The 70811-nt window shown below is 40.3% G+C and overlaps 5 protein-coding genes and 1 non-coding gene across 13 annotated transcripts; 3 read left to right on the forward strand and 3 right to left on the reverse strand.

The window, feature by feature from the left end:
• The first annotated feature begins 6588 nt into the window (after positions 1 to 6588).
• impdh1a (IMP (inosine 5'-monophosphate) dehydrogenase 1a) lies at positions 6589 to 19961 on the forward strand. Of its 3 annotated transcripts, none has more exons than XM_086028178.1 (16): positions 6589 to 7424; positions 8603 to 8701; positions 10612 to 10660; positions 11114 to 11215; positions 11326 to 11400; positions 12337 to 12543; positions 12631 to 12718; positions 12790 to 12989; positions 13274 to 13364; positions 13436 to 13531; positions 14442 to 14585; positions 14911 to 15052; positions 15152 to 15295; positions 16392 to 16475; positions 16694 to 16710; positions 17481 to 19961. In XM_086028178.1, the coding sequence occupies exons 1-16, from the start codon at positions 7204 to 7206 to the stop codon at positions 17582 to 17584; spliced, it is 1863 nt and encodes a 620-aa protein (XP_085884304.1). In that variant the 5' UTR covers positions 6589 to 7203; the 3' UTR covers positions 17585 to 19961. The 3 variants fall into 3 exon arrangements, with proteins under 3 accessions (XP_085884304.1, XP_085884305.1, XP_085884303.1); XM_086028177.1 differs by having other exon boundaries at positions 6591 to 7439; XM_086028179.1 differs by lacking the exon at positions 16694 to 16710 and having other exon boundaries at positions 6590 to 7439.
• Positions 18958 to 25604, reverse strand: prrt4a (proline rich transmembrane protein 4a). 2 transcript variants are annotated; one of them, XM_086028175.1, is made up of 3 exons: positions 25518 to 25604; positions 25203 to 25440; positions 18958 to 22162 (listed from the first exon to the last, which is right to left on the reverse strand). In XM_086028175.1, exons 2-3 carry the CDS (start codon positions 25384 to 25386, stop codon positions 20118 to 20120), a joined length of 2229 nt encoding a protein of 742 aa, XP_085884301.1. In that variant the 5' UTR covers positions 25387 to 25440; positions 25518 to 25604; the 3' UTR covers positions 18958 to 20117. The 2 variants fall into 2 exon arrangements, with proteins under 2 accessions (XP_085884301.1, XP_085884300.1); XM_086028174.1 differs by having other exon boundaries at positions 24918 to 25440.
• A 3700-nt stretch (positions 25605 to 29304) lies between these two features.
• LOC147148962 (transmembrane protein 53-A) lies at positions 29305 to 33661 on the forward strand. Of its 5 annotated transcripts, XM_086029571.1 has the most exons (6): positions 29399 to 29544; positions 29675 to 29734; positions 29829 to 29869; positions 30812 to 31097; positions 31174 to 31420; positions 31854 to 33661. In XM_086029571.1, the coding sequence occupies exons 3-6, from the start codon at positions 29850 to 29852 to the stop codon at positions 32213 to 32215; spliced, it is 915 nt and encodes a 304-aa protein (XP_085885697.1). In that variant the 5' UTR covers positions 29399 to 29544; positions 29675 to 29734; positions 29829 to 29849; the 3' UTR covers positions 32216 to 33661. The 5 variants fall into 5 exon arrangements, with proteins under 5 accessions (XP_085885700.1, XP_085885697.1, XP_085885699.1 ...); XM_086029574.1 differs by lacking the exons at positions 29399 to 29544; positions 29675 to 29734; positions 29829 to 29869 and adding an exon at positions 29305 to 29367; XM_086029573.1 differs by lacking the exons at positions 29675 to 29734; positions 29829 to 29869 and having other exon boundaries at positions 29490 to 29544.
• Positions 33662 to 33930: 269 nt separating this feature from the next.
• On the reverse strand, positions 33931 to 34012 carry trnal-aag (transfer RNA leucine (anticodon AAG)). The gene has a single exon. It is a non-coding gene; the product is annotated as a tRNA-Leu (tRNA).
• Positions 34013 to 34342: 330 nt separating this feature from the next.
• Positions 34343 to 44343, forward strand: rbm28 (RNA binding motif protein 28). The gene is made up of 20 exons (XM_086029474.1): positions 34343 to 34758; positions 35271 to 35417; positions 35500 to 35618; positions 35690 to 35765; positions 35989 to 36081; positions 36167 to 36238; positions 37194 to 37290; positions 38419 to 38633; positions 38938 to 39001; positions 39071 to 39180; positions 39252 to 39325; positions 39398 to 39533; positions 40772 to 40836; positions 40907 to 41065; positions 41156 to 41305; positions 42060 to 42134; positions 42252 to 42330; positions 42974 to 43109; positions 43613 to 43727; positions 44014 to 44343. Exons 1-20 carry the CDS (start codon positions 34641 to 34643, stop codon positions 44149 to 44151), a joined length of 2238 nt encoding a protein of 745 aa, XP_085885600.1. The 5' UTR covers positions 34343 to 34640; the 3' UTR covers positions 44152 to 44343.
• Positions 44344 to 45730: 1387 nt separating this feature from the next.
• LOC147148965 (leptin-like) lies at positions 45731 to 52208 on the reverse strand. Its single transcript, XM_086029439.1, has 2 exons — positions 47925 to 52208; positions 45731 to 46748 (listed from the first exon to the last, which is right to left on the reverse strand). The coding sequence occupies exons 1-2, from the start codon at positions 48072 to 48074 to the stop codon at positions 46410 to 46412; spliced, it is 489 nt and encodes a 162-aa protein (XP_085885565.1). The 5' UTR covers positions 48075 to 52208; the 3' UTR covers positions 45731 to 46409.
• Between the last annotated feature and the right edge of the window lie 18603 nt (positions 52209 to 70811).

The following is a 70811-nucleotide window of genomic DNA, read 5'->3' on the forward strand; positions in this document are numbered from 1 at the left end:
AAATACTGGTTATGTATATGTAGCAAGTACTGGTTATGATATGTTGAGGGACCCCCACAAAGGTGATTCATTGGTCATAACAATAACCAATAGTAAATCGAAGAGGCAAATAAGTGGGCCAAGCAAGGAAGTTTAGTTAAGGACACACACGATTGCTAATGAAAACGTATGTAACAGCAGCGGGGCACTTTATAGGTCAAGCAACCGTATTTAATTGGTAACTTGTTGCTACGTTCCAGACTACTGGGAAGAAGGAAATAGGCCACTAAGCACTTAAAAGTTCAAACTTCTTTTTTTTCTTATTGGCAGCTTCTTTCACTTTTTTTCCCATTTAATATAATAACCAACAATAAAGAACAGGTTGCGGTATCTAGTCCAACCCAAAAACTAGAAATGAATATATTCATTTTTTATCCTGCTTATTAACCTTTCCACAGTCCCTGCTGACTAGACCCTGGACTGCTCACCAGTCAATCGCAGGGCACAGAGACAGAATTACACCCACATTCTTTATGTCACTGAGTGGGAACTGAACCTGCGGCGGCTGCACGAATGTTAGTGACGTCATCTGACAGTATCGTCAATTAGGTTAGGTTTGGTGTACATTTCGCACCAAATTTTGTCCCGACGGGCTCTGCTTTCATTTCATTTAATTTCATTTCATGGTTCTGGCAATATGATGTAGAGGCTGCCACGGGTGTGGATTTTCACTCCTGTCCCATCCGATTCCCACAGAAAAAAATCCCGTCCTGTCCCGGTGAAAACGATTGCCATCTCATCCTGCTCCCGATCAAAATGACTCCCACTCCCATACTGCTCCCATTTTATGATGCAGACGACTCTTTGAGTAGCACTCAGAGATATATACTGTACCTTATAAGAGAAAATGTGAAATTGTATTCCTACCAATATTCACATAGCGCTTCTCCCAGTCTTGTTGGTACAGCCATATGCCGTATATGGTGCCATTTTCGCCGTAGAGACAGAAAATAATGTGAAATCAATGTATTCAAGTTAGGCAGGCTTTGCGAGTGACAACATAAGATGGCTGCCAGTGGCTTTACTCCTCCCACCGGCGAGTAAGCGGCATTGTTAGTCTATTCATATATGAGTCCTGCATGATCTGTGGCGCATGGGCACAAAGTTTCTAAGTATGGCAACCAGTTGACTTTAAAACAAGGATTGAAATTACACATATGCAACTGATCAAATATGTAAGAATTTGATAGTTACACTAAGCACAGGCACAGGAACGTCGCCGGTTTTCCGCTATTTGGGTCAAATTTGCAATGAATTGGGTAATAAGCTTTGGCTCAGGGGCCATGGATGAAATGCAGAACAAGGGCTTAAAGTGGGTGGGGCGACAGAGCACTTTGGAAAATTGGGACACCCGCACTCGCACCCATCAACGGGAACGTGTAATTGAGGGTACAAGGGTGAAAGTGCAAGTATTGGGACTGGGCCGCATCTGCAGGAAATGAGCCCACTTTCAACCCATTTTCTTCACCTACTCCTCCATCTTCTGCCCATGGACCCATCATTCACATTTGGCCTTTCACCTTCCTCCCGCCGCTGCCTCAATCATCCCTCGCCTCTCCACCCCGCTGCCTCTCCCCTGGCCCATTGCCATAGTAACAGACAGCCATCACAGGTGGAGATAGCAGGTAGTGTAGCGATGCATGACTCCCTGGTGCTGAATGCCAACACTATAGAATGAGAACGAGCAGAGCGTGCTGTCTTCTACCAAGTGGATCGTCAATTGCAGCCTTCTGCACACAATAGCATGACAAGCTTACTTAACATGCAGAACGGCCACGGTGTGTTATTGTTTCGCTGGGTTTTCCAGAGAGTGGACTTGAATGCTTTTACACATGTTCTGCATTTCTACATAATTACTCTCTATGGTCAGCGCTGAAACAGGTCATGCTGCTCTGTTTCTTGTCAATGAGGCACTGGGTCCGCAGCAAAAAAAAAAAAAATCCTTTGCAGTACAGAAAAAAATGCACTTGACTTGCACACGATTGGTGCAAGTGATAACAACCCCCCCAACGGCGATACCTTGTCTAACTACTGTCCGCCACGCCGCACTGCACGACCATGTGGAGCAGCGAGACAAAAGCTTGACTTTTTACGGGTCTGATGCCAAACTCGGCACCTTTCTCACTGGGAAGTTACTTGAAAATCTCTTCCTGACAGATGAGAGTAAAGGGGAGGAGCCCACATTGTTTTAACCCTGCTTTCATTGAGATTGAGGAAATAAAGCCCAGTACAAAAGGCGATGACAGAACAGTGTACCGGAGACTCACCATGAGCAAACACACAGCCGATTCGGGCATGAGCTGGACAGCCATGATCCAATTCTTGTCGTTAATTTCCTTAACTAGGACACTCTTACGTTCTTCGTCTCAATCGCCGCTTTCAGTCCAGATGAATCGACTGGTCTTCACACCCAGATCTCACCTCCTCCTCCTCTTCTTCTTCCTCCTTCTGTCAGTCAGTGAGTGCCGCAGACAGCCTCCGATTGCACTGCCAGTCTCCGGAGAGTCTGTGGCTCACTGCGACTCTTCACCGGGAAGCGATTCCTCCTCCTCCTCCTTCCAGGGCAGGATTTGCCCACACACGCACACCCTAATTCCTCCTTTTCACTTTTTAATAACACCCCCCTATCGCCTTTAAGCCTCACTGACTCTGGAGCCCCCCAAACTCTTGCCTTCTTCTTATTACTGTGTGATGTTTGTTTTATTTTCTCTTCACCTCACAGCACAAAGCACATCCAGACATGCACGTGGCTTTCTGATATGAAACTCCGCCTTCTCCTCCTTTCTGCTCCTCTGTGGTGGGAAAGACGGACGCTCACCTTTACAGACACGGGGAGAAGGTGGTGACAGAGGTCCTCGGCAGATAAATGATGGTGAAGGCAGAGAGAGAGGGTGAGAGATGGAGAGAGAGAGAGAGAGAGAGAGCGAGACAGAGAAGAAGAGAGAGAGGAGGATAGAGGAGCAAGCAGACGGTAGCGGCAACATGGGGTAGCGGTAACACACACGTTAGTGCAATGAGGTTGGCAGTGGTGGGAAGTAATGAAGTACAAATACGCAAGTGGTTGTTTGTCGAAGTTGGTAGTCGGAAATGCTTACGGAAGCCCGTTTAAAATCATAGGCGGACCGGCTTATGTGTGATTACTATTTTTTTCCGACTGAACAAAATGGCAGATAGACGGACGGCAGAAGGGTACCCCAGCTATAGGCGGTGGGTGATAAACAGACCACAGATTTTTAGTAAAATGCCCAGCTCTGGTTCCTACTCCACCTGCCCGGAAGGTATATATCAGGCTGGTAAAGTGGTATCGATGTTGTGGTGTCGGAGCATTTATTTTTCGCGAATGATTACATTGCAGACGTTCAGTATCAGCACTGACATCAATACTGAAATCCCAACTCCCTACTCTTTACATTTGAAAACAGCTGTAACAACGTGTTACGTTTTTCTCACCGTACTTCTACATTTACCAGAGTATTCTTTTAATATCTGCTCTTAAGTAAAAGTAGTGTGAGTAGAGTGTCCACAAATCGTGAAAAATATGCAAGTAACTGACATCCACCCAAAAAGGTTTGCGTATAGATGCCACAAGATGGCGAAAAAATCACTTTTTACATTAGACAAGGCTATACACTACGTAACCTGCCTCCTCCCCTCACTTCAAAATTGTTAATTGGCGCCAAAATGCCACAAGATGGTGTCAAAGCAATATTTTTATATTAGCAATGGCTCTCGCCTGAGCACAAAACAATCGGAAAAGTTGAGTTTTTCAGCGAATAACAGTGGAGGTTTCCCCCAAAAATGTGCAAATTTGCGAATGCTGAACTGCAAATACACGGGGGTTCACTATAAACCTCTGGATTGTGACATGGAGCCATAGTCGAGGTTCACCAGTCACCTGTGCGTGATTGGGATTCTTCAGACAAGTGCCGCTTGAGGTGAATAATTTATACAACTGTGTCAGCGCTCCTAAACACGCATGAAAGGCACGAGACGGATGTGTGGGTTGGGAGGGGCGGTTGGATGACAACTTGATGAATGAGCGTAATCATTCTGGTGATGAGTGCTGTTTTTACGTTTGTGTAAGCACGCCACAACATCAGGAAGAAGTGACAGCTTGCTTTTAAAATATGCACTCCTTGAATTAAACATGAGCAATAATGGCAGCTTCATGCAAGACAAAAGAGGAGTTGTTGTTAATGCTCACAAGTGGAGATGAGAAATCAAGTATCAGATGTTTGAGTCATGATTTTAGCATCACCTTGTAAATACAGTGAACCCCCACTTGATCCTTGGAGTATTTTGACAAAATTAATTTCGGTTTGATATCATAACTTGAATGTCTTGCCTAGCAAATGGAGTGCACCCTTCACTCGTAACTGCAGCACACAATGCTCGTTAGGTAAGTGCCTTTTCTTATTCCGTTCTTGCTTGCTTACTTACCTAACCGCTAGTATATAGTCACAGCAACTTTGTGGCCCCTAATTAGTATTTGTGTGCATTTTATTCAGGGCTCTACATTAACAATGGCCCAATGGCCCAGGGCCAGTACGTGACTACATGGCCCCCAAAATTTACTGATGCTGGCCCAAACAGACCAGTACAAATTTAATGAATAAATATGATGAACTCAATACGTTGCATTTTTAAGATGTAATATTCCATATTGTATCCACTTAAATGGATGAATCATCATTGCGCTTTTTGCTGCGCAGAACACACTTTTGGGCTTGAAGATATACTGTCCAGAAAATGCCAAATGTTAAATATTCAGTGAGATGACAAAAAAAAAAGAACATAACATAACATGCAGGAATGTAATTACACAGAAGTAATATTTTCTTAAAAGCCACAATATGTCTCATGAATGGTTAGAATGTTTAGTACTACTAGTAGTCGTTCAGTTTCGCTTTAAGCAAGACTATTATATTCTCGCTCCAAGTTTTAGATGCTGTACCTGAGTTCAACAGGGGATGGTACTGCTGAGCAAGAGTCATTCTTTGGAGCGTTGATGCCGTCGGCTCTGGGGATTTGGTCGCCACACTTGGACCCACAAGTCTCCAGTCATGAATGCTTTTTTATCCATTATCTCCGCAGCAAAATAGAGAAAAATGTTTATATGGAGTAAGTGTCACAGTACTTGAGCAGGCTACAGCAAGTGGCTCATTTCCAAGTGACATACAACATTCGATGGCTCTTTTAAACAGCAAGAAACATTATTGTTTATCTTTGACACATATCCACCTATTACCATCATGTATGACACCGTTATGGTACTTTAACAATTAATTTGGGTCGTTTTTCTCACCTGAAATCCATCCGTTAAGGTACTACTGATCAAATTAGCATAAGTATGTGTAATGAGTGTTTTTGTTCACCCCGAAGGACCCCAAAGATGTCCCAAATGCCTGCGTGAAAAAAAAATAATAATAAAATGTTTGACTAAATTAACCACTGTAACGTTGATTCGGCATGTTCATTGAAAAAAAGGATATGATTTTTTTTTAATTCATGATATTAGTGAGTGCTGGTTTAAACATTGCTGTTCAGAATGTAAACAATAAGTCGTCCATGTTAACAAATGTACAGTATATTTATCGACTATAACTGTGTAGCAAGTGTAACCAGAATTTATTAACGATCATGACATATTTGTTTGTATTTATTTATTTATATGTTGTACCCAAAAATTGATGGCAAATTAATTAAAAGTGCATACCTTTTTCTGGCCCAATATGCATAATAATATATTTTGCCGTCTTGGACTGTACATCAATCATTTTTATATATTTTGTAGTCTTGTACTGTACATCAATCATTTTTAAGTGTTGAAAAAAATTCAAATTATTTTAATAAGCATCAGAGAGTTATGCCACACTAATCAGCCACAAACATGCCTGCCATCTATTGTAATAGATGTTATTAGCATCAAGGGTGGGGAAAGAGAGATAGAGAGACAGAGAGAGAGAGAGAGAGAGAGAGAGAGAGAGAGAGAGAGAGAGAGAGGGGCATGAAAGAGAGAGCAGGAGAGAGAGAGAGCTTGAGAGAGAGGGAGAGAGAGAGTAAGAGGCTTTTATGGTTCAATCCCTGGGTAACTGTCACAAGCAGTCAGTCAGTCACCTGCAGATGATGGTGTCGAGGCCACCCGGGGCAGCGCAAAAGTATATTCTTGTTTCATTTTAATGTACTTTATTGTTGACCCTCATAAAAAGTGAGGCTTTGACAATAAAATAGATACTTTAGGCCAGTTAGTGAAAGACTCAGTTTTAATGAAAATTTCTTCAAATCAAGCGACAACTCTGCTCTACTTAACAAAATAAACACAAGTCTCAATTAAACCGCTTTCTGCCTTAACCAGAGTCAAAGCTCGCTTGAAAACGTCAATGTGTGATGTGACCTAGGTCTCATTCACAGATCCGTCTCCTTGAGCTTGGCATAAACATGCGCATTCACACCATGCTAATCCCTAGGAGGGTTCAAGTGTCTTCTTGACCGCTCTCTTTCGCACTCTCTCCCTCAGCCCAACCGCCTCACTCAACCCTGCACACCCACCTCTCTCCATCCCATCCTGTATTAACGCTCCCAATCCTCTTTGAGGCAGAGTGACGTCCGCTACTGTCAGAAACAGACTTAAGCTCCACCGGCTCCAGGAGAACAGTGGCAAGAAGCTTGTGTTTAGGAATAACCTGAGGAATAACCAATCAGCACTGATTTCTGTGGCGGGGCGGGGAGGACCTCAAGGGAGAACAGATCTCCTGCTGCCTAAGAGTAAGCGTTGACTCCCATCCTCAGCTGCTTCTCATACCGCAAGGACCTTACAGGGAAATAAACAATGTGTACCTTGATTACAAACATCTTAAAAGTCTTCCCTAGTAGTTCAAAGGATGAGCACTGAGAGACTGGAGTACTACTGGGCTGCTTTATTTTTTATCGGAATTTAATTGACACTTTAAATTGGAAATCATCACTTTTTCATTGCGGTCCTGCTGTGATGGCGGCCAAACAGATGACAGGACAGCTTCAGGACATGTCAGGTGTGTCTGAAAGGTGTTTGTGTGAACATGCACTCCAAGCGCTGGCTATGAACGTGTGCTTCTAATTGCAAGAGGGCGACATTGTTTGGGAGTCGACGATCCTAGAACCGTCGTAGCCCTGGATTTCCTCGAGATGGAGGGTCATAATTATGAACGCTTTGGGGAGGGGGAGAGGGACAACTATCAGATTGACTACAGGAGGATTGTGGGGGACATGGAACCGGCAAGGCCTCGCCTGCCCAGCAGAGATGGGGAGCAGCCCCACCTGTACGGCACCTACGCCCACTCCACGACGCACAGCCACGGGCACGAGACGGCTGCGCAGCGGTACAGCGCCACGCGTATTCAAGCCGGGTATGAACCAGAGAGGTTAGTCTGACTGTCAGCCTGCACTGACAGACCTGAACATCAGTTTGCGCTCAGACGTAAAGTGAAACTCTTTCATTCTGGAATTTGACCTCTACTTCCTCCCTGAGACCCAAACTCATTCAATATATGTGTAAATGTGAATGGTTGTTATTGTGCATTGTGATTGACAGGCAACCAATCCAGGTTGTCCACCACTCCAGGTCACTGATGACTCAAATGAGGACAAGCGCCATAGGAAATGAATGGATGGTATTGCCCTAGGCAGCACGATGACCTGCGGGTTAGCACGTGTACCTCATAGATCTTGACATTCCAAGTAATCCAGGTTTTGAGGCTCGCATTGGTTTTCTGCTGGTACTCTGGCTTCCTCCCAAGTTCCAAAAACAGGCACGTTAGCGTCATTGAAGACTCTAAATTGTCCATGGTGCAGGTGAATGAGAGTGTAAATCTTTATCTGTCTACGTTTTTTCTGCCTTGTGATTGACAGATGATCGATGACACTAATTGTCAGTACATTTACTTTTTACTCAATAATATTTGTGCTGCGCTTTTGGATCCCAACCCTTATTTTTGTTGAAACCCTGACATAAGAGTGAACTTTCCCCTTGGTTTGTTTGCGCTGCAAATTTACAAGTCTGTTTATCACGCACCTAAATCCTCTTACCCTGCTGAGCTTGTTGTCTTAAGTGTATAGAAGGAGTTTCCATTGACATGGACAGATTCCTTTTGTTACCATTTCCTGTGATGATTTGAAGGAGGATCTGGCGCAAGTATGTGTGCAAGACAAGTCAAAAACATTTGTTGCAACTCAAGCGTCTCCTACAAGTCACTTTGTTACACTATTTTTCTGCGGAAAATGATCGTAACTAAAATGGTGTAGACCTTAGACAGATTTGCATTGACTGCCATAGGACTGGTCGCTGTATAGACTGCTGCCATCCTGCACAGAATAAGTGGTAGCAAATCCTCTCTCCACATTTTTGGTTTGATTTGCATCACAATTTAATGTTTCCTGGAAATTTGAATTTACACAATCAATCAAACCAACTAAACAAACAGCATATACTTTAAAGCCACATGGAAGTAACCTAGTGCCTTTTGTTTCCAAACATTATAAAAATGTCTATGCCACAAATTCTGAGCATGTGTGTTGTGTACTTCAGCATGGCCGACTATTTGATCAGCGGAGGCACAGGCTACGTTCCCGAGGATGGGCTGACAGCACAACAGCTCTTTGCCATCGGTGACGGGCTGACATACAAGTAAGGGATGCCAACAACGCAGCTGTGTGCACAACATACATTTCCCCAGCTGACACAGAAAGTGCAACAGAAGTGCACAGAGTTCTGCACTGTCTTCCATTAACTGTGTAATCTTGTCTGTGATAACATATCTGCATGGGTTTTATATGGAGGATTATTTTGAGTCACATACTTTCAAGGATGACTGAGTGCTGAGTGGATGTTAAAAGCATGTATGTGTGTGTGGGGGTGGGGGTGTGCGTGCGTGTGTGGGGGTGTGTGTGTGTGTGTGTGTGTGTGTGTGTGTGTGTGTGTGTGTGCGTGAGCTAATGGTGTCACTCATTTCCTTTATGGGTATTGTAGTGTTTGCAGAGTGTATCAGTGTCAAGCCGATGTATTCAGAACAGAATATTTCCATTTGGATTGGAAGATTAATGTTTTAAATAAGGGGAAATGTAGATTGAAAGTGAAGCTCACCCTTGATGGCCTTAAAACAGACATTTTTCACAGTTTAATAAGTTCCCAGGTATCTTGGTAAAAGATCTTTAGTCAATTTTATTTACAATAAAGAACACCAATTCATAACCGAAGTTATTTCTAGGCACTTTACACATTGAGCAGGTCAACAACCACACTGATACCTGTATTAAGAAAACCAACTGAGCCTCAAATGAGCAAGCACTTGGCGATGGAGGCATGGGAAAACTCCCTACGGGAGTCAAGTCAAACATTTCCTTTACAATAACATGTTCTATGCAGACTCACTTGTCTGAACACGGTATTCTGATTAGTATTGCGCTCAAGGAATATGAATTAAATAGCAAAATCGACACATTTTTATCCATCTCAGGGGGTTTCCATTTTCACAGTGCCTAATGGCTCAGCTTGCGGACATCCCATGACCAAACCCAGAAAAAATGTGAGCCGTGATTGGTTGTTACCTAAGCCTATGTGGCAAAATGACTGAGATGGATAAAAACAGGTGGATTTTGCTGTTTATATTCCATAAGCGCTATATTAATCCAAATATGTTCAGACAAGTGAAGTCATATAGAACATATTGTAGAGAAAATTTTTGACTTGACTTTAAGGAGGAAACCTCAACTCAAACACACGGTCTGCGTGCTGACCGTCTGTTGCTTTGAGATGGAAAGAGTTGAGTGGCTGAGGGGATTGACAGAGAGAGAATACAGGATAGAGGGGTTGAGCAGCCGGTGAGGGACGGGAGAATAATGGGCACAACAACAGCCGTATTGACCACAATAATAGTCCCCTGACAGCAACAATGACAATACTGGTATGACGATACTTAATATTATCACACTTAAAGCAGAAGTCAACCTAAATATATATTTTTTGAAGAATATGTTCTATGCAGGCCCACTAGTTGAAACACATCATTCTGATTAATATTGTGTTTGTGAAATATGAATTAATCAACATAATCCACCAATTTTTAGCCATAATAACCAATCACGGCTGACCTGTTTCCTCAAGTTGAGCCATGATTGGTTGGTACCTGAGCCCTGAGTAGTTGTGATGTCATTTTAGGTCAACAGAAGTGACAAAATGGCCGCCCCCGGAGATGGCTAAAAACTAGTGGATTAATTCTTATTCCAATAATGCAATAATTATCAGAATGCCTTTTTTCAACTAGTGGGCTTGCATAGAACATATTCTTGAAAAAAAATATGTTAGGGTTGACTTCCCACTTTAACTCATATTTCATATTAATCATAATGCCTTTTTTCAACTAGTGGGCCTGCATAGAACATATTCTTGAAAAAAATATGTTTGGGTTGACTCCCCTTTTAAGACACATAATGATGTGTATACTTTACATTAAAACTCTTTTCCCATAATTTTTTATGTACACATGATGAGTCTATCAAATACAGTTCTTATAATAAGGTTTTTGTCTCCCTTCCCAGTGACTTCTTGATCCTGCCTGGTTTCATTGATTTTACTTCTGAGGAAGTGGTGAGTATCAACAACCATGTTCCATGGTTCATTTAGTGAAAAAATTGACCACGAATACTTCAGTATCACCCCACACAATCTGCATCGGCAGTATCGCACGCTTTTTAGCCTCTGCTTGTTTTCACCTTTGCAAACTCTGCTGGGACGTTAAATTGATTTCATGCTCGGGTCACATGTGTGTTGTTTGTCTGAGAGCAGGTGCTCGCTACAATCACACACCTGTGTCACGCGACCTCAAGCAAGTGAATTTGTTCTCTAATGGCCTGAGGTTGGCTTTTGGACTCATTGCCTGCAATGAAACAAAAGCAGCATTTGATTAAGAAATGAGCTGCGGATGTAACTCTGCGATGTGGTCTGTGCATGAGCAAGGTGCAGCGTTTGCAAATGTAATCGCCCGGCATCACCATTTTTGTTACAATACAAATATTGCGTCAATTGCTTGCGGTTTTGTAGGACCTAACCTCTGCATTAACACGGAAGATCACACTGAAGACACCTCTCATTTCATCTCCCATGGATACAGTCACAGAGTCATCCATGGCCATCGCTATGGCAGTGAGTGCAGCCTGGTGCTCATGTGGCATGTTTTTGTTCATCCAGTTTATCTGTCTGATTGCCTCATACTAAAAATAAAGTACCTGCTGTCTCTGTTTGGCCGGTTTCAGTTGATGGGTGGAATTGGAATCATTCATCATAACTGTACAGCTGAGTTCCAGGCCAATGAGGTGCGCAAAGTCAAGGTGAGATATGAATTTGGACTTGCTATTGAATGAAAAGAAATAAATCCAGGTAGGAATGGTTGTTTAGTTAGCCTGAAAAGTGAAAATGCTCCAAACAACTTAAACTCTGTTAGAGCGACACATATTATTTAAGTCCTTGTACAGTTGACTTAACCTGTGAAATGTGAACACAAGGCGGTCGAGATTTGCCACTTGGTATTGCTGCTGTATTTGCTGAGGCCCCAGTTGATGAACTGGATTCTCTCAACTTGCAGTATGAATGCGAAAAAAACTATGAGTCCCTTTTCTGCTTGTTCCCTTTTCGGATTTGGTTACTTCTGGACCAAATCATCTGTTTTTGTAAACTTGGTCTGTTCCCCCCTTGTTTGGTTTCTTTTCACATTGATGTGCTTTGTTTGGTCAGGTGTTATAGTCATCAAGGCCATCTCTTCTGTATCTAATAATGTTTTGTTTATTTGAAATATATTTGAGTTCTTTTGGTCCTTGTTTAAAAGAGCACAAAGAAGGGAATGTTGGACCAATAAACTTGTTCAGACTTTCAGACCAGAGAAAGCTAACTAAAGGCATGAAATCAGATTGATTTGTAAGCCTTTTTTGTGCTCATGTGAATGCTCCAATGCTTCTGTATTGACTGACACACAACAGAGCTGGAGAACCAGAACAGGAAGTGGATCCATTTTCCAATTATTTAGCAAAGTGACACAAAGGAAAATAAGTCCCTCTGTTCACTTTTTATTGAACATTCTTTTGTCTAGTTCAAAGCAGCCACTGATTTTGTAACCATGGTCTGTTTTCCACCATTTTGCTAGACAGAAAAGAAGTTTGACTACGATCGACCAACGGGTTCTGATGTGAAAGGGTTTTTGAAAAATGACTCTATGAAACCACACTTAAAACCAAATGATGCTTTACTCTGGCATATTTTGTTCTTGTCAGAAATTTGAACAGGGCTTCATCACGGATCCCGTGGTAATGAGCCCCCGACACACGGTAGGCGACGTGTTTGAGGCCAAGATCCGCCATGGTTTCTCTGGGATCCCTGTTACAGAGACCGGCAAGATGGGAAGCAAGCTGGTCGGCATCGTGACCTCCAGAGACATTGACTTCCTGTCTGAGAAGGACCACGACAGACCCTTAGAGGAGGTGTGTATTCAGTTTATCATTATCAGTTTTAGATCACAAAAATGCTATATACTTGTCATTCATACTCAATCCGAACTATTTTTATAGGCAATGACAAAAAGGGAGGATCTAGTTGTCGCACCCGCTGGTGTCACACTAAAAGAGGCTAATGACATTCTACAACGGAGCAAAAAAGGTAAACATGGGCTATGGGAGAAGATAAACAATAATACTCGAACTAAAAACACATTTGTGTCACTTTTTTAGGTAAGCTTCCAATAGTCAATGACAGTGACGAGCTGGTCGCCATCATCGCCAGGACTGATTTGAAGAAGAACCGAGACTACCCTCTGGCTTCTAAGGACTCCCGCAAGCAGCTGCTCTGCGGTGCAGCAATTGGTACCAGGGACGATGACAAGTACAGACTGGACCTCCTCATGCAGGCGGGGGTGGACGTGGTGGTCCTGGTGGGTTTCGACAGCACTATGATCAAAGTCAAGTTTATACAGTAAAAAAAAACACAACAACATGAAATAGATCAAATCTTTCCAAACAGTGTTTCTACATTTATTTTCAGATGAATGAAGACACTCTGGAACTATTTTGAATTGTGATGTTTCCATTAAAATATTATCGGTTGAACAAGTTCAATTACTTATGAGCCACTTGATATTTCTCTGACACCACACTTTGACAAACACTTCTATAAATGTCAAAAAATTGACTCAACCTCCCATCTTCATCTTCATAGGACTCCTCCCAGGGTAACTCAGTTTACCAAATAAACATGATCAACTATATCAAACAGAAGTATTCTGAACTCCAGGTGGTTGGAGGAAACGGTGAGCTTTTTTACTGTGAGATCTTCAATTACAGACCATCATCACCACTTCACACGGTTGTCTCACTTTAGTGGTAACAGCTGCTCAGGCTAAAAACCTCATTGATGCCGGCGTGGATGCTCTCAGGGTGGGCATGGGCTGCGGTTCCATCTGCATCACCCAGGAAGGTAAATGATAGTGTGCAATGCATTTGTGAACAAACATTCACTCATTTCCCTTGATGTTTTTATAATGAGAAAAATGGGGTTGACCAACCACTTAATTATTCACAATTGAGACAAACTGCTAATGACTAATAGGCACAACAAAAGCTGTCACAAGGTCATCATAATGTCATGCTATCATAATGCTATTATGAACTGGAAAACTTTTTCAAATGCAGTCCACAAATTGGGTTAGGGTTATACTCAAGCCTCAACAACACTCAAGTATAGAAAATAATTTAACATAATGGAACCATTTTATTTGTCTTGGGTCAAAACAGAGAGACTGAAGAAAAAGAGGTGATATCACCAGTAGTTTAAATGTTCAGAGTAGTAAGGTACAGAGGGGTTTGCTCAAGTGAACACAGACTGGTTTCCCATTTGAACTGATTTATTTGCTGTGGTCTGTGACAACGCAGACATAGATTAATCAGCAAAGCATCAACACCATGCATCATATATGACTGCAATCAGTAGTTCAATTATTCAACACAAACAAACCACCTCAACATGAGGCTCAGCAATAGTATATGCTAGCATACTAGTCTGAATAACAGGCTAACTAGCACAAACTGACTTGACAAGACACATCGGCAAACAAATATGCTATACCGTAGGCACTTATCGCATATAGTCAAAGTTATCAAACTCAGCTTTTGGCATCCACACACGATAAATAATAAACATTAGAGAAACTTGGTTCACCTCATACAAGGTGTGTTCAAGGACCACTAACAAAAGAGGATGTCTCAAAATGAGATGGAAAGAATACCATCAATTAAATGTTTGAGGTTTTTATTCATTTATCCAGCGCTACTTCAGTCCAAGGGTATATGTTTGACCATTGATTGCTATTTTATTTTCGGCCTCACAGTGATGGCATGCGGGCGTCCCCAAGGAACATCTGTGTACAAGGTTGCAGAGTACGCCCGCCGCTTTGGTGTGCCTGTAATTGCTGACGGGGGCATTCAGACCGTCGGGCACGTGGTCAAAGCGCTGGCTCTGGGAGCATCGACAGGTGAGACATGAAATTCTTCCTTCAATTTTCCATTTTCACTTGTCCTCATTAGGGTATAGTGGAGCCTACCCCAACTGGGGTACATCCTGGAATCGTCACTGGGTACAATCATTAGCCACTTAATTAGGTACACCTGAACAATGTAAACTGGACCAGAACAAGATTTCTGCCATTACTAATGTGACAATGCTGTTTCGATTGAGACTGTCAGTGTTTAATTTGACAGTATGTTTGTAAATGTGTTTGTAATTTGCAGTGGTGTGTAAATGTCATCATACTGAGGGTTGTTTCTACAATTTTTGTTACCGCTGTTTTCTACGCTCAGTGATGATGGGCTCACTGCTTGCGGCAACCACCGAGGCTCCCGGAGAATATTTCTTTTCCGATGGAGTACGTTTGAAAAAGTACAGAGGAATGGGCTCCTTGGATGCCATGGAGAAAAACAACAGTCAGAAACGCTACTTCAGGTGGGCTAAAGTGGTCCAGTGGCTTCCTTTTGCTTTACTGTAAACAAACATTGTCGCATGATGCTATCAATTTACACGTATCATTTTTTGCATGTCCAGCGAGGGAGACAAAGTGAAGGTGGCTCAAGGTGTGTCGGGGTCAGTCCAAGACAAAGGATCCATTCAGAAATTTGTGCCATACCTCATTGCCGGCATTCAACATGGCTGCCAGGACATCGGAGCTAAGAGTTTGTCAATTTTACGGTAAGAAAAATAATAATCAGGACGAAGTGCTGAAGTACGACACATACAGTACATTCCATCTTGCAATTTGTCTCTCAGATGAGTGGCTATACAACACACACATTAGGGAAAGGTCCAATAAAATGAAACTGGCATTTACTGTTTATATGGCAAGTTGTTCCAGATGGCTTAGCTACCCCACCCAGCAGCAAAAGAACAGGGAGTGGTGGCAGGAACAGGAAGTCAGACACCCCCACGTACACACTTACTTACCTACTTACCGATAATTCAGTATACTAACAAAATGTCCTATTGAATCACTATTATTTATTAACTATTAAAAAAAACTTAAACTTGTCCTTCTTGCATCACTTTCATTCTTAGAATACAATCCTTTGTCACCCCGACCAAAAAATTGACTGAGCTATCAAGTATGTGCTGCTTGTTATAAGCTAATGCTAATGTTTGCATACAACAAAATTCAGTGCGCCAGTGCGGTTCTGTTTACCTTTGTGCTTTGATGTAATGTTCAACTGATGGGTGACAAGTCTTTTTGAAACTGATTTAACAGGAAGGTAAAAAACAGAAAAAATGTTAATATGCAATATTTTATTCAAATAAACCCACTGCAAGTGTTTGCGTTTTAAAATGATCACTTCTACAAAATTAGTAGAAAATCACAATGTCCTAGCACTGGTGAGCTATCAACAGGCATGGGGCTTATTTATGTGTCCTTGGGGGCTACGTGGCACCTGTTTGCACCATGTTGGTGACTGTTGGTCAGGGAGGCGCAAAGGGTGAGGCTGACCTGGCGGGGACATCCACAGCACCCACTGGCTTAGAAATGTAGTGTGGGCGCGGTTATTATTAAATTAGCCCCACAGTGCGGCTTGCTCAGAGACACATTTTTAAAAATATGAAGATAAGAAATGATTACTTGGTTGTTTAATGTCACGCTGGATGCGTAGGAAGCCACTTTGGAGATCTGTAAACAGGCAATCAAAAATGTGTCCCCCTGAAACATTAGTAATCTGAAACAAAGAGGAATACCACCATCTGATGGATGAAGTAAAGTATTACCCCCATCCTCTAATAGAGAGTTGTTTTCACTTCTCAGGTCAATGATGTATTCTGGAGAGCTGAAGTTCGAGAAGAGAACAATGTCAGCTCAGATGGAAGGTGGAGTCCATGGCCTTCACTCGTGAGTATTTTCTGAAACTTTTATCTTTATTTATTCTTTATTGCATGTGCATTTGTGGTCCAATTTGAGTCGTCTTCTGTCTTTAGCGTGGTGGCAGACCCTTACCAACTCTCCCCTGTTTTGAACTCACTTTATTCAGTCCTTATTGTTGGATGCAATGACCATCAAACATCATACTGTCTTCTCTCTTCCTCTTCTTACTCATGCTGTCATATTAGATATTCTTTTGTTCCATGTAAGTATATTCCTGCTGCTTTTTCTCCATCTTCTTACACAATCCACAACATGTTTCTTACTGGTCTACACACCATTACAATACACAGTATTTCATTTATTGAGCCAATAAGGCACGTAATTTACAATACAAAAATCTCCCAGCACACCACCAAACAAAACTGTACTTTTTAAATAATCAGGATTTTCTGTTTGTTTGTTTGCTTGCTTGTTTGTTTGCTTGCTTGCTTGCTTGTTTGTTTGTTTGCTTGTTTGTTTGTTTGCTTGTTTGTTTGTTTGCTTGCTTGTTTTGGCGGCGGTATCCTCTGTTATTCGCCTAAAAAGTCAACGATTTTCTATTTATGTACTCTGGCCAATGCCACATCTCTTCAAAATATAAAAACATTTCTCTGGTGGCCACTTGGTGCCAAGCACCTTTGTTGAACTGAGGTGAGGAGAGCCATTTCTTCAGGCCATAGCTTTGTCTAATAAAAAAAAACATTGCTTTGCCGCCATCTCATGGAATCTATAGCCAATAGCAAACCTTTTGTGCTAGCTACAACAAGCAGGGGTTCACTCTATTCTGAAATAGTGATGGTCTCATCTTAAATGCACTTGTTCAGTGTGGAAACTGGACATTTTTAATGGACATGAATAATAAAATGTTGGTCCAATCAAGTGAAGTTGGATCATTTTCTGTGGCACACCAGGCACAGTGGTTGGCATGAAGTGTAATTATGTCATCACCACATGGGAAAATGTCAATTTTCACTCATTTTTCATCACTTGCAGATATGAGAAGCGACTTTACTGAGGCCGGAGGAAAAGGAAGCGCCCGCTCGGCACCGGATGTCCCCGCCCCAGCCCTGCTAAACAGACGAACGATGTACACGTGAACAGGCTACCAAAGTCTCACCTTCATATTTCACAATTACCACCTTCTAGGCATCATGCACTGTTTTGCTTCTCTCATGAACTTGTCTGGCTGATTCTTTTAAAGAAGTTCGTTCTTTAAGCATTGGTTAATTAATTATGTGACCTGATTGTTCCTTGTTATGTTTGGGTTCTAACATTTTAAAAATCGGTATATGTTTGTCCCACTTTCCGAAGACTTGACATCAGCTGTCAAAACAGTAGGTATACCTATACCAGGGGCGAGCAAGGTATGGCCCGTGGGGCACGTAGGCCTACCGAGCATTCACATTATTACAAGGTCTGTAAATTTGTTGCTTTAAATTTGCTGTTTTTTCCACAAGGGTTTGTTTAGTTAAAATGTATCTATTCATTCATATAATTCTATAATTTAACTCTTGTAAATAAATAAAAAAAAAACAGTTTTATAGCTGATTTAATACTTTAGATTCCATTTTTTGCAGTGGTGGAAGCCACATGCTAAACTAGCGATACTTCCCACATTAGTTGCTATGACTACTATTTCTTCTTTTTCTTCTTGTATTTCTTTTTCCACTTTCTTTAGGAGGTTGGCAAATATTTTTGGTGCATTAGCGCCACCTTCTTAAGCATGTAGATGCCGCAAGTAAAAGTAGTCATGGAAGAAGTAGTAGTTATGGTGACTATTGTGTGACACACCAACGATTTATATTTTCAGCAGTAATCGACCAGGATTCTACCATTGGCCATAATGCGACGCGGGATTCTAGTTAATGTAAGCCATTTTAAACTAAAAAGAAAAACTTTCCCGTAGTTAGAAGTGGAAGTTTCAAATCCAATCGGAACTCGTTTGTTGCCGTCAGCACGATTAGCGTACGGGTATTTTGGGTACCAGTCAGAGCTATAATTTTAATATATAGTGCACCTGTGTATAAGTCGCAGGACTGCAATCCATGAAAAACTGTGGAACTTGGTCTGAAAAATACAGTATGTATTTATTTTTAACTAATCTACCAATGACTTCGCCTATCTATCCATTTTAAAAATCAAATCAAGTTTGCCAAACCCTGGTCTGCACAATCTACTAAGATCAAGAACTATATCAACAAAATATATACTGTATATAAATACATTTTAGATGATAATAACGCTATTAATTTCATCCTAATTTAACAATCTTCATATTATCATAATTTGCAGTGGCGTAAAAATGCACTGCATAATAAAGAGAGGTGACATTGGATTGATTGTATGGCTGTACCTAATTAAGTGTCCACTGAGCGTGTACCGTATTAGAAACTCATGTACATAAGAAGAAAAACAAGTTTTGCTTTGAAAATTTAACACTTCATCATAAAAGGAAGACATCACAAACATGTCATTGTCTTGAAAAATGTATTTTATTTGCTTACTGTTGGAGAAAAATCAACATTGTACATTCCTTCATTAGCATCACACTTGCACTGTTTTAGTGCAAATTAAGGGTAATTTCTCCCAATGGTAAGTACTGTATGTAAATTCTCTCTAGATCTTCTAGTGTACTCTTAATATAAAATGGACTGCCTATTACAATAGGAACAAAAGGACAAACTTGTACAAATATATAATAATATGTATTTGCTGCTTGAGCTGTAAAAGGGGCTGTTTTGGATGTGTGTGTGTGTCTGACTGCTGGAAGGTGCACGTTTGTTCTTGATTAAATAGAGGACATTGACAAAAAGGTCTTGTTCTGATAATTGATCACCTTTGATTGACACTGTCAGAGAGGTGATAATTTAAAAATGAATACGTTTATTTGACAGTGTCAATCAAAACTGAGTATTGCTATCACGATAAGGAGACAATTGTTGCTTTTGTATTTCATTAGATTGCAAAAGCATAGCTAATTTTTATGTCCAGTGAATGTCACCACTATGAACTATGAACAACACTATGATCATTCAAATGAAATTCTTAAAAAAGCATAATGTCATCATAAGACTATAATAGCTGTAGCATTGCACGTTCCTGCAATAATTAAATTGATTCCAGAAATCTTCTTTTTACTATATTAAATATACCGAGTACTATACAATACAAATTCAGAATTCATGGAAAATAAGTTAAGGTTTACTGCAAAAATACTATACAGGTGCATCTCAATAAATCAAAATATGGTAGAAAAGTCCGTCTATTTTCGTACTTACATTTAAAAATTGAAACTCATTATATTGTCTTGACATGCATGCGGAAATTATTTTCAAGGGCATTTTAAATATACATATGAAAAATAATTTAGATTTTTTTTTTCTCATGTTGTCTTCCAATTTCTTGGGATGGTGAATATTAAGGATTGCTGTACAATCATCAAAATAATAACAAATAAAGTGAATTATTTCTTTACATGTGTGTTTATTGAGATGTACCTGTACCTTCCCAATCCCCACATCATTTACCCCGGATATTGCTCTGTTAAAGAAGGGTATTTTTGCATTTCTCTATAAAATCTCATCGCATCAAGTATGCATTCAAATTGCATACAGTGACTTCACTAACTGTCTACAGGTCAATGGTGTCACTACAAATGCTCAAAGCATCAATTTGCTTGCAAACATTGACAAACTCCGCCTGCACGGCCAGATCCCATTCCAGCTGCTTGCTCTCACTCAGGTGTTTCGTCCCCACTAGTCGTCCGGATCCCTGGCCGTCTTTTGAGGCGACGCTCAAGGTTCGGTAACGTCTATAGTAAGACAAGTGAGGGATGGCGCGCGGGAGGCTGTTCTCTGCCATGCTTTGCCCTCGGTTGGCCCAAGAATTGGAGCGTAGCTTTCTTGTCTCCTTGGCTTGGCTACACAGGCCCAGAGTTGAACCGGAGATGCTTCCTTTCCAATCAGACTGTTCCGATGACATGCGTGCTTTGTTGTGAGATTTCAGTACACCGTGAGGCTGTGAAGGTTTCGAATTGTTCTCTTGATCCAGGTCTCCACAGGAAGAGGTTCGATAAAGAGAACTTTCCACAGAGGCAGGCCCTTGTTTTGATGTGCCTTGTTTGGGAGAGCCCAGTGAATGGCTGGAGGAACTTGGAAAGAGTCTCGGCAAGCCAAATATGCTGTGGGCAAATAGGGATTCACTAAACAGAGCCTGGTCGATGCTGCGGGACAAGTCTATTGGAGATGGAGGCCGTAGGTCCGCAGTAGAGTCAGTCCCTAAAGTCAGGGAGGATAGCTGGAAGTCTACATGTTTAGCCTTGTGTGTTGGGCTGGCGGGTGTTGGTAGTACAGCAGTCTGGGCTTTGTTTGGCAAAGAGACACAATCAAGACCATTTGCAGGCGGATCCACCATCGAGCCAAGAGGAAGAACCTCCGACTGCCCCTTTGTCGTGACACCACACTCTACCCTCTTTTGTGGTTTGTCTTGAGACCAGGAAATTATGGGTGAATGTCCCAAAGAGGGCAGGGTGGCTCCACGAGAGGGCGAGCTGCAGGACAGTCGAGACCAAGACCCTGGCCTGGGATGAGCCTTGAAAGACTTGTTGTGACAGAACAGAGGATGCGTGCCAATGAGAGACAAACCAAGGCAAACTCCGACCTCACACAGCCGGCATCCGATCTGATATCCCCACCAGGGCCAGGGCAGGAAGCCATAGCTTTCAACCCCGCCAAAACCAAGAGCGTGTAAGATTCCATAGAGTTGTAGGCCTCCGCATCCTAACAAACACAAAGAAGCCCCGACTCCGGCACCTGCTGCCCGACCCCAGTCTTCCACTTTTGCAAAAGGGCAACTTGTGGGGTGCGTCATCTCAGGAGATCCTCCGCACTCACCGTTGTCGTCCAGCCTGTAGATGTGTTTTGTGTCCACTTGTATCAGACAATAAAAGATGACATAGGAGCTTGACAGAAAAAGTGTCAAGCACACAAAGACTCCCTGAGGGACCAGGAGAATGATAGTGGGGCTGTGAAAGAGCTGGAGAATGCCAATGCAGCCTAGAGAAACACCAAAGTGCACCAGGGATAAAGACAGCAGGAGGCAAGGTTTGGGGAGGGCAGAGAGCGAGGGGGAGATGGCGAGGGAAAGGGAAAGACGCTTACGAGAGCGCAGAGAAAGAACAAAGAAGGCCAGGGAGAACGCGGATATTAGACACGGGAAGGGAAGCTGGGAGAGCAGCAGAGAGCTCAGAGGAGGGAGACGGTCTTGATGTCTGTAAGCGTCATAGAGCAAGCAGAAAGCCTGAGTTCCTGAGAATCCGACGAGGAACAAGTGCAGCAAGGTGAAGTAGAGGCTCCCAGATGGACAGCGGAAGGGTAGGCCCAACAGGCAGACCACTGAGATCAGGCTGAACACTGTGAAGACAGCCCCAAGACCGTAGATGTGGGCTTCCCAGGCAAATCCCCATGTGGCGAGGGCAGTGTTCCAGTCCGAGTATAGAGGAACAAAAAGGGCAGGACTATGATCCAGAGAAGGACCCGGGGAGCCACTGGGTGGAAACTCATCCTGGTACATGGAAGTCCACGTTGGGATTGTTGTTCCACAGGGTGCGACTGATGTCTGGAGAGGACCACTAGGTTTTGGGAGTTGCTGCTCATCATCAGCACTTTGGGAGCCTTCTGTCAAACGACAACAAAAGAATATTTGAGTTAATGATGAGAGTCAAGGTGTCATGAGCCTGTATTTTGGTACTGAAAGGTCTGTTATCTTTTCAGTGCCTGGTCAGAGGGATGTGCGGAGTCTCTGGCACATATTTGTTCAGCATTATCATTAGTTAGGTTCATAAACGCTGGATGGACAGGAGCTAGTCACCGGAATATTGCTTTGTAGCTGTTATTCGCCCTTTTTTTAATCCACCACGTTCTTTGTAGTACTTGTTTCGCTTTCGATATAGATTTCGATAACGATATTACGATATTAATAGTTTTTTTTCTAGACTGGTTTTGCAGCCTGAATTATGTAGTGTAGTGCATTTGATTCCCTCTTCTTTTATTTTTTGGTACCTGTTTTTTTGTTTTAAATCTGTGTGGTTTAGATTATGATTTCATATTTGCTTTTCTAGTCTTAGAAAGTGTAGTGCAGTTAGGTGTCCTTTAGTTGGTTTGTTTTGGTTTCTGCTATCAGAATTTGTTCCTATATGGAATATGCATTCCCATGCTCATTATTTTCCTTTTTAGTCATTCATTCCTCTGCTTAGTTCTATACCCGGCAGCAAACTCGTTATGCTTTGCCCATCCACCTCAATAGTTTTCTGTATTTTGAGTTTTTCAGTATCAACCTTTTGTTGACAAAGTTTTTCATTGGTCGCTTAATTCTTGCTCACGTTCTCGCGCGTCCTGTGTTTGAATAGAATAATATTCTCCGTTCAAGTCTGTGTCAGTGCTATTCTTGGGGTTCAATATTGTAGTACACAGTTTTTAGCATGTTGGTGGAGACACCCTGGATTGGTCACTAGTTAATCACAGGGCACAACTATTTACACTCAGTCATACCTACACAGTTTGAGTGGGAATTCAAACACAAAGTCATGACATTATTGATTAATATCAATAATAATATTGATATTGGGCGATATTTGGCTCAATCAGCCCACCAGTGGTGTCCGCTGCATGTGCCAAATGCATGGATCTGCTACACTCCTTGACAAGTATAAATACTTCGGATTGGTGATAAAGTGCTGCTTCTATGAGTGAATATACAATCCATTATTTTCGCTGTCTTTTTGGAGGCTTGGTTTTTCCTTCACACTCTAGATTGAAGTAATTTGTAGAAGTAGCGGCTGCTCGCCTCGACACAACCCCATAGCTACGACTATCTACCCCTTGTCACTCTAACGAAAGCTGTAATCGATATTGGCACTAAGGGGGGCAGGATGAGCAGTGTCTCATTCGCATGTGACAGGACTGCCCCCTCAAAACAGGCTAATTTCAATGGCACTATAGAAAATGGGAGGACTAATGAGGATGCAGTCTATCCAGTGATGTACGCTAAAGAAATGACGTGTAGTATGTGAAGTCAATGCATTATGAAGCAGAACAGGCTTGTAAGTAGGTCACACAGAGAGTGGGGAGCAAGCGCAAGTAACGAGTGCACATGCGAGTGAGACAATATCGACTTCTCCGCCGCTCCCATTTTTCCCGACTATAAATATACTGAGGGGTTGTTGTATGTTATTGAATAATTTCAGAGAGATCCTGATGAGTGATGTGGAACTCATTTATAAAAAAGGATGCTCATGCTCAGATTTATTAGTGGATAAAAATGGGATGTGTCCCAGTTCTTGTCCTCTGTCATTGTAAATGGATTGCTCATCCAGTAACGTCATCATCAAGTCCTTGCCTGGGAATTTGCCCTCTATGAATGTCAATTAATTGTTTCAACAGAGTACATTGTAAAACTCACATGTGGTCCGAAACAACAAGTGTGAGGATCAATTTATAAAACACCACGCTCAACTATTCTTGGCTTCCATCCATTTTTTATAGCACTTGTCCTCATTAGGGTTCTGTGTGAGTTGGAAGCTATCCCAGCCAACCATTTGCAGGACACAAATAACCAAACATTCTTTTTCACACCTATGGAAATTTGGATTTCTTCAATGAATGCATGTTTTTGGAATGAGGGAGGAAGCGAAATCCCGATCCTCAGAACTGTGATGCACCACTTGGTCATCCTCAGCCGGCAAAGTCAGCGCCTCTGTGTGTCTGAATCCAAACTTCAAAGCCTGACAATCTGTATGCTACTTTCTGAAACACCCAAAGATGGTGCCAAATCCCTGGCTAGTAGGAAAGTAGTAATTTGCTAATGGATTTTTTTTTAATGCTATATATCAGTATACACAGTCCTCTTCATTATGCTGTTCACATTTTGACATCACGAGATCAACACGTGAAACAGAATGTGGCCACTGAGCTTCCAGTGTCAATGTCATCACCAGGTCGTAACAGAGAGACTGGTAGAGTCACAGAAAGGCATAGAAAAGGATGTCCTTGGAAATGTTCATGGCTCAAACACCTTTTGTTCATCTCCTTGTTGGAGAGCAGCAAGTTGTGAAAAACCACTAAACGATTTAACTAAGCAGCTAAGTTTAGACTGGGTTGTTAGTGGAAGTTACGGAGAGTTTGCATTTCATGTGCATTTTATTTCTAAATCAAATGATGTGTAAATCTTATATTTTTATGGTTCATGTTGTACGGCGACTTAAAAAAGATATTCAAGTGTTTTGAGATCAGTTTGTGGTATAATTACGGTTAAGCTAGTAAAATAGGCAACTATAATTTTTTTCTAGGGGTGACATCAATTACTGTACTTGCAAATACTATTCATGGAAGGGCTTTGTCCCTATTCCCGACAAATAGCCGGGGTTCACTCTACCTCTTTCTGTCTCTATGTTAGCTCCTCTGATCGGAACCACATCATCAAAGACAGCTTTATTTGTAACGGTCCTTCCCGGTCTGCCAGTGGCTACAGGTGAAGAGCTGTTCTCCTTGTTGGATGAAAGATCTGGAGCAGGCTGCCCAGTTGGGAAAACGTTCAGCATAACTCCCTCTGATGAAGAAGCTATTGATGGGGTAACTTCTGCAGCACTCTCGGTCTTCGGTTCCTCATCCCTTTTATGTGATGGCGTAGTCTCCAAAACCTCCTCGACATCATACTCACCGAGAACTCCTTGCCGACCGTAGTCCCAACTCACAGATGGACTTGAGGAACGTCCAAGCATGTTTTCTTCAAAACCAGAATCAAAAGGTCTACGTAAGGATCCCTTGGGATGCTCTCCGGTTAGCAGAGCGGCACGAAATGAGAGAAGCCATGACAGAAGGTAAAGTGTCCACCGAAAAAGCATGGTCAGGGTCTATAAAATCCCACTTATCACATCTTGGATTGATGATTTGTCCCCCTAGAGGCACAATAAACGTAGACATTTAAAAATATGAGCACGATTAGAGTAGAGTGTGCCTGTTTCATTATTCTTACCTCATCAGTAGCTCAGTCTGCTGCTTCCAACGCTGGATCGCTGCATAGCTGCACTCTCTCTGCGTAGTGTGCTTTTTTTTGTACACACACACATACACACTCTTGTAGACCCCACCTCCTGCAGAAAGGGCCCACATACTCCACACACTGACAGTGCTCTACATCAATGCTCTCAAAGCGTGGTATAGAGGTAAATGAAAAGAAAAAAAAATCACTGTCTTAGTTCAATTCAGTTGTTTTTCATTTTTAATTTCATACATTTGCATTTAACTAACTCTTTTTTTAAAACCCTAACCTAGACTTGAAACCCTAATTTGAAACCCTAACTTGAATGCCTAACCCCGATTTGAGACCTTACTTTGAACTCCTAACCCCGGTTAGGGTTTCAAAGTAGGGTAGGGTTGCAACCCTAATTTCAGTGACCGAACTTAACTTGGGGGTAGAGCCTTATTAAACAAATCAAACCTAACCATGTTTGAAAGCCAGTTTTGAAATCCTAAATGTGTATTTGCAGTCTGCATGAAGTATGTGAGATGACATGACTCATCAACTGACCGCCACAAAGGCGGGCAGTAGCCAACTGTTGTCCAACCACAGCAGATCAATACACAGCATCGGACGCTATTGACAGCTGATGCTCTTGTGGCCTTTGTGCTAAAGTGGCAAACACGCAGCTCCTGCAAAGAAGAAAATTCTCTTTGAATAGCAAGGCAGATGCATAATGCATGGCAGTGTGTCAGGTGGGGCCGTGAGCATGCGCGCAACCTAGTGACCATTCTACTGGGTGCACTTTAAAATCATTATGACTATTATAATCATGGGGGAGGATGTTGAGATGTCGCTGCAGTAGTCTTGAACAACAAACTGGATGGAAAACCATCATAAATGCTGTGTAGAAGAAGGGAATTAGGAGATTGTATTTCCTGAGGAAATTCTGGTCCTTACTTAAATCAGAAGTCTCCCGTGAAGTGAGAAAAATACTCCTGGATGCTGTGCAATATTTTTTATACATACTATGCATTTACAATGAATCTATGTTATGATTATTAAGCGACACACTATGCACTATTTCATATTGCATATTAACAGATTGGCTTTATCATAATTCATCAACATGTCATTGTATATCACTTTCCATATTATAATTCCCACATGCACTAAGTGTGAATGAATGCCAAAAAAAAAAATGGACTGTACTTATTGCTTATTATTCAGAACAACAGGCAATACCTTATTAATCCACCTTTTGTCTTCCTGCTTAGATTATATTAAAATATCTCTCAAATTCTGCTTGTGTATTCTATTTATTTATTTATTTTTACGTGGTGGTTGTTCCTATAATTATATAATGTGGATATTTCTGCTGTGGCAATCTAATTTCCCTCACAGGATGAATAAAGCAGCCAGCCATCCATGAATCCATCCAAATCTAATTTACTTGTATTTAATCTAATCTAATTGTATCTAATTATATCTAATCTAATTTCATCTAAGATAACACACCCAAGAGGAGGTTCTCAATGCAATAATTATTTTTCACAAGAACATTAAATAATTTGCCGCAATAAAAAGTTATAAGATCTCTGGTTTTCATGTTAGTTAATGGCTATACCATGCCTGAAAAATGTGTATTTTACATGTGTGTATATTTTATGGTTCCCAAATAGGACCCTCCCATATATTCCTCAGTAACTCCCACTGGAAGGGGCGAAAAATCCTCCCCCAACACCAGTTTCACCAATTGACACAAAATTGGGTGAAAATGTCTACCATAACAGAATGTATGAAAAAGTCTCAAAGACCCATGCAGGTAATCCAAGAGGAAGAAGGCTGTTTTGGTTTGTAACAAACCAATTTTGCATAATATAAAGGCTTGTATGCTATTTTGATGAGAATTTATCTGACTAAACCCAAATCCGAAGCACGTATCCTAGACAAATGGGCGAGACTACTTTCTGAACTTTATACACCTAATATTACAATATCAAATATAACGCGGGTGGATCTTAGCATCAAAATGTGATGATCAAATTCCTGGATTTGCCATGAAAAACCGCGAGGAACCGTACGTGATAACCAAATTGGCTCATATTTAGTGCAGTTATCCAGAGTGGGGTGGAGGGGGATATCCACTGACACCGTGGCCTAATTCAATTCCCTGGGCTGTTCTAAAATAGATGTTGATCCACATAAGTTTGGATGTAAAACAAAGTCACACATTATCTCTTTCCACTGGCTCGCCCATGTTTAAGATTGCAATCATCGTATAACTTTCCACTGTATGTAGTCAGTTGTCACAATCTGTTATGATGACAGAAGTTCCGAAAATTCTCCTACTCTGTAATGTACTTACATTTTTTTAGCCTATACTTTGTCAAAGTAAGGAGTAGAAATGACAGATATGTTGTCAAATGTAGGGCATAAAAGTAAAATGTTATCAGAAAAAAAAATATCATACAACAAAATACAAATACTTCCCACCACTGACAGCCACAGAAACATTTAATGAAATTTCACTTGATTTACACAGCTGGTAAGTGCAGTAAAAATGTGACCTTCCTTCCGTGTGATCCATCCGTTTTCGGGCGAGGGTACAGGAAAGCACCAAGCCAGCCGTGAATAAGGCGACCGGAAAGGAACAATGGCAGGCTAAACACATGAGGTCAGCGAGAGACGCCACCAAATGATCAGTGCCTAACACTTGGTGGTCTAAATCCATCAGGGTTGCTGTTTGGATAAGTCGTAATCCGGCAAGACAAAGTCAGCGGGGACCCCGGTGGAGGGTGGGATCCCACCGGGAATGAGAACAAGATGCAGCAACAAAGCTGCACAAGCAAAGTCAGGGACAACAAGGGCTTGTGCCAAAATGGGCTTTCGCCACATCCTAGACAAAATGTGACACATGAAATTACTAAATGTAAGATATGGGTAAATGATGGAATACATCTAGCAAAAAAATATTTTCATGTTTCAAACATTCCATTAGGTACACCTGCAGTAGAGATCAGTCTGCCATCACAAAGACATGCTGCCAATAGTGACAAATGGGCCCTCCACAACCACTATGCCAGTCCAAATCCTCGGAATGTTCATGAAACTTTTACTACATGCTCTGCCCACATAAGATGGTGTATCCTAAAAAAAGATAAACAATTTTGGCTCATTTGGACAAATTCCCTTGCAGAAGTTGATCAATTTCAAGCCCTGGAATACCCCCAAAATGGCCGCTGCAAACAAAAAAGGCTGACTCAATTTGTGTAGGGTGCTTTAGACTCTTTTGTCCTGTTATGAGACATGTCCAGCAAATTATCTTGAATAGTGAATCTGGTAGGTAAACCACGGATAAATTCAAGAAACGTTTCTGAACAAAAGAGAAACTAAATGCAATGTGTTACATGAGCTATAAAGTATGAAACAATAAACAGTATCCGGTACAGTACAAGTAAATAAATAAATTAATTAATTAATTAATAGTACAGACTAACAGCGTTCAAAATCCACCACAAAAGGAGAAAAAAAAATTTTTAATTGACTGCTGCAGGTATTTGGTAGTGTGCTTCTATAGATTTTAATCGTGTTTGAGCACTAACAAAAAGAAGTCGTTTATTAAACACATACGAACAAAAAGCCGTTCATAAAAACGTTCGATGCCGTGGAATGAGAAACCGCAGCTGCAGGTCAAATGGGGTTGCGACATCTCCCGAGAAAAGGAGAAAAAGCAAAGGCAAGTAAATGTCTCGAGCCCTCGATTGAGGCAAACACGGGGCACTCCTCACATACACAGATGACAGTTTACATTCGTGTGTGACGAAGAGGTGACGACGTCTTCCTTACGTCCTGACGCTTTGAGGTACAGGAGCAAACCACATAAAAAAATATATTTTATTTGGCTATTATTGTACAACTAAATAGTTGATCAATAGTCCTTTTTAATTGAGGTTAATTGACAGCTGATTTCACGCACACTCCAGCATAGTGGACTAGAAGAGGGGCCATCCAAAACGAGATAGGTGGGCATTCATTCAAGGTCAGCAATCTCCTTTCCGTCTCACAGCCCTAATACATGACGATTGCACATAATGTGTTTTGAATAAACCTTTCAACTCCAGTGTTTATTCGGACGACAGTCTAGTTTCCTTTCCATCTTCTTCCTAAAGGGGGCAGCAACATTGCGCTTGGAGGCTTTGCGATGCATGATGCAACATGAGGAAGAAAGAGTATAAACATTCATTTGCCCTCAATTTGTGTTGGTAGGAAGGCTATCTTTTTATATCAGTGTCGCAACTATTGTTGTGTGTTTGTTTGTTTCAGGGATAAAACGCGTTCACTGTGATGACCCAGAGGGAGAGATGGTGTGTACCAATATTTACAGCTAAAAAAGTAAAATGATTTGTATAGCCTTACAGATAAAATCCAGGGTATACAAAACAAAGTAAATAGTTAAAGAAGAGAACTAAAATATTCAATTGTGGTTTGGTTGTTTGATCCTAAATCGAAATTTTGAACTTTTCGACACTTACTAACAGCCGACGTGCGTACTGTCGCCAACAAGGTCTACAATTGTTTTTAAATCTAAACAATGGACAGTAGTAGAAAGACTCGACATTGATTGAGATGACGTTCCGTCAGCTAATTTTAACCTAATGAAAATGACTTGCTTGCTTATGCCGCATAATGTCCACGAAATTAACGATACTAAATAATAAAGTCATTACTTGTACATTACATTGTAAGATTAGTGTTAACAGGGAACTAGAACGGTCGAAGCGGTCAAACCGGTTGTAATGTCATTATCGCAGATTCGTCATTCGTATGACGCCACAAACAACTGGTTGCATTGTTTTTGTAAAGCATGGTGTATTTTTGTTAAATACTCTACTCGAAAACCACCGAAAACGGTGTGTAATTATGTATTATATTAAGTATATATGTATTAATCAGGGCGTCATTGGCGCCTCTAGACAACAATATATCTAACATGAGTCATTTACGAGAAATGTAGGCTTGACTACAGACAGAATCCAATTTAACATCCTAACCTTTCGCATGGTAGCATTTGATCAATTCTCATTATAAATGGTACCTGAATACCGCGGGGATGACCATGTTATGCATTAGAATTGGTACCCGAACAGGCATAAATGTAAAAACCCTTATCCAATTGCCTATTAGTGCTTTTTGTGTTACTTTCTCACGAGTTGATATAGGAACTGTTTGCATGTTATCAATATTATCCATAATCTAATGAAATCCCATCATTTTCACATTTTTAATGAACTTTAATGTCTCTCAAGTCCTCTAGAGCCCCTTCCTCTCTCTCCACCGGGTCCCCCGGCAGCGGCATCTGCAATGCTGACCAGGAGCATCTTGCGCCGAAGCTTCTCCTGCCACCGCCTCAGTAAAAATGTCACCTTCTACATGAACGAGCATGTCACGCCTGTGCCGGGGGATCACACCTGCGAGAATCAGAAACCTCTGACGCTTATATTGCCGTGGTTGGGAGCACGTCCCCAGGCCGTGGCCAAGTATTGCGATATCTATCTCCGCACCGGCTTTGATGTCCTTGTAGTCGAGAGTGAGGTATCTATCTATCTGTCTATGTCTGTCTGTTTGTCTGTCTGTCTATCGATCTATCGATCTATCTCTACGTTTGCAGGTGCAAGAATTCCTATGGCCTCGCTGGAGTTTGCAACACGGCAAGAAGCTGCTGGAGTTGTTGCACAGCGACCGCTTTGCGTCGCGGCCACTGCTCGTCCACGCCTTCTCCATCGGTGGTTACACCTTTGCACAGGTGCTGGTGCTCGTGTCCGAGGACCCGCAGAAATATGAGACACTCACCGGGAGGATCAAAGGACAAATCTACGACAGCCTGGTGGTGGGCTCTGTTGAGTTGATGGCTTCAGGTCAGTGTGCCGTTAACCTTGCCGTCACATCTCATGTCCTGCCTTGACACCCAGTGTAGAAAGTAAGTACCGTTAGTAAAATGCAGGCAAACAGCTTGTGCCAAACGTTCATTTTCGTCTATGCCGGTGGCAGCTAAAATGCATGGCCATCGTTTGGACCTTCCTGATTTAAACCATCTGCAGGCTTTTATTTTTTTTTAATAACGCTGCCCCTAAAAGAATCTGAATCAATTTTTTTTCATGTGTTGATGATGGAAGACACCGGTGTTTTTTTATAGTCGAATCAAGTTACTCATTCAATCGTTTCAGCCATAGTACAATCCCGATTTTAAGTAAATACAATAAAGTTATGTCAATCACAATGTCAGCAATTGCCTCGTACTCTCCCCTCAAGCCAGCGAAATGTTTAGTGAGTGTTGTCTTGCGTGCTCAGGTGTGGCCAAGATCGCGTTTCCTCGCTGGGAGACGCCAGTGAAACAAATGAGCCTGCTGTACTTCAACACGTTCAAGCGCCAAACCACCGACTACTACAACAGGAGCATCCAAGTCTTCTGGAACTCTCCCGTCACCGCCCCCGCGCTCTTCTTCTACTGCGACAACGACCCGCTGAGCAGTCCGCGCGCGCTGGAGGAGGTCATCGACTTCTGGCGGGGGCGCGGCGTGACCCTTACCGCCAAGAAATGGGAGTGTTCCAAACATGCTGGCCACCTGAAGGCCCACCCGCAAGAGTACGTCGACACTCTGGAATCATTCCTCCACTCGCTCTCTCTTGTTCCGCTCAAGGCCAAGATGTAGCTTTGTGAAAAAAACAAAAGAAAAAAACACTCCAAACTTGTTCAAAGTGCCGTTACTAATTTATCTTCTCAGGTTCTAATAGTAGCAGTCAACTTATTTATTTTAAATGCAGCAAGTGTAATGGTAACAAATGTACATGTCAGGTGCTATGATTACAATGAAAGAGTATTAAGGCTGCACTGGGGAAAAGTGAATTACACTACAAGTCAAGATAATAGTTGTAATCTTATGAGGATGAAGTTGAATGTTCACAAAAGAAAACTTTTATCAGGTTACTACAACATTATCCCAAAATACAAATTTATTCTTGTAAGTGCACAATTCTTTTACATTATTCTTTGAAAATACACAGCAACTGCTATATTTGAACTTGAAAATACCAGAGGGGGTTCTTTTCTCAAAAACTGATTTTATTCTTGTGAGATAAGATTGCAACTTTCTCAATATTGAAGGACTATTTTAAGATTATAGAGAAATACAAAAGCTATAGCAACTTGATAGTAATGTGCATATACTGCCCTTTTTTTTAGATTTTCAACAAAAAATGTTTAATATTACACAGAATTAAAAAAATCATGCCCCCCAATTGACTTTTAAACTTTAAATCATAACATTTTGACTTTGTATTGACATTATACAAGTTTGACCACAAAAAACAAAGAAAAAGTGCATTTATGGAAGGTGATCATTTGAGGGGTTCGTTGCAGGACTACTGATTGTGGATTTTTTGTGATTAATTGAGGTATGGCATCTATTACAGGTGGAGGCTGTTATTATTTTGCGGTGTTAAACATAGTGCATATGTTGTTTTGGTTGTCAAGCTTTAACCTGTTACATTTAAGATAAGAGAAATGCTTTTGAAATTAATGATTAATAACTTCTGCTGTTGTAGACTTCCTGTTGTTGTTTTTTTTGTGTGTGTGTGAAGCCAATATAAATTCAGCATCATTTGACTTCCAAAAACAAGAACTCAGTACAGAATTTGCTTTCTACTTTTGGATGTTTAAGCGGTTCAACTAATTCGCATCTTGTTTGGTTCTTTGGCATGTTTTCTTGTGAAGAATGGAACCAAAAGGTGCCTGTTTTCTGTTCTGCGCTCATTGCCGATGAGCGATGATGTTACTGAGTTCCAACTGCACTACGTTATAAGAACCTGTTTTACACAGTGGTTTGATTGGTTTCTTGAGGTAATGCAAATGAAGGTATGGTGGAAACTGTCTCTTGAGACTTTTACTGTTTATTTATATTTCTGGTTGGTGAAAATTGTCATGCCTTTATTGTTTATTTACATTTTTGGTTGTTAAAATTGTCATGCCTTTATTGTTTATTTACATTTCTGGTTGGTAAAATTGTCATGCCTTTATTGTTTATTTACATTTCTGGTTGGTGAAAATTGTCATGCCTTTATGTGTGCAATATCTCAAAATAAAATTGGAGTGTATCTGATTTGTCTTTTTAGAATTTATTTTACAATTTAATTATATGTATTGTATTGTGCTTCAGGGTGGCAAATACTGCCATGGATCATTTGTCAACAACTAATGGCACGGACGCTCTTACAATATTGCCACTAAGTGGAGAAATGTTTGGTTGACTCCATTATTTGACGAGTCACAACAATCTGTGTGTGTGTGTGTGCGTTGCGTATATGTGTAAACAACAAAAGTGAAATTGTTGTTCACGTCCAAATCGTTTTAACATTTACAAAAACTTCCTGGCAGCGGTGGGATTCGAACCCACGCCTCCGGAGAGACTGGAGCCTTAATCCAGCGCCTTAGACCGCTCGGCCACGCTACCATGGTGACGTAAAGGGGCTGTTAGTTTTTTATATTATTCAATGTTCATCTTAACGCAAATATGAATCCAGTCGAACTAAACTATGTTCCTGACCGAACAGAAAATGCAAAGGGCATCTCAGGAAGATGATAGTCAACAGTACTCTAAAAGTAATAAAAATACTTGTTTTGGTTTATCTGGAGTAACAATCAAAAAGAGAGTGAACTACATAAATATGACAAATATGTCCTTTCACCGGACATACCGAGCAAAACAAAACAAGACGACATATTCTGGATCTGGCCTCACCACCGTGGGCAACAGATGGCGATATAGAACACATTCGTGTGAGGAAATCAACGCAGAAGAAGAAGCAGATGACGACTTCCGTTCGTGTATTTTCCAAAATGGCTGAACACGTCATGTAAACATGCGACTAAAGTTTGTCGTGCTCTTTGCAGAATTTTCATCTATTTAACTTTGTATCCTCTCGAGTAGCGTACATTATATTGTATAGTTAGTGGCTTGCTTTTGTTATTTCATCATCGACTGGGAAGACACTCAGTTGGGGATTTTTTTATTTATTTTTTATCCTGGGAGACAGCCTAGCATTGGTGTGCTAACGTTAGCGAGGCAGCAGAGAACAAGCATGCCAGCTCAAACTCTCTTCGTCGGCTCGTTGCCGGCGTCTGCTTCGAACGAACGCCTGGAGGAGATTTTTTCCGAGATCGGTCCCGTCAAGCAGTGTTTCGTAGTCAGACACAAAGGTGATATTTCCTTCTTTAGCCTTGGTTATGCCGTGGAAATGGAATTTAAACGTAGTAACTAGAAAAATAAACTGGACTAAAACAACTACATTTCAAGCAAACACGCCATTAACCTGCCTTACGAGTCCCTCAGTGAAATTTGTTTAATATACCATTGTCCAAGTTTGAATTTCACTGAACACAAAATATTCAAACATTTCTATAGTGCTCCAAGAAAGTACACTGATAATCTTTGTGTTGAATCCCAATAACTCATTTGCAAGCAACTGCATTTGCTATGGAAAACAATGATCAACACTTTTGCCAATTTCCTGACATGTTTCCAAACAAATAAGCGAATCATAATAAATTCAGGCGTGTGCATTTTCAACATTGTGAAGTTGAAATAATGTCCTGGTTTTTTTAATCCAGTTTAGTAGTTAATCAGCTATAATCAACAGATTAATTGATCATTAAAGTAATTGTCAGTTGCAACCCTAGTTTTATCATTTTCCCGTCTTCCTCTGAACTAGGTGCAGAAACATGTCGAGGATTTGGCTATGTGACGTATGCCATGGAGGAGGATGCTCAGCGAGCGTTGAACGACATAAAGGATTACGACGGAAAGAAGCTTTCTATTTTGGTGGCCAAGAAGAAATTAAAGGACAAAACGAAAACAGGTGTGCAGAAGACCCAGAGCGTGGTACACACATACTAATTTTCTTATTATTGATACATTTTCTGTTTTTTTTTAATATTTAGCTACAAAAGAGCGGGATGTTGCAGTGCTACCACCACCAAAGGAAACTGAGAGGAATTTTAAAAACATCCAGAAAAATAACGTGAAAGCCAGACTCATCATTAGGAATCTCAGTTTTAAGGTACAGTGTGCTTCTTTCGCAGCTACTGTTAAATGTATGAGAATAAAATGACATCATGCTTTGTGTTGCAGAGCTCAGAGAAGAATCTCATGGAGGTTTTTGGCAAGTTTGGAGAAGTGCTTGAAGCCAAAATACCACTCAAAACTGGTAAATGCCTAATAGTAATACAAATGTGGTAAAATGCACTCATCTGAGCATATTAGATACACCTGCACAATCTAATGACATTTAAAACTAGAGCTCTATCAAAAGGTCTATATGAAGGTAGTTCATTCCCATAGGGTTCCTGTGTTGAGCCTCTTTTGTTGAAGGAAAAGCCAAAGGATTGTTCTTATTTCTCATATTACTAACTTGTTGGTCCTTTCGACAGATGGTAAGATGCGAGGCTTTGCGTTCGTCCAATTCAAAAATGTGATGGGGGCATCTAAAGCGCTTCAAGCTATGAACCTGAAAGAGATTGAAGGTAATTCTCATTTGTATCTTGTATTAATTGTATTTTTCAACATTATAAGGCTGCATTCATGTTAGGCTTATTGTTCCACTTTAAGGCCGCCAAGTGGCAATCGACTGGGCTGTGCCGAAGGACAAGTATGTTGCCATGCAGGCGCCATCAACCGAAGGTAGAGAACCATGTCACATTTGTAAACTTTTCATAATGTTCGTCAATAACATGGTACTTCTGAGTAGCAGAAAGCGAGGGACTGCAGCTGTCTTGAACTGGAAATGATTACAAAAAGTTGTTTTCGCTGCTAGATATTGTTGGAACTGGTCTCGAGACCTGTCTGGAGACCCTGTTTTGAAGGTCTTGGTCTTGTCTCGGACTTTGAATTTTCTGTCAAGGCCAACACTGATGTGCTATTCTTCAACTTCATTCATGTGCTAATAAGGAGAAGCACTTGGTAGAACAATAAATATCCTCTATTGATGTGTTATTAACCCCCACCGCCCTCATAATGACTGCATGCTTGGCAGTGTTGTGACTGAGGGTTTTCAGTGCAGGGGACAATATTATCAGAATGCATCTTGCATGTTTAGGTCATAAAATGTTTCGGCATCTCATGTTTCTTAAAGAGGAAGTCAACCCTAAAATGCGCCTTCACTAGTCTAAGCATGACATTCTGATTAATATTGCATTAGTGTAATATGAGTTAAGCAGCAAAATCTACCCTTTATTAATCATCTCAGCTGGCGGCCATTTTGCCACTTGCTGTCGCCTGAAAATGACATCACAGTTGCTCAGGGCTCAGGTAACCACCAATCACAGCTCACCTGTTTTCTGAAGTTGAGCCATGATTGGTCATTACCTGAGTCCTGCGCAACTTGGAATCGGATAGTCTGGTCTTGAGGGCAACACTGCTGCCTGCGAGATAATGACATACCCTAAAATGCTTAGGTTTGGTTAAATTTCCTTCAAAAATTAAAGATGAAAGCAGCAGAATCTTCTGGTGACATACAGTTGAAGAGTTTGCTTAATAATGGTGCAATCAGAGCACCATGAAAAGGTCCGACAAGCCATCTTCATAAACGTACCTAAAATGCTGTACTTGCATTACTAACGATTTGTTGATTCCACAGAGACAACGACAGGTAAAGATGCCACTAAGAAACAATCGGAGCCTCAGGCTGACGCTGACGACGAGGACGAGGAGAAGAGTCAAGCATCTGACAGGAAGTAGGAGCCTCAATTGTGTCACCAAACTTTAAGAGGAACTCAAATCAAAACAAAATTTGATCATCTACCGCCCTCAGCTGCCGACTGAAAGAGAAATCATAGTGCCCTCGGGCCCGCAATCGTGAACGTCACGTCAACCAACTTTGACGTCCCTTTCAGTTGACAGCAGGGGTTGGTGCTGGATAAAAAGTTAGTCCCCTCACTTGTGGGTGGTTTAATCTTCTTCATTCTTATTCCACCAATGCAACACTAATCAGAAAACTGTGTTAAGACTTTTGGGGGCAAATAGAACATCCATCCATCCATTATCTACACCGCTTATCCTCACGAGGGTCGCGGGGAGTGCTGGAGCCTATCCCAGCTGTCTTCGGGCAGTAGGCGGGGGACACCCCGAATTGGTTGCCAGCCAATCGCAGGGCACACAGAGACAAACATCTGCACTCACAATCACACCTAGCGGCAATTTAGAGCATCCAATCAACTTACCATGCATGTTTTTGGAATGTGGGAGGAAACCGGAGTACCCGGAGAAAACCCACGCAGGCACGGGGACAACAGGCAAACTCCACACAGGAAGGCCGAAGCTGGGATCGAACCCACGACCTCTGAACCGTGAGGCAGAAGTGCTAACCAGTCGACCACTGTGCCGCCCGCAAATAGAACATATTATTGCAAAGACGCTTTGTCTTCCACTTTAGGTGGCATTTGAAGGAATAAAAAATGCTATTTTTTTCGTCCCTACAGTGAAAGAGAAGGTAACCTGGGAAGAGCACAGCAATCCCCCCCTCCTCCAAACCCCATACTAATTTTTTTTTGTTTCGTGCAAATGAGCCAGTGCCTAATCAGTCCCCTCAAGTGCAGGCCCAATGAGAGTACTTTTTTTTTTAATTTGATAACTGGGGTGAAGTTTGTGTTTTGTGACAAGGCGAGCATTTCCTATTATCAGTGGTAGCGACATCCCTGAATGTGAGGATAAAGGAAGGCCCATGAAGGCGATGGAAGCACGGAATGGATTTTTACTCACGGAGGCAGCACTTCATCATTAATCTGCTTGTCAATTAGTGCGTGTATCTTCTGTGTGCATAGGTCACTCATGTTGGTTGTGTGTTGTGCTCCATCTGCCCACAGGGCATCCACACCACAGGAAGAGGAGTCGCCATCGGATGATGATGATGATGATGATGATGTTGATGATGATGATGATGATGATGATGATGATGATGATGAAGCAGACAGTGAAGAGGATGAAGATGATGTGTCCGAGGGCAAAAACGACAATGCTTCCCTTGATTCAGATGAGGATGAGGATGAGGATGAGGAGAATATTGATGACAAACAATCAGGTACAGTTGGGCCTTGAGAACAAAAAGGGCAAAAAAAGTGAAATATACATTTAGTAACATGATTAAATGGAATGCAAAGAGTACATTTTGTGCATCATGATAAATTCATGGCGGTGCCTTAAGGTGTGCATGAGTTGGCTACCAGACGGCAGTATAATAGTCATGCAACACACGAAAGAGACGTTCACTCAACTGCCCTCATTGACTCTTGCAAGCTTTAGTAATATTTGGTGGAAGACACTTGTGTGACTGTTTTAAATAGTGGAGGGGGGAAAAAAAACTATATTTCTTTCATTTGCACTAGCTCAAAAGAAGTCAAAGATGCCTCTCCCCTCGGACGTGACGCAAGGCAGAACAATTTTCATCAGGTTCGCACTTTTGTTCTCCTCTCACAGTTGTTGTTGTTCTTCTTCACTCATACTCTTCTGGCTTTTCAGGAACTTGTCGTTCGATACTGACGAAGAAGGCTTGGAGGAAGTTCTCCTCCAGTATGGGGAACTGAAGTACATCAAGATTGTTTTCCATTCTGACACGGGACATTCAAAAGGTTGAACCCGTAAAGATCATTTTCGATGCTCTCATTCATGTTCTTGGCCTGACTTTTCTGTTTTCATCCAGGTTGTGCCTTTGCTCAGTTTAAAGCCAAAGAGGCGGCTGACAGATGCATCGCCGCAGCGCAGGACAACGCAGAGGTAAGCGTCAAATTTGTGGTTCCGGCGTCGGTTAATCACGTTTTATTCACATCTTTGCATCATCACATGCAGGCTGGCGGGATCCGACTGGACGGGAGGAAGCTGCTGATCATGGCTGCCGTGAGCAGAGATGACGCTGCCAAGCTGAAGGACAAAAAGGTCAAAGTGCAAACGGGCACCAGAAACTTGTATCTGGCCAGAGAAGGACGTGAGTTATTTTTCATTTAATTGCTCATTGAAAATTGTTTTTGTAACTCTGCTTTTAATGCTAATATTTTAATATATCGTCGCTGTCATGTAAAAGTCACTTATCTCCATTTTTTTTTTCATTTTCTTATTTTTACATGAATGGTGTTTCCACGTTGCGGACGTCGCATTAATGTGAAAAGTAAAAAAGTTTCCAAAATTGGAGATAAGTGTCACAGGACAACGACGATATGTTTAAATCATAGACATATAAGACATATAATACTGTACGGTAATTTCATTTTTTTAATACAGTATATATTTTTTCACATTTTTATATATACTTTTTAAAATACTATATTTTTAAATACTGTATAATTTACATATTACAAAAGTATTTGTTAATTGCATTCTATTATAGTTAAGCATTATATTGTTGATATTTTATTTTAAAATATCTTAGTTGTAATTTTATTTTTCTAATTAAAAACTATAACATTTATGACTAATTAAGTTTAATTTAAAGAATACAAAAAATAACACCGGTGTTTAAAAAAAAAAAAAAAGCACACACAGCTCACCAATTCTGGTTTAAAGGCATGTATACATACGCACATAGCCGCCTGTCTACAACGTGTGAAATGCCTTTAAGTGGTGTGAAGATGGTCTCAGAGCATGGAAGCGCTGCTGCACCTTCTCACGCTGCACGTCCGCTCCTCGTTGAAAATCATGACGTGTGAAGTGGGACTTTTTTGCTTATATGGCCGAAAACCATGGCAAGCATGTGTGCAAATGTTCATAAATGTTTAACAATGTTTAAAATGTTATTTTCCTATCAAGCATATCCTAATGTTTTGAATTAATAACACATTAAAAAAAAATTGAACTTCTTTTGTCAGTTATAATTTTGCTGATTTTAGATTTTTGTCGAGGTACCGTTTCGGTATCGAGGTACTTTATGCAGGTATATCAAAGTCACAATTTTGGTATCGTGTACTTGTGCAACACTAATACACACACACACACACGCGCACATAAGACATACTGTATCTACAATATCAGTTGTACGCGTGTAATATGTGTATTTATTGCACATGAATGCAAAATACAATCACCGAGATATGACTGCATTTGGCTAGAATGAATGATGCATTATTCACTGAAATTCAGGACAGTTATATATATAAAAAAAAAAACTATTTTCCAAATAAGAACTAGCTAATGGGGATGTAATGAATATGAATTTGTGTCCTCCTTCAGTGATCCGTGCCGGAAGTCAGGCGGCAGAGGGTGTGCCTGAAGCAGACATGATCAAGAGAGCCAGAGTGAGTGGGTGCTCGCAACGTTTGGCATTCCATTCATTCATTTATCCTTTTATTTGCTGTCTATGTGTAGTTTGAAGATGTAAAAAGAGCCAAGCTGCGTGACATCAGCGTTTTCGTCTCCAAGAATCGCCTGTGCGTCCACAACCTGCCAAAATACGTGGACAACAAGAAGCTGCGAGCGCTCTGCCTGCAGGGGCTCGCCGGTATTAAAAGCGTCAGAATACCAGAGGTGAGCTTTGCAAAACGTCCACTAGAGAGCAGTCTTGTTGCTTTTAGTCACCACTGTGCATTTACATTCTCCCCCCGCCACCCCCTCCAGTGTCGCATCATGTACGATAGGAAGCCTGAGAAGGGTCAGGTGATGGGCCAGTCTCTGGGCTACGGCTTTGTCCAGTTTCAGGAGCACGAGCACGCTTTGGCCACGCTGCGCTACCTCAACAACAACCCCAACATCTTTGGGGCACACAAGGTTGGCCTCTGGCTTAGCATGCTTATGATTTTATATTTTGTGCATTATAATAAGAATTGTATTTGTTGAAGGTATAAGGTGTTTCACAATAAAACCACTCAATGAACAAACTACAACTACAGAGCCGTTCATACAATAGAGTAAAATATAAAATAAAATTCATATGTAAATAGTTAAAAAATACAATGAAGTGGAATAAAAACAACACTATTAAGTGAAGGCCAAACATGTTTGATTGCTTTCCCAGTCACTTTATTAAAAATGAATTTATCAATACATTAACCCCCGGGGGGTTGTTGTATATCCACTCACAACCGGTGAAAATCCGGAGTTTCTTTACACAAAAGTAAATTTGGTGTGCAAGAAGGTGCTTTTATGTTATGTTACATGCAGTGACACTCTTGTGTCAACTGCGACCGTAATACAGACAGAGCAGCGCATTCAAGCAGAGACTACAGGATACTCACAGGCATATATTCTCTGCTCTGTGGAAATATTAAACTTTTACTGAAGATTAGTTGGGAATGTTCTCTGCCTCATCTGCTTGTTGTTATTTTATGCTTCATCCCTCCCAGTAGAGCTCAGTGCTGCCGTACTCCACCGAAGGCGCGCAACCTTTTATTTGGAATTGGCTGTATGTTATCCGATAAAAAGGATCAGTGAAAAATCAGTAGTTAGCAGGCGCTCAATTGTTGATCTGTGGATATAGTAGTTGTTGACTGTATTGTTTTATGAATTGTTTGCCATATTCCAGAGACCCATCGTGGAATTCTCCCTGGAAGATTCCCGCAAGCTCAAGATCAAAGAAATGCGACTGCAAAAAAGCAAGGTGTGTGGGTGTTTGTGTGCGTGCATGTAGTTTTTAAAAACGTTTTACCTATAGGCTTTGAAGCCTCATTCAACTGAAATGATCATTTTTTTGTTTGTTTTTGTTTTGTTTTTTCAGGAGCTGAATTTCAAGAAACAAGGTGGAAGAGGCAGTGTGACGCCTCAGATGAGGAGAGACTGGAAAGGAACCAAACAAGGTATATAAATGTACATATGTATATTTTACTGGTCCGTCAATTTCTGCTATTCGTCAGTCTGTCTTTTTTCGTGACGAACTGAATTCATAGTAATTGTCAGTCTGCCAATCCGTCAGTCAGTCCCCCCAAAAAACGTGTGTCCACCAGTGACGGTCTAACAGTCCGGACATGGTTGGTGACTATTACATTAACGGATGAAAACCCATTTCCTTCATTTGTCAATCCTATTTTATAAGGTGTATCGTCATCCGTTTTGATCAAAATTACAAAATAATATATAAATCAAACTAAAAAAAAATCTGTGTGTGTATATATATATATATATATATAAGAATAAAATTTAAAAATACATTAAAGCATGTTGTGACTAAAATAATTATAGAAAATAAAATAACATTGAAGAAGAAAGGTACTGAAGCATGTTTTAAAGAAAACAACTACAAAACCAAAATCTTAAAAAACCGTGTATGTATATTTTTATATGTACACATAATTCCGCCAAAACGTCTTGATAAATGGATCCATGTTTTCTTGCCTAATCACTTCCTGTACCTGTCATGGCCAGGTGTCCTGATACTTCTGTCCATTTTTTCATTTTCCTCTCTTGGCCCTGTCCAATCCGTTCTCGTATGTTCGTTGTCAGCTCCTCACAACAAGGCGAGGACCAGCCAGCACTGCGGCTTCCAGACCAAGTCCGAAGTGGAGCACGTGGACCTGGAGAATGGAAAGAAGCGGCGGAAAGTGCTGCCCTTCTCGTCCCACCGAGGACCCAAGATCAGGTACAGGTGTTGTGATATCGACGGTCCAATACCGAAACCAGAATCGACACATTGTTTATTAACTCATCGCAGAAGACATTTTGTTTCTTTCTTTGTCTCTTGTGTACTGTATATACTCCTTTTACAGTGCACAGACTGAGACACCACATAACTGAAATGCCTTGTGCTCCAGGCTACATTTAAGTGAAATGTGTGGCAAAATGATTGGGAAAATATGTCAATTTTCATTAATCACAAATTGTTAGTCTTAAGAGTGTTATAGTTGCACCACGTTCAACAGAAGTGTGTTTTTGAAGAATACATCAGATAACATATAAATAGAAAACATATTTTCACCCTACTTTCTATAATGGCGTTATCAAGTGTCAGCGCCTTGGTACTGATGAGTACTCAAATATAAGTACATGTACTTGGTCTAGAAAAAGTGCTATTTCTGCACCCGTCGAGTTAAGCTGTTGACAGACTAAAGAGCTGACTCATAACAAGCTTTTGGACTCTTCCAGACTGCGTGACAAAGGGAAGCAGAAGGCTCCGCCCCCCAAGAAACCTCAGCAAGGAGGCAGCAGAAAAAAACGTCAAATATGGCAAATGGAGAAGCACCCACAGACAAAAAATCAGGTTTATATAGCATATTTCCTATATTCTGAAGTAAAAATATTAACAGAGTAGCAAATGATTTTTGTGTTTAAATGCGCTTGCATTGTGTTATGGATTTATCTTTAATTAGTGTTTTGTTATATATTTTGGTGTTATTTGTATGTTTGTTAAAAGCCCCCCCCCTTGAAAATGAGATCCTAAGTCTCACGGCTATCCTTGAAGTAAATTGATATATAAAGAAAGAAATTAAAGCTATGAATCATAATAGTGAAATGAAAATAAATGTGGTTGTGTTGTCTCTCTGCAGGCTAAAGGAGCAATCAGGCATTCGAGGAACAGGGGCAGCGATCGTTTTGACAGCCTGGTAGAGCAGTACAAGAAGAAACTTCTCTCCAACAATGTGAAAAGCTCCGGTATGAGAAAAAACAAGTGGTTTGTTAACTAAACTCGTGTATTTGGACATTTAGAATCAATTCCAAGACGCTGATTCTTTGGTTAGGTGTCATAATTGTCCACTGTTTGTATGAACCCCCCTGTGTTAAACTATTACGACCTCCCCTGTCACAATACCCAGTCACAAACACAAAGTGTTTTACTGTACATTTTAGATGTCTTTGTATTAAAATTGTGAAATCAATCGGTTCTGTTCAGCAATTCATTTATTTTGCGAGATCACAGGAGAGGGCAGCACGGTGGGAAAAATGCTTAGTAAGTCTGCATCACATTTCTGAGGTCGGCTGTTCAAATCCCAGGTCCAACTTTGCCGTGAGGAGTTTGCACTTTTGCAAGCTTGCAATTTTCCCTCGGTTTTTCAAACCTTTGTTAGGTTAATTTGAGACTTTACATTTTAATTCAAATTTGTAGAAAGACAGAATCAAGCTCCTCCCATTGCCACCTCAGTCCCCAGACCTCAACCTCATAGAAATCTCTGGAATGAGCTAAAGAGGAGAGAGTGCAGAAGAGAGGACCCAAGTTTCTGGATGATTTAGAGAAGAGGTGTCCAAACTACGGCCCGAGGGCCATTTACGTCCGGGCGTCCACTGGCCAGTGGCCCTCAGCATATATAAAAAAATTAATTTTGTCATTGTGTTGAAAGTGCGAGTGGGGTGTTGCGACACTCACATCCTTTATGGGTGCAAAGCACCTGACACCACAATTAATTATAAACTAGACATATAGCACTTTTCCAAATATATGAAGAAACTATTTACAACTAAAATAGTAGCATTTCTCTTTATAATGCCTCATGAATTAAGATATTTCAGTTTCAGAAGGAAAAATGTTTTCCTCCAGTTCCTGCTATCTGACTGAAGGTCTGATTTGTGAACATATCACATTAATGAATAAGATCCCTAAATGGTGCTTTAAAAATTGCCAATTTATTACTAAATTCCTTTTGCTTTGGTTCTGAATTTGGAGATACCTAGGGTGAAACGTTTCCAACATGTCGGTTTCCTTTCTTGCCATAAAGCATGATAAAAAGGATTCTGCTCATGTTGTCAAGTTTTTTTGCGAGTTGTAAAGTTGCTAGTTGCTTTTCTGAAAAACAAAAAAAACAAAAAAAAAACAACAAAAAAAAACAGTCACTCGGGGCGTCGGTTTGCTTTTGTGACTACTCCTCTCTGGTTGCAGCCATGTTGTTAGTGTAAGCAGTGCTCATCAGAGAAAATGCACTTTGAACTATCGAAGTCCCACAAAAGTAAGAACAAAAACAAATCCTCCTGAGTATTTAACCCAGACTAATCGAGAAAAAAAAAAAAAAATCAACAGCCCTATTGCAAAAGCTTGTCTATATGTACCCTGCAATTGGCTAGCGACCAGTCCAGGGAGAGCTCCGCCTCTTATCCAAAGTCAGCTGGGGTAGGCTCCAGCTCACCAGCGACCCTGATGGATGGCTGGATCCACAAGAGTTACTGTTCATTAATTGAGAAAAAAAGCTACTTTATCACACAGACTTTTCCTTAAATATATATATTTTTTAAAAAAAGCAAATACAGTACAAAAATATACAAAATGCACATTTGAAGGCGATAAATATTGGAAGAGCTGGTGGTGGATAAATAAAATCCCAGTATTTAAATAAGAATGATGACCCAGTGGTTAGCACATCTGCCTCACAGTCCTGATGTTCTGGGTTTGAATCCGGGCTTTCCGGCGTTTGCATGTTCTTCCTGCGCTTGTGTGGCTTTTCTTTGGCTTTTCTCTGGCTTCCGCCCACATTTCCACAAACATGGACGTTAGCTTCATTGAAGACTGAATTCTTCATAGATGTGAATGACACCAACATCCACTTTTTGCTTTACCAACTAACTTTTTTTTTTTTTTTTTATATGTCAAAAACATCACAAGGTGTCCAAAGGTTACCACACACATCCTCAATTTAGTGGCTGTTTGGGAGAGTGATAAAGTTTTACCTGTACTGACTTCAGGTTGTTCTAAACTTCAAATCCTAAACTGTCAAATGTTGATGGCCTCACATTTGTACAAATGAAGCAAAATGGTTGGGGAAAAAAAAAAAGTGGACAGTGACTTTTTGGATTTGTTGCGTTAGCGTATCTTGACCAACACTGATGGTTTTGTTTTTGCGTGTTATTTAAATTAAATGTGAAGAATGGTCCTTGCATCTTTCAATTTTTCCAAAAAGTTGGGACAGCCCCGATTTCGACTCTTCAATAACCTAATGCATGTTTTGGAGTTTCCGTCTCAGCATTTGTCCAAGTACTGCATGTTCTGCAGCATACGAGTGAGGATGTCCTTGACCCTGACCAGCGCCTCGATGCCGACGGTGAGGATGAAGCCTCGCTGACTCTGCAGCCGCTGAAGCGCTCCGCCCGCGGCAGACGTCCTGTTGGCTTTGGCCTCTCCGCAGCGGCCCTTCTTCCACTGACCGAGGTAACCCTTCAGCCATGAGATCTCGGCCTTCACCTGAGACACGTTCAGAGAGTCCGAGATGAGCTTGTCGTAGCCATCCAGGAGCGTCACCACAGAGGAGAGCCCGTCCAGTTGGTCGGCCGGCGGCGTCAGCGTCATGCCGGGAGGAACCTGCCACGCCGCAGCACAGACAACCAATCAAGTTTGTTGTTTCCACATCTCACAATAACCAATATCCTAGAGGTGTGACAATGAATTGCTTTCTAATCAACTAATTATCAAATTAATCAATAGTTGTTTGTGGTCATGGATTAATCGTTGAGATATTGCTTCTTTTTAAACTGTCCAATCCTTGGAATTTCAATTTTTCAACAATAAATATTCTCAGATTTTTGTAATCCTCCACGAAAGCAGACTGATTACCTTTCTGTTGAATCAAAATAAAACATTTGCAAACATCTGCATTTGCTTCGGAAAACAATGATCAACACTTTCTGAAAAATACCGACCAAACCAGTAACTGAATCAATACTTTTTCTGCACTGTCAATGTAAAATAATGTCGCATTTTTGAATGAAGGAAGTTACATTTGCAAAACTTTTTTTTAAATCCGATTCAAAGATGAATAAATCCTCAATACAGTATTACAAAATTGCAATTATTAACAAAACTGCTCCTCAAAAAAAGTTATCTCAAGACTTGATTGATAGTATTCTATTGTAACATTACACACAGTTTGGGAATTAGCTATGTGTTTAAATATTGGAAACCAAAAAAAATAAAGGCATCTAATGATTCTATTTAGTCATTTACTGCCGAGCTTGTCTGAAAAATTCCGTTTTGTAAACCACTGTAATGACGAATGCATCCCTGTATATGGTGGTCTTGTATCGCATTGGATTTGAGATCAGCACAGCTTTTGAGTATAAGATACAGATAAGGGTGTAATTGCGGCTTGTCATGTCGATTATCTGGCAGGGATGCTAGCATATTGGAAATCGGACAGGTTCAGGCACAACACACTCAAACAGAACAGTTATTTCTATAGTCCAAACAATATTTATTGTGGTGGATCGTGTTAAGTGTGTGTTGCAATCGTGAGAAAAGATGGCGCAGTTCATGGAGTGACTGGCGAATGAAGAAAATCCATTGATATTCAACTAAAGTCATGCGGTGAAACAGCGCGTTTCTTATTTGTACTTTGTACTTTCTGTAAATAAATGAATATTTTGCCACATAACCCCAAACACAACAATTTTGTGTCGTTTCAGTTCAAGTACTATAAATAACCCTCTTTGCCTGTTGTTTGCAGAAAAGGTCAGCCTTGGGTTTTTCTCTAGAAGTTACCTGGATTTTATTGAGCCTGGCCACCAGCTGCTTGGACCTCGCCTCCACCGTGGCTTTCATCCTGACGACCTCCACCGACATGGGGGCCGCCGTGACCGTGCCCCACACTTGGGAGACGGACACCAGGACAGCTAAGGTGATGCAGTCCATTGTGTTTTTTTGTGGCTATGGGAGAAATGCCAACAGTATTTATAATTCAAGTCTTTTGTGTACTTTCCCCAGCAAGCAACATAACTGGTCACTTCCTTCCACTCATTGACGCAACCTGTTTGATTGTGCGTGCAAATATTTGAGATTCCTCAAAATAAATGTTGGGTACAAAGATTGACTGCTTCCGCACGTCAGCGCTTATCCTAATTTGGTCCGGCACCCAAATCTTACTTGGCTCACCTTCTTGTCAGTGGCAGTCAGCCATTATTCATGCACAAATGATGGAAAAGTCTCCAGACCTTTTCTAATATTTTGTGATCAATAGCAGTATTTGTAGTCTTTTTCAAAATTTGGAAATTCAGTTAATTCAGTTCAATTAATTCAGTACTTTTTAGGTATTATTTATTTATAATTGTATTTCAATAGAATTTTACAATATTGTAGTGTTATGACACTAATAATTATTCATTTAAAAATGTTTTTTTTAATGTATTTATGTGTGTATGTATGTATGTATATATGTATGTTTGTGTGTATGCACTGTATATATGTGTGTATGTATGTATGTATGTATGTATGTATGTATGTATGTATGTATGTGTGTGTATGTGTGTACTGTATATGTGTATGTATGTATATATGTACGTGTATATTTATATGTATGTGTATATATATGTATATGTATATATGTATATTTATATGTATGTATATTTATATATGTGTATTTGTATATATGTATACATGTACATGTGTATATACATGTATATGTATGTATATATGTATATATATGTATATATGTATGTATATGTATTTCCACTGCCACATATTATCTATGTAATAAATAAGAGCATAACAGAAGGTAAATAAAACAGACCCAAACGACAAGAAAAATTACAAAACAAAACAAAAAAAAGAGTGAAAAACAAGAGGAGAAGATAAAGGTTGCAGCAGACAGTAATAAGTAAGACATGGCTTGTGCTTTTACCGTACTAATTGTAGTATTGTAATATGAATATATTTTCATTTTGATTTTCATCCATTTTTATTTTAGTTATTTTGCCTTTAGATGTAAAATTAAAAAAATATATATATTTATTATCTCCAATTATGCAGTATTTAAGAACATAACACATTAACATACTATTGAAAATAAAAAGAAAACAAAAAATAAAGAAGAGCAGGAATAACAGCATGAGGTACTGGAAACAAAGGAAGAACTGAAATCCATTACTTAGATCATGGAAGACAAAGTCAAAAAAAATATATATATATTGCGCTAGCAAAAAACAAACAAAAAAAAACAACAAAAAAACTGGACCAATAAATATAATAAAAGATAACTAGCAAGATTTTATAAGAAATAAAACATGAAAAAAGTACATTTTAATCAATAATAAAACAAATTATAATAATATTTCAAAACAATATTTTCAGGTTAACTGAGCCAATTAGCCGTCAAAAACCCCAATCACAAGCCTTGTTTTTTCACATACCCACATATTTATGATGTCTAAATACCTACAAAAATGACCTTGATAAATAGTCACATCTTAGGAAGCCATACCAAAGTTGTTCATGCAAACATCAAACTTCCAGTCAACCACACAACAGAACCCAAAGGGCGCAATGTCAAGCACTTGAGAGGAGTAAAGTTGGGCTTACCTTTCGGTGGTGAGTGTGTCCACTGTTGGGCCACCATCGGTGTGTCTTATAGTGGTGGGATGTTGAGTCACCTCTTACTCATCGCATTCCCCGACCCCCCATCCCTTTCGTCCATCCCCTCACCTTCCTCTTCCCATTCTCATCGCATCATAGCCTCGTTTACATATCGTCGCTGTCCTGTGAAAAACACTTATCTCCAATTTTGGAAACTTTTTTAGTTTTCACTTTAATGCAATGTCTGTAATGCGGAAACATGATTCATGTAAAAATAAGAAAATGAAAAAAAAATGGAGATAAGTAATTTTCACATAACAGTGACGATATGCAATATCCCTTATTGGCTTTTTCTTTTTCATAACAATCAACCTGCTGTTTTTCAGTCATCAGACAACAATGCATCCTAATTGAACATGGGTACAGAGGTGGCAAAAATTACTGTGTGCTTAAGTAGAAGTACAAATAATGATATTTAAAAAGAAGGAAAAAAAGGAATGAGTTATGTTAATGGGGGAATGGATGAAAAGTATCTAGACTGTCACTAGTATACTGTATTATAATCTTTGGCAGTTAGTATTGTATTAGTCTTTAATGTATTATTTAGAATTTTTAAATTTTTGGTACATCAATAATGGGCCACTGAGAACTAGAGTGGGCTACATCTAATGTTGTCATTCATATGTTAAATACAGGAAGGGAAAGAGAATTCTTTTGTTGCCGTCCAATTTTGCGCTTAACACTTTTCGGATGCATCAACTCCCATTTCAAAGGTGGCCATGCACATCAAAGTGAATATTTGTCATCTTTCATGAAATATTGGTGAATTTGACAGTTGTTTAGAAGTACACCATTGTTGCACTTGCTTGAAAAAACAACAGCCAATAATTGAATATCATGCAGATTGTAATATAATATATGATTCGATTATATCAATTGATTATTATTGAATGTTTTATTAAAGACTTTTTATTTGGAAAATTACCCCAAAATATGAGGACAATCACCGTTACTGTCAAAACAAGTATCCAGAAGAAGTATTCATTGCTATAAATCACCATGGAATAAAACAGAAATTTTATTGCAGCTATAAAACTGAATGACTCTGCTGTTTAATGACAAAAATTGAGTTAGCTCACTTTACTTCTCAGTGGATCATGTGTCTGTGTGACCTCATACAGATTAGAAAAATAATTAAAAGACAGATCCCCCCTCATTTCAAAACACATATCGGATATGTATTGTTTTTTTAATTAATTTTTTTCATTTTCCAATGCATATCAATGGGCCTCAATCTTATGTGAATTTTCACTATCCTTAAACTTTAATTGAATATACAGTATAATACAAATTAAAATGCTACTTTGCTTTTCATGTTTTTTTAAAGCATTCAAAATAAATATTTTATATTCAATGCCTGTTTTGATAACTTTGCACAACAAAAACTATTGTTTTTATACCATCAAAACAACATGTTTGCATAGATTTGCTAACATTGGTCACTGACAAACAAAAAAATTCTAAATTTGCTAATGATAACAACTGAAAAATATAACTTACTTGTATGTGATTGGACGGATAATTCTTCATTGTCTCTATTTACGTCCTTTTTTTTTTTAATCCACGGAGGTTGAAAAAAAAAAAAACTAGCAAGCCTTCTGGCAAAGAACAAAAAGTATGGAGAAAAAGTCATCTTAAAAATAAATACTCTAATTAAGTACAGAGAGCTATTAAATCTCCTTAAGTACACAAAGTACTGTATCTGTATCTGATTAAGTACAAATGCAAGAGCCATACCATACGTGTTCTAAGTCATGCTGACCTCCACTCTGCATTGCTCATTCTAAATATTGCCCAATGGTTGCCAGCAGTTTATCTTTGTTTGTTTAGCACCGATCACTGCCGCAACTGGAGTGGACCATTCAAAGCATACAAATGTCATCAAAATATTATTGCAACAAAATACCTGTATATTTCAATATTAAAATTTACATGTATGTATTACATTTGTATTACTATTTTTTCCCCAGTATTTTCCTTTCAGGATAGTTGTATTATTTTTTTTTTGTTATTTTAGAGTGAACGCCTTTATTTGGACAAATGCATTTTTATATTTGGGGGGGAATCTATCAGGTTTGTCAGAGGTAAGGCATTAATTGCTGCGAGACAGAATTTATTGGCTCAGATCCTAATTTATGACCTTATCTATTATCTGTTTTTTTGTAATGTTCCACAAATGACGATACCGAAACAAAGTAATATACAGTATAGTAAAGAGGCATTTATTTGAGGCGGGCAATTGTTTCCGGGTAGTCAGGCTAATGCTGGATGAGGAAGTACGGTAGGTATAGTATGAAGTGAATGAATGATAATTATTTAGTGCACCTAGACCTTAAAGCGGAAATCAACCCAAACATATTTTTTTCAAGAATATGTTCCCGGCAGGCCCACTAGTTGAAACACGGCATTCTGATTAATATTGCGTTTGTGGAATATGAGTTTAAGCAGCAAAATCCACCCCTTTTTAGCCATCTCAGGGGGTGGCCATTTTGTCACTTCTGTCGACTGACAGGGCTCAGGGCTCAGGTCACGACCAATCACGGCTCAGCTTCAGAAAACAGGTCATCCGTGATTGGTCGTTATCTGAGCCCTGAGCAGGTGTGATATCATTTTCGGTCGACAGAAGTGACAAAATGGCTGCCCCCAGAGATGGCTAAAAACGAATGGATTTTGCTGCTTAACTCTTATTTCACAAACGCAATATTTATCAGAATGCCTTGTTTCAACTAGTAGTGAGCTTGCATAGAACATATTCTTGAAAAAAATATGTTTTGGTTGAGTTCCACTTTAAAATACAATTGAAGTGATAGTAAAAATACATTTTAATACACTACTTCTTTATATATACAATATAATGTGGCAATTTTTCACAAAAATTAGCACACCCCTCACAATTTTTTTGGGTTGTAAAACCTTTCACAGGACAACACTGGGAAAAAAAATGCCTCTTTGCAACATTGGCTCAGCCAGTCTGCGTACAGCTTGCATTATAGTGTCAATTAAATTAAACCACTGTCAACAAAAGTGAGTACACCCCTAAGTGAAAATGTACAAAGTGGGCCCAATTATAATTTTTCACTCCCTGTTCTCAATTTGTCATTCGACCCAATAATGTTACATGTTTGGTGTGTTGAATTCGATGTTATTTCACTTTGTAAGTTAAAAGAGAAAAAAAGTCTGATTTAGTCCGTAAAATTTTCCCAGAATGCCTTGTGCTTGCTTGCTTGTTTTGTTTGCCCATTTGATGCTCTCACATCATCACATACAGGAAGAGCTTTGCAACAGCAGCGCTCGGACGAGTTTTTTTTTTTTGATGCCTCAGCTCTTCTTTCATCATCTTCTCATCCTAAGTGGCTATTCTTGGATGCGTGTCCATGTCTTGACACAAACCACGTGCCTTCGAGGAGGTCTTGGGGGTGGGGAGAAAACTGTTACAGTTGTTTGTTTTAGGTTTCTCTCATGGTAATTTACTGTAAAGCCGGCATACCACACACACACACACACACACACACACACACTGAGGGGGATAGAAAACAGAGGCCTCGTAAAAATCGCACGTCGGCTTTAATAACGCGCTTAGCTCCAGCAGAAATGTGACGTTATCAAAGAAATTGACGAGAAAAGGCACCGTAAAGGACACACTTCTGGGAATAAGAGTCAAGTGGCGGCAGAGTTTAATTCCACTTTAATCTTCACCGGGAATTTTCTATTATTCATGAAAGCAAAAACATGGAGGAATGAACAGGATGCTCATACTTGAGAGGGAAGAGGAAGAAAAAAAAGGTCTTACTTTTCTATTTGCCAGCAGCAAACTGGGTTATAAACGTGGACATCTGGGATTAATAACTCCTGCCGGTCACTAAAAAGTTTTTTAACAAAGATTTTTTTTTTTTTTTCCGGAATATGACATCATCACTAACAGGAACAACTTCAAGGTAAAAAGCAAGGTACACATATAAGGCCAATTGTATTTTCACCCCCTTCAGATCAAAGTCAGCACAGTTCCGATTGTCAGATGTTTTTAAAAGATTATCCTGAGTGATTATCTTTTTGTCTGTGGTGTGTGCTTTTTTGTCCACCTCGATGTGCTCAGAAAACAGTTGAGGCTGACAATCGTAAATGTTAAACCTGTTCAAAATGTACAATCGTGAGTCATGCGGCGGGCAACACCCATACAGTCGACTGAAATATTATCATTACCCCCTCTTTAATTAAGTCAGCAAAGGCCTGTCAGATGCCTATAAAGATTGTCCTTAGTGATTATCCTGTGGTGTGGAGTGTGTTAAGGGTGTTTTTCCTCCCCAGTCTGCTTGGAAAATGGTCGGGCTGAAAATCGTAAATGTTAAGCGTGGTATTCCCATACCGATAATCAGTCTGAATTTTAAATGTTTACCCGTTCGGATTAAAGTCAGCAAATGCTTGATTATTGGATGTCTCTGAAAGATTATCCTGTGGTGCGGGGTGTGTTAAGAATGTTTTTCCTCCCAGTCTGCTTGGAAAGTGGTCGGGCCGACAATTGTAAATGATAAGCGCGGTATACGTAAAACCAATTATCAGACTGAATTTGAAAATTTCACAACTTCTGACCAAAGTCAGCAAAGGCATGATTATCGGATAGCTCCAAAAGATTATCTTGCGGTATGAGGAGTGTTAAAAATGATTTTTTCCCAAATCTGTTCAGAAAATAGTCAAAGTCAACAATCGCAAATGTTTAGCGGGGTACACACATACATAATCAAGACAGATTAGAAATTTAACCCTTTAGTTGGCAAAGGCTTGATTATCAGAACTCTCAAAAAATATTATCCTGAGTGATTATCCTGTGGTGTGAGGTGTGGGAAGTGTGATCTTTTTCTCCCTCTTCTGCTCATAAAACGGTTGAGGCCGATAACTCTCAATACTAAACCTGTTCATGATTTACTTACTAACACATGCCAATTTTTTTTCATCGTCATGTGTGGAGTCTTTCACGTTGTAAAAATTGGTTAAGGCATTGCAAATCTGTATGTGTGTACCCCATTGAACAGGAACAACTTTTAGGCAGAGCAGAGCACACATACAGATATTCTGGCCTCATTTTAGCATTTGTCCACCTTTCAGATTAAAGTCAGCAAAAAACAGATTATCAATGACTATTGTAGGATTGTTGTGCTTTGGAAGAGTTCTGTTCTCTGAGTGCTGATCCAGTTGATTTAAAATGATTAATGTAGTGGTCAATTGAAAATTCCTTGATTTAAAATATTGCTTAGAATTGCAATTAAAAATGTGGTTATGAGTTGTATTAAAAAAAAAAATTAAGTTGCCCACTACCATCTGTAGTTTTACTTATTTTAGTTTTATTATACCCTCTCTAGTTGCATGTACTAGTCCAGTTAAAAAAGGGTAATAGTATTGATATTACATTATTTCTCATGAGGAACATTTTGAAATTAGAACCCATGAGTAATCTTTTTAACTCTACCTGTTCGTCTTGTGCCTTGCAGTATGTGTACAAGTCACTGAGGCAGATCAATGAAGAGGACATCAGCTCCTCAGGACGAAACTGCTCATTAATTATTCATGAGTCACGTGACTTGCGGGACCCCGTGAGTCACATCTTTAGAAGAAATGCATGCAGCCGCTCAACAAAGCTTAACTTTGTTGGCATTCCATTTAATAAGTGGAGAAGGCAGATTGTGTTGGAATGTTAAAGAACTGACGCTGAACTGAAATGGTGTGGAATTGATGGAAATGTTGAAATGATTTGAATCAGTCAACAAGGACGAGGTAAATATGTGAAATATCTAGTTGTGTTCCGATCAGGGTTTTAAGTAGTGTTGTTCCGATACCGATACTGGTATCGGTAAGTATCCAAATACCACATTAAAACACTGGTATCGGTATCTGCGAGTAATTAGAAATAACGTGCCGATGCCATTTCCCGATGCTGTACTAGTGAAGAACGTTGAATGCAGCGCTTTGTGTCTTGCTCCCTGATGCTTTTTCGTGTGTGTGTGTGTGCGTGTGTGTGATGGGGGGGGGGGGGGGGGGGCATCGGAACAACACTAGTTTTAAGCTTCCAATTCGAATACCGATCATTCCATGAGTGTGATCGGTCGATACTGATACTGATACCGATACCGATCACATCAATCAAAATTTCAAAATGATCAAAATTTCAATTTTAGAGTTACAGCTCCTGATTTTTTATTAAATAATCTATCATCTGTTGATGAATTTCAATACCTTATTTATCAAAAAACAGGATGTTGATTCATATTGACAGTGCGAAAAATGCACAAACAAACTATGATACAGTTACTATTTTGGTCTGTAACGTCAGAAAATAGGGGGCTAATGTTGATCGTTATTTTCTCCAAGTAAAATCGGCTGTTTGCAAATGTCCTATTTGGATCAAACACAAAAACAATCACAAGAAACGTTTACGTGGATCCTTGTATTCTAATTAGAATGAAACCAAAATTACCAAATTGAAAAGAAAACACTCCATATCACACATCTCAGGGCAAATCAGAATGGACTTTCATGTGGGTACAAAGGAGTGACATATTCCTGTTGCCAAGGAGTATGGAGTATGAATATGAATAACAACAAGTATAAGGAAAGAAGAGTGCTTCAAATAAGATTTAGGAATATTTAGCGTTTAACCAGTTTTCAACTGTGGGTTGTCTATCTTCTCTGGGTACGTAAAGACATACATGAGTTGAGAAGAAGAAGGAGGAGGGGGAGGAGGAGTGCTAGTGGTAGTAGTAGTAGTGTCTGGTACAAGTCCAGAAACTCTTTGCGGCAATCTAAGATTTCCAACTGCGAGCGGGCAACGAAACTACATGCTAATGCTTGTGACGACTTGGTAAATGTTACATGTCTCTCTATTAGGAAATGTTACTGTGAAAAGTGTGACATTTGGGGAATTTGGAAAATAGTACCCAAGATGCGAATGGGCTGAATATTTTGTTGTTGGACCCGTTTGAATTGATCAAAAAATGTGTAAGGAGGTGGTAAATATTCTCTCAAAATTAGACATTTTAATGCAGAAATTTGGGGAATGTGGAAAATATTTCCCAATATGTCCTGGATTAGATGAGTATTTTCAGAGGTGGGGGTTTTACTAAAGTTTGCCGGTCCGTCATTCTTCATCAGTGGCCTGGGCACCCGTCTGTCATCCGTCAGTCCGTCGTTTTCTTTCAAGCCGAACCAAACTAATCGTCTGTTGGTCATTCCGTCATGTTATTTGAACCGCGCTTCTGTTAGTAAACGTCAAAGGTCAGCCAGTCCGTCAATCACCAATCCAGAAAAAAAAAGGTCTAACAGATTAAATGAAAAATCCATCCATCCATCCATCGATTTGATTAAAATGGTAAATATATTATTTAATAAATAATAATAATATATTACTTATTTGCCAATCGAAGAATCCCGTGTCACATTGTTGCCAAAGGTACAATCCTGGTGGGTTAAAATGCTTCCTAGTCCTTGTGCAAATCGAAATAAAGTTACCATGAAATAAATTAATGTTTTTTCTTCTTTTTCTTCTTCTTGTTCTGTTTTTTTAACGGTTGGCAAACAATTTAAAAAAAAAGTTTTTTTTAATTTCCCGTCTAAAGTCAGCAAAACGGGCGTCCATCAGTGATGGAGAAATGCACCGAGCCCACCTTTGCGTATTTTGAAGTTGAAAAGCTTTTAATAGGTCAAGAAATGTGGAAAGGAGAATGTAAATACATACAATCTCTCAATTTCAGATTTTTAATGTGAGAACTGTGTAAGAGTTCTCATTCTCAAAATGTTCTGAATGAGTAGAACAGTTGCAATCAGCCAAGAAATGTGGAAGGAGGAAATGTGGAATTTGTGAATTTCATTGCCAAAAGCTGAAATTTTGGGAATGTGCAAATTAGCTTCCATGATGTTGAGCTCAACAGGAAATTGTGAAATTCTGGCAATTTGGGGAATGTGGAAAGAAATTCTCAACCTGTCTTTACTTTTGCGACTCTTTTGCAGTCGGATTGGTTTGAATCGGTGGAGAAATGTGAAATTGGAAACGCTTTAAAAAAGTCACAATGATAATAATAATCAATCAATAATGACACGTGGTGAAGTTGTTCACCGATAATGTGCGCTTGTCATTTCAGTGTAGTGTTGCTGCCCTGTGGCTCCAGCAGGAGTTGCTCACACAGGGAAGGGGGGCCTCACAGTCGGCATCACGTTACTTTTCCAGATGCCGACCAAAGAAAGCAGGAATTCCGCTCAGCAGGACCTGCCCGGGTGAGTCACGGGAATGGCGGGAATTCTGATTCTGCATGTTGTTGAACTTCCACCCCACCCCTCTTCCCCCACCTCCACCCTAGAGACTTGAGTGACGTCTTCACGACGTAAAGTGTGGTTGGAAAAGACCAGAGTCAGCTTTTGGTGACGTGCATGGCAATGAGATGCTGCTGAGTGAACAGGCGTCCGCGGACGTACACAAGGTAGAAGTGTTACGGTGTAGACTTTGCAGACACAATATTAGGTACGCTCAAATGGGAGCTGATCAAGAGTTGCGGTAGCTTTAATGTGTTTATCAAAATTGTGCTTGTCGATTGAAATATGTCTTGCTAAAGAAATTTGGTTACCTTATAAAAAAAAAACATTTAAAATTCATAATTGGGATTTTTTATTTAAATTTTTTTTTTTTTTTCAAAACATTATCAAAAACATGATCTGTTCCTTGCTATTAGTTTGCTTATGAATACGAATTATGTCCCCTCCCTATGGTACTTGATATTTTATCTTTTGACCACTGTCCTCGGGTGTTTTGAACATCCATTTAAAATAACCACTAAACTAAAGTTACATTTGTTTTTCTATGTTGATTTGCCCTTTTTTTTTTATTGTTGAGCTTTTAGTTTACACGGCATCATACCTTAGTGAGAGATGTTTCTGATATTTTGGTTACCTTTATTTTGCTACACAAAAGTGTCAAAATATTATATGCATGGTTGAATATTTCTTACTTCAAGTAGTCACCACCACGAACCATGAAAATTTAGTCTATTATTGCTATTTAAGTTAAATTATTTACCATTAGGAAAAGTTAATAGTGGTGATTAAGTACAGTGTATGTATTTTTTAATATGATGACCGTCACTATCTGTTAATTATTTTTTTTAAAAAGCACATGTTTAACAAAACATTTATTATAGAACATACAAACAAATATGAATAATCACATCTATCTATCACTTATAATAACATATAATTATTGTAACATGCTGACGAGTGTGCTCTACTGGAAGTAAAATGGTGTCACAACTGTTTGCAAACACCTTTTCTTTTACAACACCCCAAAACATCTTATGTTATCTTGCTTTCATAAATGCAGATGACAAATTGAACTTCAACTTCCTGCTTTGGTTGCATTAAAGTGTTTTTGTAATTCATACACACTTTGGAATGTTCACTTACATGCGTCTATTAGATTTAATAAAAATGCTAAGAATAATAAGTTATGATGCAACACACTGTTGCTCTCAAGAATTTTTGGATCTGTGACAAAATGTTTTCCCAGTTTAGAAATAGACACTTGTGCTATTCCGCCCTCTTGTGGATGGACCAATTATTACATGATATTTCATATTATTGTAAACCCGTGTAACATTGTGCACATTGCACATTTTTCAACATCAACACTGTGCTTAAATATACAAAAATCATACTTTAATAGTGATTTACTCAAAATGTATTCCACATAAAAGTAAAATATAAAATTGTACCTGAATTAAAGTTTCCAAACAAACCATTCTTAACTACTAATTCACTGCCATTGACAAATTTACTTATCTTTTCACAGTCCAGCCATTCAATCACAGGAACTTATTTATATCTTTTTCATTTTTTTTTTTCAAACCTTAGGGTAAAAGAGGGTCTGAAAATATCTGGCAGTGAATGACTTAAAAACGAATGCAAATAGATATGCAAATGTGAAAGTTAAGTACAACTGAACTGTATTCAGACAGTGATTCTTTCCCACACCACTAGAGGGAGCCATCAATGGCCTAGGAGTGCACTTATTCATAGAAACAAAAATAGCAGACGAGGTGTGTGTAGCGTCTTGCAGGACGTAAGTATCCTCTGCAGATGCTTTTTGGGGTAAGGGCTTCCTGGTGACTTCCATTCGACAGCAAGCCCAGACCGCAAAAAGACCCGAAAAGAATCTATGTGTCACATTGCACTTGCTGCATCATCTGAAACACACGTGGACACAACCATGACATCCAATGTACTCCTTCTGATTACCACAAAACAATAGCATGTAAGTATTATATTTTGTCAGTGCATAAAAAAAATGTGCACCGTCTACACGTGTTGCTGCAACTTTTATATTCAAATATCTGTCGCTTGGAAATTTACTAAACAGTTTTTTAAGCCCATTTATGACGTTTTTGCATTTTGTATTACCATTAAGATAGCAGAATTTTGTGAGAAAAAGTTATGTGGTTTTGTTTAAATGCGGAACGTGTAAAAAGTTCACAGGCCCCATCTAGATCTCTTAACTCAAATTTACACTCACAACTCAAGACAAAATGCCAGCCTAGTGACTACTCCTATCTCGAAAAAAAGTCAGGTCACTCATAAGTCGAGGTAACGCTGTTTGCCTGACTCGGACTCTGACTCTTTGGAAATTCCCCCATGTAATGCCCCTGCATGTCTCTGCAGGAACCTGTGCCAATGTGGTGGCTATGCAGACAGTTCTCGAGACAGCTTCAAGCTCCCTCTTGATGGGAATTACAGTTGCAATATCCAGATTCCTACTAGCAGTTTTCTTTGATGTAAGGCAAAATGTATCCAAAATTCATTTTAGTTAACGCAAGTCAAATTTGAACCTGGAGAGCCTCAATGTATGCAAACTGAGGGGCACCTGTGCAAAACGATGACACTTGAAAGATTTCCATTCATTCTATTCATTTTCAGTTCAAGGTGAAAGAAAAACATTTAGGGTCTTTTTGTTGCTGTCAAATGTTGGGCCAGATTTCATTCGGACTAAGTAAGGGACTGAAAATAATTCAAACGACCTGTTTTTCAGTTTAGTATTTTAGATTTTTTTTTTAAATTTTATTTTGAGTTAATTATTTTTTGGGGGGCCTCAAATTGAATGATGAAAAAAGTCTTCATTTTATGGGTGCTAAAAAAACCAACAAAATAGTCATATATATTTCCATGTTTGGAAACTCACTTGCTAATTTAAAGTTGAAAGAGAAGTTTTTAATGCAAACCATAAAAAAGATTCACCTAAAATTTAATCAGGAATTAAATCTGTAGGATGTATTATTATTTGAATGTTTTTTAAAATATTTTTTTTGTGTTAGACCCCTCATGATATGAGCTGCACAACATGCAAAATGCAAAATCTTCACACACTACAGCTCATTGACTCTGACAAGTAACAGGTGGTTGGACGTATCTGAGGACACACATGGATGCGCACTCACAAGCACGTCATCATATTTCTACACTTATTGGCCACAAAATTATAGGTACCCCTGCACAGACGCAATACAAAACAAATGTGCCTTACAAACAATAATGATGACAACTATTGAAGAATATCGATTTACTGTAATATTCACACACTACATACGAGTGTTAAATGACATCATTATGTTATCTAAATGTCACAATTGTCAATAATGCGCTTGTATTGGATATTTGCGGGTGTACCTATAGTCACGCATGACATTGCAATCACGTATTCGTTCCAATCCGACCACTTGGTGAACATTAATAACACAAAAAGCTATCCTGACTGAAAATGAACAATACTTATTTATTTATTTAAACACATCACACGTGTGATGCCACCTGACTTGCACTTGAGCCCCATGTGAGCTCTCCGTGGTTCTGAAAGCCTCTCGGTGGCAGCCTTTTGTTGGTCGGTATACGCCCTAACCTCCCTCATACGACCCCCCCCCCTACTCCACTTAACCCGACAACCAACTCTATGACACTGTACAAGCGTGCCTCTGTCCAGACACACTAATATATATATATACATATATTAGTGCTGTCAAGAGATTAATGAATTATGATTTGTACTTATTTGATCTAATTAATCTATTCTTAATGTCACTTAAAAATTGCTGAGAAAAGCCCCAAAGCCCCCCATTGTCTGAATGTATCTGTATTTATGGTGGATATCTTTTTTTCAATGACCCAGTCATTTTCCACCTTGAGGAACTGTTTTCACGACGATTAAGGTGTTGAAGTTCAATGAAGTGTCCAGTCACCCCAACATAACTGAGGTTGCTAGTTGCGGTCCAGTGATCTGCGGTTATAACAGTACAATTTGTGCGAATCCCCCACCAAAATGTCAAGTTTGCTTTTCTTTTCACCGTCATACATCTTGCTGATTTTTAGTCATCACTGTAGTCCTGCACAGTGGTTTGTATAATGGGTCATTGGACGCTGTTTGCAACACCTCAATTAACCCCTTCAACTATGTTGATCGGCTTGCAGTTCATCGCTATTCGCTTTGCAAGAACATTCGTCAGCCTGTCGGTCGCAGACTTGCTCATACGCGGCCTGTTCTCGAATTTAGTTTGGCGAAGAGCTTTGCAATGGCTCACTAAATTAGCGTCTTCGTTGCTATCATTAGCTGTGGCTTTAGTCGCGGCTGGTTACTTTGCATTCATGTGGTAGGCTTGAACTGCTTCTTTGGGAAGCAAAGTCCTTCTTACAAAGTAGGCATATCACTCTGCCTTTACCAATAGTGCCGTTAGGACGTTTTTTTTTTAAATTTCTCACATGGTTCTCCAGTTTCACATCTCTCATCTCCTCAATTTGCCCTCTCACCTACGATAGGAGCCTATCAGGTTATGCCAAACACAGTGACAGCCAATCAGTGTCCACTTCAGGGTGTGACATACTGACCATTGTTTTTACACCCCAACAACTCAAGCACAAGCCCCACGCATCAAAACGGATTTCATCATCATGCAGAAACTGTAAAATTAGAGATTACAAATTTGATTAATGTGATTAAAAAATAACACTTTTAACTGTGACTGTAATTAATTGATCGCAATTATATATATATATATATATATATGCTTATGTATATATATATATATATATATATATATATATATATATGCTTATGTATATATGTAAATATGTATACATATATGTATACGTATATGTATACATACATACATGCAGTACATGCATACATGCATACCTGCATGCGTCACTCTTAATCCAGCATAGAAAATGACACCTGGTTGGAGGTGCAGGAAAAAATATGCAGATTCAAGTATTCTTATATTAAAATACAATTACATTGAATTGAAATGTATTAATTTCAGAAAATGAAATAAAACGAATTATAATACTTTGACTTGAAATAAAAAAAATACAATTTGAATTAATTCAGAATATATTTAATCGGAATCCAAATATATATTTTTAAATAATAATGAATAAAAATATAAAAGAATCAGGGTGGCAAATTCAGAGTTTCTGAATTCAAACAAGCAAACCAAATGCCTGAGTGTCTGCACGCACTCTGACGCGTGCGCTCTCTTTAGTCATTCCATAATTCTAATCGCCATAATCAGAACAACACCACAAGACGCCACATGCGCATCTTCACGTACATACACCACAACTGCAACGATGTCCCATCAGTGTGTGTGTGAACGTGCGTGTGCGTGTGGGGGTGCGCGCATGGGTGTGCATGCATGTGTGTGGTGGATGCGTGGGGGGTGGGGGGTGGGGGAGGGCGACCTACCTCTGCTTGCCGAGCGAATGCTCCAAATTGGTCCGGATGGAGTGAAAAAAGCCATTGGGAAAGACAGAATGAGAAAAAGAGAGAGCATACACACAATGAGATTCTTTACACGCACTCGGCAGGCAAATAAAGTATCCGTGGCTCCGTACCCGAGCGCGTCCATACACACCTGTGTGCGCCGCGTCCGCTTGTCGCTGATGCAACACGTTCGTTCGTTTCCTCTCCTCTCCACTCCGACGTGTGCTCCTCCATTTTCCATCCCTTAATTCCCCCCACGCCCCCCAGCCCTTTCTGGAAGGAAATACTGCAAAAGCAGAATCACCCCCCCCCCCCCTCACCCCCCGCCCCTTTCCACATTACACCCCCCGCACAAATAGAAGCCAGTCAATTCCTCCAGTCTGCAATTGACCTGCATTGACGTCATTGCGTCATTAGGTCTCCCCTGGAAACACGGGGTCTCCCAAAAATAGCAACACATTAATTCAGCCTGCATGTGCCGGGGGTTGGCTTGGTGGTGGGTAGAGGGGCTCTGTAGAGCGGAGGCTGCTTGTACCAATCCAGACCCCCCCCCCCCCCCCCCTTAACCCACTCGCCACCAATTCCAAGCAATAATACAGTCTCTCGCTCTGCCAAGGACGGGCTGATCACGACTTCGGGCTATTTTTAGGAAGAGAGAGGGAGGGATGGATGGATGGAGAGAGTGAGGGAGAGGGAGAGGGAGATGGGTGGGCGTGTTGAGAGACGCCCGCACCTCTGCTCTGCTCGCCACTAGCTACATCCGAGGAACACAAACGACACTGAGGGGATAAAAATAGGAAAAGAGCCTTGACGCAGCCAAGCCAGCACTTGCCTGACTCTGACTTTATGCGTGTGCCTGCATGTGTGTGTGTGCGTGTGTGGGTGTGTGTGTGTCTGTGTGAATATGTAGCGACGTGTGTGTGTGTGTTTGTGCACGTGTGTGTGTAGGCAAGTCCATAGTAACAGTCAGACTATGTGGTTTTGTTTAAGGAGACAATATGTATTAGGGATGCAACGATTAATCAAAAAGTGATTTAAAATCGATTCACCACCGATTAATCGACCAATCACATCAATTAATTGATTAATGGAGTTGGTTAAATTAATCTAGAAAATGAACCACACTAGTGCACAGAGACAAGCATGGTAGATTTTTTTTTTAAATCGAATAGAATCAAAAATCGGAAAATCAAAATTCGAATCGAATCGGGGCTTGAGTGAATCGTTACATCTCTATTATGTGTACATTGTACATTTTTCAATTCATTCATTGCAAATTTAAATCCAACTTTATTGAAATTGTCTCATTTCTTTAGTAATGTTATTTAAAAAAAAAAAAAATCTTATGATGTACAAATATTGGAATACATTTTCTGTTGCCCGGACTCAGGCTACTGGGGCCCCCCTCTGGACTAGGCCTGTTTGTCGGGCTTGCACCCACGGGGCCCGGCAGGGAAACGCGGTTCCCCGCTCACTTGGGTGCAATGTGAGATGGGCGGCGCCCAGAGACAGGGACTTTGGTGGTCCGATCCCCGGACCACCAGAAGCTGGCTCAAGGGATTTGGAATGTCACCTCTATGGCAGGGAAGAAGCCAAAGATGGTGTGCGATGTTGAGAGGTTCTGACTAGATATAATCTGGCTTGGCTTGGCACAACCAAGAGGGGGTTGTACTATCTTTCACTCTGGAGTTGGTCATTTGATTCCGATCTGGTGTTTGCTCCGATTTTGGGGGAAGACGCCTGTCCGACCTGGCAGAACCAAACGTTTTGCGAAGGTCTGCTGGGAATGTCTAACAGAGTCCCCCTGTCAGAAGAAGTTTCAACTCCCACCCCTGGCAGAACTTCACACACATCCTGGTAAAGTCTAGTCAGAGGTGCTGGAGAGGAGGGTCCGTCGTGATCAGATTCAGGAGGAAGCAGTGTGGGTACTGGGCTGTTCTGTCTCTGTATGACAGATGTCAATTTGGTCCACATTACCGCCAGTAAATCGGATTAGTTTCCGGTGTGTGTTGGACTCCGCCAAGACTGCTCTTTGTCACCGATTCTGTTCATAGCATTAATGGACAGAATTGGCAGGTGTTGAGGGGTACGGTTTGGTGGCCTCAGTATTGCATTTCCGATTTTTGCAGATGATGTGATACTGTTACTAAGCTGGGTCATCTGTGATGGCCTCAGAGTAAAGCCGCTGCTCCTGCGCATTGAGAGGAGTCAGATGAGGCGACTCGGGCATCTGATCAGGATGTCTGCTGGACACATCCCCTGGGCGAGGGGTTCCGAGCACGTTCCGCTGGGAGGAGTCCCCGGGGACGAACCAGGACACTCTGCAGGGACGATGTTTTCCGGCTAGCCTGGGAAGTCCATGAGATCCCCCAGGAAGAGCCGGATGAAGTGGCTGGGGAGATGGAAGTCTGAGCTTCCCTGCTTAAAGGTGTTGCCCCCGCTATTCAACCTCAAATAAGCGGAAGAAAAAAGGTTGGATGCATAAATTAAAAAAAAAAAAATCTATAGTTTTAAAAATTATTATCCATTTATTTGTATTCCTTTTATCATTTGCTATCCTTTTTTTGTTGGTGATTTATAATTGTTTTTGTTTATGTATTAATTTTAAAAAAATGTGAAAATTGTCCTTATTTAGTCATTTTAATCTATTCATAACCTGCATATTTTCATTTTTTTCCCCAATCGTTACCCTATTTTATTTATTTTTATTTTTTGTGTGATGCTGATGCCGCTGCAGAAGCTGAGGCAAGGAAGAGTGGCGCCTTCAAGTCTCAAACTTAAACTACCGCCGCCATCTACTGGCCATATGGGTGACCTGCATTCTTAAGGCTGAGCCCCAAGTTGCATCATTCCACAGGCAGACAGTCACTAACCAGCTACTAGACCTTTTCACTGTTACGTCACACATACTTGTGGGTGCCAAAACCTCAGATTGCACCATTAGTAACCAAAGCATTCTATGACCTTTAACCAAGCAGAGCCATTGAGAAAACAGTGGAAATGGCTCGAATGATGCCTGAATGTGAATATTCTCATTTTTCAAGTTTCATTCGCTGGACATTGAATCGATCGCAACTGGACTGATCTGTTTGACTTCGAAGATATGTTTCACCTTTCATCCAAGGCGGCTTCATCAGTTCATGCACAAGGCTAGTTGAGACAGGTATCACTCTTTTTTTTTTTTAGTCATTATTTCGTATGATTTATTTTCAAATCATTATAAATGTGCTAATTTGTTTTTCTTATTTGAATGATAATTTTAGCCTTCTTCTCTCCCAGAGTAGTTTAAATACCTCTGAAATTCCAGCTCATGTAGCTTATGACCCCCTTCTTATGTCTCTTACTTTTTTTTTTTTTTTTTCAATTTTGATATTGTAGTTATTTCTCACACATGTATCAAGGCACCCTATGATGCGTATGACTTCTTGTTCTGTTCCTTATGTTCAATATGTAGGATTGTTATGCTGTTTTACTGTTTCTGCAGCACACGGCAAACAGAGAGTTCCCAGGACTGTCTCAAGCTCCCTCTTAAGCACTGTTATCATTGACCCATTAAAAATACACACATTTTGGGCATTTTCAAAGCTTGAAAATTCCCACCATTACCAAATTTTTTGATTTCAGACCCACTGGTAAATGTAAAATCAATCTGTAGGTTTACTATACACGGGTCAAATTTGACCTGAAAAAACCTCAGTGTCAACAAACCACAACCTGCACATTTTCATTTATTTTGTTCGTGTATCTTAAGTCACTTGAGGAAAATTTTACATTTCATGGTGAAAGACCGAACTCCACAAAAAAAATGTATATATGTTTTTATATTTGTATCATAAATGATACCACGGGCATTAAGTGCCAATCTGGTGTTCAAACGATATAACCAAAACATCAGCCTTTTTTTTTGCAAACTGCTACGTTTAACAGAAACTCTATTGTTTCATTGTGAAATGTAGTAAGCATGAATGACGTTTGGTCTATTCAACAAGAACCTGCGCTTACCAGGGAAGAGCAAACTGAGGCCTTTTATCCTCATCGTCGCTTCTATTGGAGCTCTCTTTATCACTTGGGGTCCAATGCTTATCTAACCCTTCATCATCTGCAGACATCAACTCCTCTATGTCACTCGAATTGCCATCAGGGAAGCGGAGGAAACGGTGAATTAAAACATCCCATACAAGGTGATAAACTTTTTAATACTTGGATACTTACACTCGAAGAGACATTTTTTTTTGGCTCAGATACAGGAATTCCGCCAAATGCCTATTGGTCGAATCCCCGCAATGAATTGTGGGTAAGAGTTTAGGGGCCACGAATGGGGACTTCGCCGAAGTGCGGAGCGAGGGGGCGAAAAGGGGGCGGGGCAACAGAATACTTCGCAGATTTGGGACACCCTCCGCACTCGTACCCTCCGGGGGAACGCGGAAGTGAAGCGCGCAAGGGTGCAAATGCGGGTATTGGGATTGGGCCCTCGTAACAAATTTGATGCGTTTGGCAATATAGTTATTAATTGCTGTCCAATCACAAAATGGATAAAATTTGACTCGACCAGTATCTAAAGGTTAATCTACTCCAAAGCCAAAGCGCCTGTCTTGCTCCGTGCTGGTGATGATTTTTAAAGTGTTTCGCAGTGTTTTTAATTGCGTCATTTAGCGTCCATATGGTACAAATATAACGCAGTGGGGTACCTTGGGAGACATTAGTGGAAATGGCCTCGGGGGGTTGGAAATAACAAGCGGCAATATCTGCAGAAATTAAGAGCAGACGCCAGCATCCATTACGGCTCCTGACAATAAGCAGTTTCGACTCGACCTCCTGTAAATCACAGCGCAAAACCCTTAGAGCGCAAAATTACCAACAACAATAAGAAGAGAGGGGAAAATTGCTTAAATGAATGCAATGTTCCCGACCTGCATCGAGCCAGTCGAAAAATGTCACGCCACTGCGCCAAACAAAAATGTCATAAAAAGCGTATAAGGTACAGATAGCAGGACGGGGAAACTTATACTTTCTCATCATATAGCAAAACACCCAACAGCTACGGAGACAGGAACTGGAAACGTGCTAAGGCCGAAGTCGCGGTCGGGGGCGGAACACTGAAAGAATTCCCAGGAGCATGACGAGGCAGGAAGCGTCAGGGTCAGACAGGGTTGGCAACGGCAGATCAATCCACGGAGAGACTTCCATGAGTGCACAGCGAAAAAATCCGGCAAAGAGCGATTCATCCGGGGAGCCTTGCGGCAGAGTGGACGGGTGAGTGGAGAAGCACTGGGGAGAGAGCGCCAGTGACCAATGACCAGACTCTCCTGGGATTGGTAAAAATCAACGACATAGGGAGACCATATAAAAATATATACCGTATTGTTTTATCCTTGCCATATACTTTAAACACATTAAAAATGAGTAATACACAATTTTCAAAATATTCTTTAGAACCTGTTCTCATTCTCTTGCTTGCGCCGTAGGCCAAATAAGACGCAAAGAGTGCTTGCTTCAAGGTGTTTATTCATAACTTCCAGCGTTTACTGTAAAACTTAAGACACGAGACAATTGAACATTATATATTTAAATGTCAAAACGTCCACGCCAACAATAGCATTGTGTAACAAAGGTCAGCTAGCTTGGTGCTAACATAATGTGCGTCATAGATGGGCTAGCGGAAATTAGCATAAGTGCATATTAGGGTCGTAATAAAAGTTCTTTGTTTTTTTTTGTTTTTTTTAGATAAAGTTTGAATTTCCACCTCAATTCTTTTGAATCGACTTACCTGTTTTAAATGTAAATTACTGCCAGCGTTCCATCTCACTTACAAGCAATTTACCTCATGAATATCTTTCTTTGGACTGACGCTTCACACATTGAAACTAGATGGCTAAAATCATCATTCTAGCCATTTACCCTGATTTCTCAATTGCTCTACCTTGGTCACATGACATGTAAAGTAAGTGGTGGATTATTAGTGGCGCAATCAGAGATTGCTTGAGATTTTCTTCACCCGAAAGAATGTGTGACATCACGGTGAAAAGAAAAAAAAAAAAAACAGCACCCGGTTTCAGCATTGGAACCAATGTATTTTCCTGGTTTTGTCTCGATAGGAGGAGACCCCTCGACAGCAGGGGGAGGGCTCCACATTCCCTCATCACTGGTTGACAGGAAGCTGAGATATGGAACGAGGTCACAGAAGATTCGAGGTAACAGCAGGACGTTACCAAGTTAGCACCGGCTCCCTGAAGTGCTTTACAACGCCGCAGGGACGCACGATGAGTTACACGCGGCGCTTGAATAATTCATCCGGATTCAATGTTTCATGAATAATCCTGAATTATCCATACGATTCTTGGTAAACGCTTGTAGCGTTCCCAGATGGGAACGCCACCGAGCCTGGTGAAGAATGAAAACATCCCCGTGGCTAAGTGAGATAGGATTACTGAGACTGATGTAACACGATCAGCAACAAATGGGCCTGTGCAGCACGTACACAAATGGAAAGGCCGTTGTTTCTTTGTCATTTGTTTGCTTTGTGACAATCTACGGCACGCAGACTCTATTTTTCAAGGGAACACGTCATTTGAATGAACTTTGTACCGATAGCTCAGCTCAATGAACAGGTGATACGATGTCAGGCTGGAGCTTTCATTTATTTGCAGGTTGGTATACCATCAGAAATTGTTGAAGTCATCTAGCATTGTGAAAACTAAAAACATGGCTATAACACCAGCTCCAAGATCAAAATATTGTGAAGCACGCAACTGTTGTTGTTTTTTTTTAAAGCACGGTTCACACGGCAGGACTATTGGCCTGATTTTAGAAAGAAAAAAAAAAAAAAGTGAATCAGGGAAAATACTTAAAGTAAATAAATACCAATGTTGTTTATTTTCCTCTGTAAATCTGCACTTGGAACTCACATGCAGACTTCAGGTTGCTCAAAGGCTTCACACAGAAGATTTTGATGTTCAACAACCTAATTCGAATAAAGCTTTATCACTTTCTGAAGCATCCTCGGACGGGTATTCCCTGGCCTTGCGAAAACGCCTGCCATAGGAGTTCAGCGTTTTCATCAGTAGTTGTAGTAGCAGGCCTTCCGATGCCTGATTTGTCAAACGCAGATCCTGTTTTTAGAAAATTGCCATGAAAAGCGGAAATTAGTGCATTGCGATGACCATGAAACTCCTCAAACTAGCACTGAACTGCAGCCAGGGGCAGAGAAACCTCTTGCCAAGCGGCCCCGGTGACAATTGATGAGC

Source organism: Filicampus tigris, chromosome 4 (assembly GCF_054856515.1).
Source record: "Filicampus tigris isolate MCC_2025a chromosome 4, RoL_Ftig_1.0, whole genome shotgun sequence".
Taxonomy (NCBI): Eukaryota; Metazoa; Chordata; class Actinopteri; order Syngnathiformes; family Syngnathidae; genus Filicampus; species Filicampus tigris.

Bases quoted from the DNA above. Each gene is read 5' to 3' on its own strand.
- impdh1a (XM_086028177.1), top strand. From the start codon at position 7,204: ATGGAGGGTCATAATTATGAACGCTTTGGGGAGGGGGAGAGGGACAAC. The intron at 8,702-10,611 runs GTAAGGGATGCC...CTCCCTTCCCAG, and splicing joins GGTGACGGGCTGACATACAA to TGACTTCTTGATCCTGCCTG. The intron at 15,053-15,151 runs GTGGGCTAAAGT...TTGCATGTCCAG, and splicing joins AGTCAGAAACGCTACTTCAG to CGAGGGAGACAAAGTGAAGG.
- prrt4a (XM_086028174.1), bottom strand. From the start codon at position 25,386: ATGCTTTTTCGGTGGACACTTTACCTTCTGTCATGGCTTCTCTCATTT. The intron at 22,163-24,917 runs GTAGAGTGAACC...GTCGTTTGACAG, and splicing joins TAACATAGAGACAGAAAGAG to AAGGCTCCCAAAGTGCTGAT.
- LOC147148962 (XM_086029571.1), top strand. From the start codon at position 29,850: ATGACCCAGAGGGAGAGATG. The intron at 29,870-30,811 runs GTGTGTACCAAT...ATGTCTCTCAAG, and splicing joins ATGACCCAGAGGGAGAGATG to TCCTCTAGAGCCCCTTCCTC. The intron at 31,421-31,853 runs GTCAGTGTGCCG...TTGCGTGCTCAG, and splicing joins TGTTGAGTTGATGGCTTCAG to GTGTGGCCAAGATCGCGTTT.
- rbm28 (XM_086029474.1), top strand. From the start codon at position 34,641: ATGCCAGCTCAAACTCTCTTCGTCGGCTCGTTGCCGGCGTCTGCTTCG. The intron at 39,326-39,397 runs GTAAGCGTCAAA...CATCACATGCAG, and splicing joins CAGCGCAGGACAACGCAGAG to GCTGGCGGGATCCGACTGGA. The intron at 42,135-42,251 runs GTGTGTGGGTGT...TTGTTTTTTCAG, and splicing joins TGCGACTGCAAAAAAGCAAG to GAGCTGAATTTCAAGAAACA.
- LOC147148965 (XM_086029439.1), bottom strand. From the start codon at position 48,074: ATGGACTGCATCACCTTAGCTGTCCTGGTGTCCGTCTCCCAAGTGTGG. The intron at 46,749-47,924 runs GTAACTTCTAGA...GCGGCGTGGCAG, and splicing joins CCAGGCTCAATAAAATCCAG to GTTCCTCCCGGCATGACGCT.